We start from the raw sequence: 57,672 nt of genomic DNA, 5'->3' as shown, positions 1-57,672 counted from the left end.
CGTTGGCCTAGAATGCTGAGGACCCAGGTTCAAGACCCCAAGGTCTCCGGCTGGAGTGCATGCTCATCTGGCTTAAGCACGGGCTCACTAACTTCAGTGCGGGGTCACCGCCTTCAGTGTGGGATCACAAACATGACCTCATGGTCACTGGGTTGAGCCCAAAAGTCACTGGCTTGGAGCTCAAGGTCACTAGCTTGAACAAGGGGTCACTCAGGCAGTTCGACTGGAGCCTCCTCCCCCCCATCAAGGCACATATGAGAAAGCAATCAATGACCAACTAAGGTGTCGCAACGAAGAATTGATGCTTCTCATCTTTCTCCCTTCTTGTCTGTCTGTTCCTGTCTGTCCCTCTTTCTCTCTCTCTTGCACTAAAAAAAAAGTGTGTGTTCAAACTAATAAAGCAGCACTTACATGGGTTTACAGAAGTCAGATCTGGGTAGGCCATTTTCTCAGCGATGCCTTGAAAAGAACTATTAGGTCTCTAATCCCGAATCAAGTTCTGTGGTGATCCCAAAGGCCACAATGATTTGGCTCTTCATTGCAAAAGAGCCTCTGAGTGGTGAGGGAGATATATTACAGCCATCAACATCAGACACAGTGCATGCACAGATATGCCAAAGAAACCCTTAACAATTAGAGATTATGCAAACATAGCTCTGGATTTATTCTTTACAGACATTTCCTTCTTTTGCCTTTTATCAACCATGCACCAAAATGTGAAGGTTATAAGAACATTTTCAACCATAGTTTAGTGTGCTGTAGGATCTACTTTCTCTGGAAAGCAAAGAAGAGCACATTGCAAAAGAACAGTCTGGAGTATACAAACCTCAGAGAAGAAATACTTGGTTAAGAGGTGTAGAGGAGGTGGGGGGAAGAAGGGAGCATACAAGCAGACACAAACCAGAAGACTCAAACCCAGCAGCTGAGTGCGTCTCTTTAGTTGTCTAAAAATAGGGGTGGTGAACATGCAGTGCAGTGTACAGATGATGTGTTATGGAATGGTCCACCTGAAACCTATAGCATTACTAATGTCACCCCAATAAAGTCAATTTTAAAAATCAATTGGGCCTGACTTGTGGCGGCACAGGAAATAGAGCATCGAGCTTCCTGCTCCTCCCCACTTCCTCTCTCTTTCTCTCTCTTTCTCTCTTCTAAATTAAATAATATCTTATAAAAAATCAATTGTATATATGAATTTTGTTTTTATCAAGATAGAGGGACAGACAGAAACAGACAGGAAGGGAGAGAGATGAGAAGCATCAATTCTTCGTTGCGGCACCTTAGTTGTTCATTGATTGCTTTCTCCTATGTGCCTTGACCGGAGGGCTCCAGCAGGGTGAGTGACCCCTTGCTCAAGCCAGTGACCTTGGGGTCATGTCCATGATCCCACACTCAAGCCAGCGACCCTGCACTCAAGCTGGTGACCTCAGGGTTTCAAACTTGGGTACTCAGCATCCCAAGCTGACACTCTATCCACTGTACCACCACTTGGTCAGGCAAATTTAATTTTATAAATGAAATTTTAAAAAGAAAAGACAGAATCTTAGCCCTAGCCTGATAGCTTGGTTAGTTAGAGCATCATCCCAAAGCACAGAGGTTGCTGGTTTGATCTCCGGTCAGGGCACATACAGGAGCAGATCAATGTTCCTGTCTCGCGCTCTCTCCCTTCCTCTGTGTCTAAAATCAATTAATCAATAAATAAAACCCCACAGAATCATCAGACATTATTGAAAATATTAGATAAAGGCATTTATTTTTCAAAAAAGACTAGAATCTTAATTTTAAAAGTAAAAATATATATATAAAAGTACAGAAATGTCATTTCTTTAATATGTCCTTTTCTCCTTTCTTTCCTTTGATTGTGACTGGACTCACCCAGCACCTTCCCTCACCTGCCTCCCTCTCCCTTGTACGGCCACTCCCTTAATCATTAAGCCTCCAGGACGACGTGGTTCTGATCAGCATCAATTTTTTTAAAAAGATTTTAAAAGTCTGCATCAACATACAAAAATCTCTATTATTTTCAATATTGTTTTACATTTTCCAGCCACAGAACTATCAGAATGATATGAAATCTTAAAAACCAAGTGATGTGTAACTCTCACCTCACTCCCCACCCTTAGCCAGAAGCTTACTGTTGAGGATGGTGGAGGCTTCGATCTCATCTGCTCATCACCTTCCCTTAAAACAAGTGGCAACCACTGAGAGGGGTAAGCAGGCACTCAGTCCTTGCAGTGGCCTTGAGCTGAGTTTTCCTCTCTGTTTCCATCAAATACCTTCAGAGCAAGTGTTGAGGTTAGTGTTGTCTGTTTTGTTTACAGTGCTCTGGGAATACATTAGTTGTCATCATTTGTTCTAAGAGGGAACCCAAGACTGCTGCCACCACCTACACTTAGTTACAGACTGGGTCCAAGGGTCCTCCTGACACCACATTTGGATAAGTGCCTTTGGGGAACCTGGGGGTGGACGGGACAGCTGTTCAGGGGGTGCTTACAAACCAGCCATGACCCCTTCCACATGCATGGGGAGGTACAGCTACAAACTAGTCCATATACGTGACTAAATGACAGTATCGGATACCCAGGGATATATGCAGATGACATACTCTCTTCACTTGAGAGACGGGAGACCTGAGGCTCAGAGAAATGAGGTGACTTGTCTAAGGTCACAGCTGACAGGTACCGGAGCCTGTCAGCTGACGGTCCTCCCAGTCCTCCTAATACTGCACATCAACTCAGAAAGGGTTTAGTCTTTGCTTTCTCATCCAGAGGCACATCACTGCGGTGGATTGGGATAGACAAATTCCTCCAGGGAAGGTACAGAGTTCAGGTTTACAGAGGAGCCCAGGAAGTATCTGGCATCTGAACTATAATGAGAAAAGAACTAGGAGTGGGAGAAAGCAAGGGGATTGCTCTTATATACTCCTGAATAAATAGGAATTAAAAAACAAACACTTCCTGGCATCTTCCTTGATGGGGGCCCTGCTATTGTTTTCAGGTTTTCTGTCTCACTATTATTGACATTTTGGGCTGCCCAAAACTCCTCGGGAGGGACTGTCCTCTGCATGGTAGGAGTTTAGTTAGCATTGCTGATCTTTAGCAAGATAGAGAGAGAGACAGATGACAGGAAGATGAGAAACATCAATTCTTTGTTGTGGCACTTTAGTTGTTCATTGATTGCTTTCTCATATGTGCCCTGAAGGGGCGGGAGTCTCCAGCCAAGCCAGTGACCCTCACTCCAGCCAGCGACCTTTGGGCTTCAAACCAGAGACCTTGGGGTCATGTCTATGATCCCATGCTCAAGCCGGTGACCCTGCACTCAAGCTAGATGAGCCCGCACTGAAGCGGCTACCTTGGGGGGCTTTGAACCTGGATCCTCTCTGTCCCAGGTTGACACTCTATCCACTGCACCAATGCCTGGTCAGGCTAGCAATGCTGGTCTCTAACCACTAGATATAAGTAATACCTCATCCAACTGCCCACTTTGTAACAATGAAGAAAAAAAGAAAAGAACTCCTACCTTTCCAAATGTGCCTTTACAGACAAACTCACCCTGGTTGAAAACCACTGCTTCAGTCCACCTTCCTCAGAGCAGCCAGGCAGATGTTTGTACCTCACCATCCCCGGCTCCTGCCCCCTGCCCCGCAGAGGCTGCCCGTCTCTCCAGTGTCCTTTCCCTCCACTGTCCTTCCCACACAGCCATGCTCGTTTGTCCCCGCACTCATGCTGTTTTCTCGGCACGGTGTCCTCCTGTCGGTTTTGTTTTTGTTTGTTTTTTTTTAAGTGAGGAGGGGAGATAGAAAGACTCCCACATGCACCCAGACTGGAACCAATGCTCAAATCAACCGAGCTATCCTCAGCGCCCGGCGCCAATGCTTGGACCAACTGAGCCACTGGCTGCAGGAGAGAAAAAGGAAGAGAAGGGGGAGGGAGGGGAAGAGAAGCAGATGGCTGCTCCTCATGTGTGCCCTGACCGGGACTGAACCCGGAACTTCTGCATGCCAGGTCGACTCTGTTCACTGAGCCAACCAGCCGGGGCTGTCAGTTATTTCTCTCATAAATACTACACAACCTTCAAGATTTGGCTTGGTGCCTGACCAGGCAGTGGCGCAGTGGATAGAGCGTTCGAATGGGATGCAGAGGACTCAGGTTCAAGACCCCAAGGTCGCCAGCTTGACCGCGGGCTCATCTGGTTTGAGCATAAAGCTCACCAGCTTGAACCCAAGGTCACTGGCTCGAGCAAGGTGTTACTCGGTCTGCTGTAGCCCCACAGTCAAGGCACATATGAGAAAACAATCAATGAACAACTAAGGCAGCGGTTCTCAACCTGTGGGTCGCGACCCCAGCAGGGGTCGAACGACCAAAACACAGGGGTCGCCTAAAGCCATTGGAAAATACATATTTATTATACATATACCTTTTTAAATAAAATATGTATTTCCAATGGTTTTAGGCGACCCCTATGTTTTGGTCGTTCGACCCCCGCCAGGGTTGCGACCCACAGGTTGAGAACCGCTGAACTAAGGTGTCGCAACGAAAAACTAATGATTGATACTTCTCATCTCTCTCCATTCCTGTCTGTCTGTCCCTATCTATCCCTCTCTCTGACTGTCAAAAATAAATAAATAAATAAATAAATAAATAAATAAATAAAAGATTTGGCTTGGCATGGGCATCACGTGGAAAACTATCCTTAGCCCTCTCCCTCGCCTGCAACCGCCCCTTCGCTCCCACAGCACCTTCTGCAAACTTTAGGGCATAGCACTCATCACCCCATCTTGTAACTGTGTCACTCTGTGAGCTTCCGAATGGCGAGGCTGGGTCTTACGCAGATCTGAGGCACAGTGCCCGGCGCGTAGCATTTCCTCAGCAGTGTTTGTGGAGTGAACTATAAAGAACAGTTGAAAGCACAGTAGGTTGTGTCAAAACACCAGGACTCTAGGCCCAGTTCTGCCACTAGCTGAGAGATTGCTCCCCACCCCTGAACTTTCCTTTCCTCGTGTGAGGAATCAGAATTTGGACCAAATGTCTAAGGGTCCTTATAATTTGCAATTCCTGATAGTAAAATGTTCCTTTTTTTCCCATAAATGTTTCACTTAAAAATGTTTTTCAAAGGGCAGCGCCATCTTCGTCCCTCTTCTGAATGTGCATAGCTTTCTCTACCCTTTTTCAGTCTTTTCCTATTCACTATTTCACTTGACCCTAGAAATAATTATGGAAGCCTGGTAAATGTAATTTCAAACAAGACCATTCTTCTAAAGGGACAGAAACTGTGAGATGTTCCCATTATGCAATACTGAAGACTGTATTAATCCATGCATGAAGAGGCCTTTCCAGGTGGTATGACAATCAGGCTAGTGCTGGGCAGGAAATCAGAACATATGATCACCAAAGACCTTATATTGTTAGTTTTGAATTATGTGAACATGTGGATATACTGTCTGTTTAAAATGAAAGATAGTGAATACAATCAAATGAATGGCATTGTTTCCCATCCCAACTGGCCTTATGAGGCGACTTATGTACCCAAGGTCAGTAGATAAATCACATGTCAGAGCTGCTGTATGAAAACCCTTCTGGCTAATTGCACATGCAAAAAATCAAGAGAAATGCAGGCTACAAAGCACCACTAGAATTGAGATTCAGAGTGCTTTACTCTGGTTCACTACCTGGAGATAGAGTATAAAAATCTGGCTAATTTCATAGCATGTCACAAAAAAGGGGGTGAAGAATTCAGACCCTAATGTTGAACCTGACCAACTGATTTCTACCTGTCATTTTTTTAGCACGCGCACACACACGCAAGAGAGAGGAGAAAGAGGGAGACAAACAGGCAGAGAGATGAGAAGCATCAACTCGTAGTTGTGACATCTTAGTTTTTAATTGATTGCTTCTCATATGTGCCTTGACCCGGGGGCTACAGCCAAGCCCGTGACCCCTTGCTCAAACCAGTGACCTTGGGCTTCAAGCCAGCAACCATGGGGTCATGTTTATGATCCCACGCTCAAGCCAGCGACCTCAGGGTTTTAAACCTGGGTCCTCAGTGTCCCAGGCTGAAGCTCTATCCACTGCACCGCCGCCTGGTCAGGCCTAACTGGAATTTTATTTATTTATTTTATTTTATTTTATTCATTTTAGAGAGGAGAGGGAGAGACAGAGAGAGAGAGAGAGAGAGAGAGAGAGAGAGAGAGAGAGAGAGAGAGGAGAGAGAGAGAGAGAGAAGGAGGGGAGGATCTGGAAGCATCAACTCCCCATATGTGCCTTGACCAGGCAAGCCTAGGGTTTCAAACCGGTGACCTCAGCATTTCCAGGTCGACGCTTTATCCACTGCGCCACCACAGGTCAGGCCTATTTTTATTTTTTTTATTTTTTTTTTGTATTTTTCTGAAGTTGGAGGCAGTCAGATAGACTCCCGCATGCGCCCAACTGGGATCCACCCGGCATGCCCAGCAGGGGGCGATGCTCTGCCCATCTTGGGGCATCGCTCTGCCGCAATCAGAGCCATTCTAGCACCTGAGGCAGAGGCCACAGAGCCATCCTCAGTGCCTGGGCCAACTTTGCTCCAATGGAGCCACAGCTGCAGGAGGGGAAGAGAGAGACAGAGAGGAAGGAGGGGGGGAGGGGTGGAGAAGCAGATGGGCGCTTCTCCTGTGTGCCCTGGCCGGGAATTGAACCCAGGACTCCTGCATGCCAGGCAGATGCTCTACCATTGAGCCAACCGGCCAGGGCCCTAACTGGAATTTTAAACACTAGATTCACCCAGAAAAGGAACTAGAAAACTTGTATTTACATATGTGATACTAGTAGCAACTGCCATTTACGAATCATTAGGCACTGAGCATAGTGAAGGTACTTGGTACACACTTTGTCTATAGTTTGTAAGCCTCAGTACCTTCTAGTTTTGGTGCGGTTTTTTTTAAGTGTTAAAGCTACCTTGGATAAATTGGTTGATCTTGTGTAGTCATTTTTTTTTTAAGTGAGAAGAGGGGAGATAGTGAGACAGGCAGCTGCAAGTGGGGAAGAGAGAGAGAAGGGAAAGATGGAGGAGAAGAGAAGCAGATGGTCGCTTCTCATGTGTGCCCTGACTGGGGATTGAACCTGGGACATCCACACGTGGGGCTGATGGTCTAGCCGCTTAGCCAATCAGCCAGGGCCATCATATTTTGAAAAGGAAAGAAAACCTTTGACTTTACTTTTCATTTTTATTTCAGAGTACATAACATACTGTATGCTACATAATACACTGCATAACCTTCCAGTAGGAGTAGACGGACATCGCTCAGTTATTTTTCATCAATCAGGAAAATGCTTCCTTAATCAATATTCTCCAAACCCTGAAAAACAGTTTCAAAAGGGAAATGTGAGAATTTTGTTCCCATCAAAGACGTGCATGCACTCATATTTCCAGCGCCACCAAGTGGCGCTCTCCGTTATTAAAGAATGTTCACGTACCAAATTTCTTGCAACAAATTGAACTGAATTTTATAATCACTAAATTAAGAAAAAATAACTTACAATTACGTCTAGTTTCCCTTTTCTGACAGCAGCAAACATATCACTTTATATGAAAAGACTTTCCACCCACAATGAGAACTAAAGTCAGGAAGTATTTACCATCCGGATCCTTCTATAAAGCACCCTCAGGGAGTCAGAGAACAGTAAGGTAAAACCGTTTTTATAAAATACCAGCTAACATGAGGAAGATACTGTTAGCCTCATTCCAATCTTTTTACAGATGAGAAAAGAAGGCTTGGAGAGGTTAAAAGTCGTTTAAGTCAGTAAGGAAGTAGCAGAGCTAGAATTCAAATTCAGGGCCCCCAACTCCAGAACTCTTGCCCCGTGTAAGCATGACACTATTTATTCAGAAGACCCACTCTATCTTACTCTGTTCACAACCAAATACTTAAAATCAGTGAAGACATTTCTTCCAGGTGTTCAAATAACAGTCCAGGTATTTTGTTTACTATTGCAGAAAGAATCACCTTGAGAGAAATTAAAATTGTAGAGTCCTAGAAGTCACCCTGTAGAAATCCTAAGTTGTTTGGTCTGGCCAGGGGCCTAGGAGTCCGCATTGTATCTCATATGCCAGACTATGATAGTTATTCTTAGACCACACTTTGAGAAATACTGTTCTAGGTGACTAGATAGCTGTCAGCATGGTCTTTAGACTTGATTCTCAAATAACACTATACTGAGAGACAGACTACCTCAGTTGACTCCTCAGTGTTATTTAACCAGTGACACTCTGTTCTCTCATCTATAAAATGATGGAATTAATATTCACCTAGTTTCACTATGTGAAATAAATGAGCAAAAAGAAAATATACAAAGGTAACTAAAAATTTAAAAGAGTAATAAAGAGGAACTCCCAGAAGATATTAAAACATTCTATTCTATTAGGTCGATCCATATGGAGATGCTATTACTTGGTCATTTTTGATCCACAAAAACAGCAATTTCATATGATTAAATCAAATATAAAATTATATTGATTCTTAACATATGTATGATATTGGTGCAGGAACTGGGAAACCAACGAAGTACAGAAGAGCACATTCGTGAAACAGGAGCATGTGTATATGGAAACTTAGTTTACTGGAGTAGTATTTCAAATAAAAAAAAGAACTGTTCTATAAATGGATAATTGTGACAACTATCTATTTCTTGGGAAAAAAGGAAAGTTAAATCCTGGCCACACCTTATACCCCAAAATACCCTGTAGATTGGTCAGAGCACTAAGTGTAAATGAAGAACTGTAGCAGTATTTGGAGAAATGGGAAGGATACATTTTTATAATCTTGAATAGGAAGCTCATTAGTAAGCAAGACTATTTAAACCATAAAGCCAAAAATGATAAAATACAAATTGAACACCAAAATTAAAAACTACTATCATACCTGACATGTGGTGGCGCAGTAAATAAAGTGTCGACCTGGAAAGCTGGTTCAAAACCCTGGGCTTACCCGGTCAAGGCACATATGAGAGTTGGGAGTTGATGCTTCCTGCTCACCCCCACTCCTTGTGTCTCCCTTTGCTTTCTCTCTCTCTCCTCTCTCAAATGAATAAATAAAAATCTTAAAAAAAAAACAAAAAACTACTATCATAGCCCTGGCTGGATCAGTTAGTTAGCATGTCATCCTGATACACAAAAGGTTCTGGGTTCGTTCCACAGTGAGGGCACATACAAGAATTAACTAATGAATGCATAAATAAGTGGAACAACAAATTGATCTCTCTCTTGCTCTCTAAAAATCATTTAAAAAATTGTTAAGCATTGGCTGGATAGCTCGGTTGGTTAGAGCATCGTCCTGAAGAGCAGAGGTTGCTGGTTCGATCCCCAGTCAGGGCACATACAGGAACAGAGCTATGTTCCCCCCCTCGCTAAAATCAATAAAAATTTTTAAAAATTAAATCTACTGTCATAAAGTGATAAAGACAAGAGAAGACTAGGAAAAATATTTGTACATATAAAAGAAACAAAATTAGTATTCATAATACATAAAGAAACCTAGTAAATAAAAAGAAAGAGAACAGAGCAAGTCAAGTATATAGGCAAACAATCCACAGAACTAGAAATACAAACAGCATTAACTATGTGAAAGGCTGCTCAACCTCACTAGTAGATGCGAAAATGCAAATTCAATTAGCACATCAGGAGCACCCACCTCCACCCTGACAGATGGCTAGCACTGGAGTCATCTTACCTTTGACACGTAGTAACGATTAACTCCAGACACCCGCTTATCTCTTTCCATCAAAGTCCACTGATAGGAATAGTAGGCAACCCTTTTTTCCTACAATTAAAATAAATTATTGCAGTTTTAAGATGAATGACTCAATAGAGGAATATTAAAACTGTAATAAGTGACATTCTAGAATGGAATTAGCACTGAAATAAAAATCAAATTAATAATATAAGACCAGAATCATAACAGACCTCTAAACTTTAGAATTAAGATGGTAACTTACACTTTCTACTTTAACCTGCATCATTTATTTTCTTTCCTCCCTGCTCCCATGCTCTTTTAAAGACAGCCTGTTTTTTTGTTTGTTTGTTTTTTGTTTCTGGTACCTACTGGGAAGATCACACATGAAGGATGATCACAAAACCAAAAAGCAAATAACAAATACATTTATTTACCCTTTGTACTCTAGAGACGATGTCAAGGGCTAGGAAGAGGGGGGAAAACAGGATCTTGTGGTACATCTCCAGTCAGAGTACATTATCAAGACTCAACCAATGAATGCATAAATAAAGTAGAACAAAAAATCGATGTTTCTCTCTCTCCTCCTCTCTCCCTCCCTCCTTTCCTCTCTTTAAAATCAGTCAATATATTAAAAATTTTAAAAGATGAAGTCTTAAAAACTAGTTAAGGTTGGCGAAGAAATAATGAGAAGCGATCAAGATGAGAATGCTAGGAGTTAAAAACAGAATCGAGCAAGAAAGGAGACCAGAAGTCGGAAGCAGTGGGAGCAAGGCTGACGCCTCCGTCTTCTGCTAGGAGCCTGGACCTAACTTCTCCTCCTCTCCTTTTCCAGGCCCCGAATCTCTGCTCGGCCCTCCGGCGCCCTCTTCTCCGCCCAGCAACTGGCTGCTTCTTGCTAGAGTAGATTGTTGTTTCTTCCTGGCTTCATTCCCTAAACCTCCACTTTCAGGCAAATACGGAAAAGGGGGAGAGGACGCGCCCTTGGTATTCTCCATCTCAGCCAGAGGGTGCTGGTGCTACTCTGCTCCCTACCTCACCGCCCTTGACGTAACGGCGGGCCGCAGAGTCGCTGGCCGCCTAGGGACGCCACCTTACCTTGCCCCCGTTAGTGAAGCGGTGGATGCGCGCGGTGGCAATCCCGGGGATGAGTAGGCACACGCCCATGACGGCGAGCCCGGGGAGAATCTCGAACCACATCGCGGCAAAGTTACCGAAGCCAAAAGAAATACAGTCCAAAGCCTTAAAAGTGACCGGCTCTACTCATTCCCACCAAGCCCCGCGGCAGCCAGCGGCTGGGCGGGGTCACGTACACTTCCGGAGGAAACGACGGTGGCCGTCAGGGCTGTAGGCTGGCGCATTCTCCCGCCCGTCTTCCGGCGGGCCTCTCTCTCCAGTGCGCCTAGCTCCCGGTTCTCTGCCGAAACCCCGACGTGCAGTAACGTGAAGCATCTCCACGCGACCCACAATCCGCAGCCGTTTCAGGGTCGGGACTGGAAAATGGCAGAGCAACTTTCTCCAGGAAAGGCGACAGACCAGGTGTGCACCTTCCTGTTCAAAAAGCCTGGGCGAAAAGGGGCTGCAGGCCGCAGGAAGCGCCCGGTCTGCGACCCAGAGCCCGGAGACGACAGCAGCAGCAGCAGTGACGAAGGCAGCACTGTAGTTCGCCGGGAAAAGAAGCGGGCGACCCACAATCCGATGATCCAGAAGACCCGTGGCAGTGGGAAACAGAAGGTGGTTTACTGCGACTCGAGTAGCGAGGAGGAGGTGGCGAACGGCAATGAGCCTGAGACTCTCCGTGTGGTCTACAAGTCCACCCGCTCGGCGAAACCCGTGGGGCCAGAGGACATGGGGGCGACTGCTGTCTATGAGGTGGACACGGAAAAGGAGCGTGACGCCCAAGCCATCTTTGAGCGCAGCCAGAAGATCCAGGAGGAGCTGAGGGGCAAGGAAGATGACAAGATCTATCGCGGCATCAATAACTATCAGAAGTATATGAAGCCCAAGGATACGTCTATGGGCAATGCTTCCTCCGGCATGGTGCGGAAGGGCCCCATCCGAGCGCCCGAGCATCTCCGTGCCACCGTGCGCTGGGATTACCAGCCTGACATTTGTAAAGACTACAAAGAGACAGGCTTTTGCGGCTTCGGAGACAGCTGCAAATTTCTCCATGACCGATCAGATTACAAGCATGGGTGGCAGATCGAACGGGAGCTGGATGAGGGTCGCTACGATGTTTATGAGGACGAAAACTACGAGGTGGCAAGCGATAGTGAAGATATTCCATTCAAGTGTTTCATCTGTCGCCAGAGCTTCCAAAACCCAGTTGTCACCAAGTGCAGGCATTATTTCTGTGAAAGCTGTGCACTGCAGCATTTCCGCACCACCCCACGCTGCTATGTCTGTGACCAGCAGACCAATGGCGTCTTCAACCCAGCGAAAGAATTGATTGCTAAACTGGAAAGACATCAAGCTGCAGAAGAGGATGGTACTTATGATTTCCCAGAAGACCCTGATGAGGGTCCAGTTCCCACTACTTAGTTTTCCCATTATTCTCCAATCTCAAAATAAATACTGTATTTTGGAAATCTTAATTTGTGTCCTTCCTTTCTAGGGAAAGTGACAAAGGAAAAGGCAGGTGGTGAAGTAGGTTCCTGGCTAGATGGCTTGTGAAAGCATCAAGGTAGGTACAATCTGTATTTTTACCTAATATAAATGTTGCCTTGTGTACCTTTTCAGAACTCTTTGGCATAAATTACAAAGATGGGAGATGTTCAAGAAAAGAGCTAGAATTCGCTTGAAATAACCAAGGCTGTGATGAAAAGAACTGAAACTGTTTACTATATCACATTTCTGTATCATTGAATGGTTTACCAAAGTACTTTCATGCATATTGGGAGCATGTGCTACTTCAAAATACACCCCAGCCAAGCTGTGTGTATGCAGGAATAGGTGAGAGGGAGAATTGGGCTGGGGGACTGGTGGCTTGCACCACAGAATGCATGTATGGAAAATGGTCCTTGCTCTCTTTGAAGCACCTACAGTAACCCCCCTTCCATGGATGATTGAAATGATCTCTGTTGCGCTGTCCAATATGATAGCTGCTGGTTTGTGTGGCTGTTTTAAGCACGTGAAATGTATCTGGTAGCCACCAGAATAGACGTTGCAGTCATAGACTGGGCTTGCAAACCTGCAGAGGGCAAACCTAATATTTTATAATGCGTTGTCTGAAACTGTCTTCACAGACCCTGTAATATAGCTGATCATGCCCTATTAAAATTAATCTAGGTACCTGTCTTCCCAAATAATTTGTGAACTCCTGTAACTAGCTGAGTGCTTGGCATATAATAAGTTCTTAATAAGTAAACCCAGAGAGATTTCAAAAGGGATATTAGAGCCAAAGCCTTTCATCCAAGCTGAGGAGCTTGACTGTTCTCTAGGTAATTGGGAGATCAGAGTTTTGGGGAGGGAAACACAATCAGACTTCTTTTTAAATGTCATGTTTGCAAGCTGTTAGATTGCAGGGAGACGCATGACAAGAGGTAGGAGGCCAGTTAGGCCAAGTGATTAGTAAATTTTTATTACTCTGGCTAGAGTTTGGACTGATCCCAGGAAAGAGATGCAAGAATAAATTGTGGGCCCTGGTGGGATGGTGGGGTTAGTTAGAGTATCTTCCTGATGCACAAAGTTTGCTGGTTCAGTCCCCAGTCAGGGCACATACAAAAATGGATTGATATCTCTCTTTAAAATCAATAAATAAAAACATTTTTTAAAAAGTGAATTAAGTGCCTTGGCCAGATAGCTTGGTTGCTTAGGGAATTGTCCCCAAGTGCAGTTCAATCTCCATTCATGGCACATACAGGAACAGATCAGTGTTCCTGTCTCTTGTCTCCCTTCCTTTTTTGCTAAAATCAACTTTAAAAAAATTTTAATGAATAAATTGTGGATTAGTTTTTTTAATTTATATCATGAATCCATTAATTTTTAGAGAGAGGGAGAGACACACAGAGAAGGAAACATTGATTTCTGTCACTCATTCATCTGTCATTGGTTGGTTCTTGCATGTGCCCTGACCGGGGATCAAACCTAAGCTACCCCAGCAGGGATCACATCATGAATCTGTTTAAAGATACTCTTCAAGCAGCTATTCTGTGTCAGGCACTGTGCTTGGCATAGGGACATTAGCAAACAAAATGGACACAGCTCCTGTACTCACGGAGCTAGACATAAAACAGTGACAGGTGCAATAAGTACAAGAAAAAAAAGCGCACTGGATCTCAGGATACACCCAATCCAAGCTTTGGAGGAGGTCAGAATCATAAACTAACTTAATACAAGGTGAAACAGTATATAGCACAGTGTATAAAGTATAGTGGAGTTAGAGACTAAGAATCCATGGGAGTCCGAAAGACCAGAGTAACAGGCTTTATTGAACGGAAGAAAGGAACCCTGCTGGGCACTTCTCCAGGGGAGAAGAGCACCGGTTACAGACTAGGGGGACAAATTATATGGGGTCAAGAAGAATTTCGAGCATGTGGGTGTTGAATCAAAAGTCCTGGTATGTCCGGAGCCCCTCCTTGGGGCGGCTTGTCAGCTTTTTGGAATTCCTCTGTCTCAGGGGCGATATAGTCCAGTAAGGGTGAGGTCTGACAGATAAGCGGAACATCAAGAGGGCAGTTTGGAATACACATATCTATCAGAGACATGAGATACTGGAGAAGCCTGCTGGGAAAAGGGCTTAAGAAAGCATCACACAGGAAAGATCATTTAAGGGATGAGACTTCAGAAGAGGAAACAGGAAAGAAGACGCTGCAGAAGCAGATGGAGCAGCAGGAGCGTACACGGCCATGGAAGGCAAAGGAAGGATGTTCTTAAAAAGTATCACGGAAAGCAATATGGCAATGAGGAGCAAAATAATCATTAAAATGGTTCATTTTTAAAAGGTATTCCTGAGAATTTATACTTACAAAGGTATACAGAAGTAGAGTAAAGCTTAATGGGAAAAGATATATGTTGAATAGAAACATGTCTAAAGTAATAGTCATAAAATGGGAGCATTGTTTATTTTTGATGGTGTGAGTCTACTTTTCTCTTTGGACTTTTCTGTCTTGCTTGAATTTTTCTTCTTTTTCTTCTTTTTTTTTAGAGTTTTACACTATGTTTGAATAGGAAAGTTATATTTCTGGCGAAAAAAGAAAAAGCTATACATTGAATTGTTATCTTACCATCTTATCTGTGGTGGCACAGTGGACAAAGTGTTGACCTGGAACGCTGAGGTCGCCTGTTCAAAACCCTGGACTTGTCTGGTCAAGGCATTTGTGGGAGTTGATGCTTCCTGCTCCTCCTCCCACTTTCTCTCTCTTTCTCTCTCTCTCTCTCTCTCTCTCTCTTTCTTTCTCTCTCTCTCCTCTCTAAAATGAATAAATAAAATATTTTTTAAAAAAAATGAATCATCATCTTTATATAAACTGACAAAAAGGGTCTGGAAGAAAACAAGATGAAAGGGAAAGAATGCCTTGATGACTAAGTCCTAGAAGGTCGCTACAACTGAGAGGGGAAGTGATTAAAACATAAATCAAGAAATGAGTCTTGCCTGACCAGGCGGTGGCGCAGTGGATAGAGCGTTGGACTGGGATGCGGAGGACTCAGGTTCGAGATCCTGAGGTCACCAGCTTGAGCGTGGGCTCATCTGGTTTGAGCAAAAGCTCACCAGCTTAGACCCAAGGTCGCTGGCTCGAGCAAGGGGTTACTCGGTCTGCTGTAGCCTCACGGTCAAGGCACATATGAGAAAGCAGTCAATGAACTAAGATGCCACAATGAAAAACTAATGATTGATGCTTCTCATCTCTCTCTGTTCCTGTCTGTCTGTCCCTATCTCTGACTCTCTCTCTGTCTCAGTAAAAAAAAAAAAAAAGTCTTAAAGAGCTGAGAGAAGAGGAGAACGTAACATTTGTCTACTATTCCACGTTTTTTAATACCTGTCTGAATCTTAAGGGAATATACAAAACATGCAAATGAGCATTATTTTTAGGATCTGCAGCGTTCAACAGATATTTTTTTTTCCTGAACAGAATTTATTATATCCAGAGATGGGGCTCAGTCCTTCTTGGCTACTGCCTTCTTCATGGCTACAAGGATGTTGCTCAGCTCCTCTTGCTTCCTCTTGGCACGGATGTGTGTCCCTACCCTTTTCTTGATTAATTTCAGGGCTCTCTTGTCCTTGGAGACCTTGAGCAGCTCCATGGCACACTGCTCATAGGGAGCAAAGCCACACACTTCTCGGATCATGTCCCGCACAAACTTGGTGTGCTTGGTGAGGCGCCCTCAGCAGCGGCTGTGCCTCGGCTTGCTCACATTCTTGGTCACCTTGTGGCCCTTATTGAGGCCCATGGCCATGGGGTAGCACAAAGCCATGGCTGCTCGTTCTCAATGACTGCTGTGGCGGAAGGCTCAACAGACTATTTTTTTTTTCTGAAGCTGGAAACGGGGAGGCAGTCAGACTCCCGCATGCGCCCGACCGGGATCCACCCGGCATGCCCACCAGGGGGCGATGCTCTGCCCATCTGGGGCATCACTCTGTTGTGACCAGAGCCACTCTAGCACCTGAGGCGAGGACACGAAGTCATCCCCAGCGCCCAGGCCATCTTTTGCTCCAATGGAGCCTTGGCTGTGGGAGGGGAAGAGAGACAGAGAGGAAGGAGAGGGGGAGGGGTGGAGAAGCAGATGGGCGCTTCTCCTGTGTGCCCTGGCCGGGAATCGAACCCGGGACTTCCACGCCAGGCCAACACTCTACCACTGAGCCAACCTGCCAGGGCTAGGCTCAATGGATTCTTAAAAGAGATCAACACCCTGTACACCAGTGGTGTACTCAAAGTATTCAATAGTTTTCATGTTTGGAAGTTTACAATTACATTTTTAAAGTCAGAATTGTTTGTTATCTCCTTCAGCTGGTGCAACTTCTTGGCCCTAGCTGGGTCGCTCAGTTGGGTAGAGCATCATCCTGACACTCCAATGTTGCAGGTTCGATCTCCAGTCAGGGCACATGCAAGAATCAGTCAATGACCGCGTGAATGAGTGGAGCAGAAAAACAATGTTCCTATCTCTCTCTCCGTCCCCCTTGCCCATTCTCTCTAAAATCAATACATTTTCAAAAACAGTACAACTTCTTCATAGGTGCAAATGATAGTTCTAACACTTTTTTATTCTTTTTTTTTTTTTTCAGAGACAGAAAGAGAGAGGGAGAGAGGGATAGACAGGGACAGACAGACAGGAATGGAGAGATGAGAAGTACCAATCATTAGTTTTTTGTTGTGCGTTGCAATAACTTAGTTGTTCATTGATTGCTCTCTCTTATGTGCCTTGACCATGGGCCTTCAGCAGACCGGGTAACCCCTTGCTCGAGCCAGCGACCTTGGGCTCAAGCTGGTGAGCTTTTTGCTCAAACCAGATGAGCCAGCACCCAAGCTGGCAACCTCGGGGTCTCGAACCTGGGTCTTCCACGTCCCAGTCCGATGCTCTATCCACTGCGCCACCGCCTGGTCAGGCTAACACTTTTTTTTTTTTTTGAGGTTAAAGCATGCCAGCAGAGATGAAATTGCAGCTGGACTCTGAAGGAGCTAACCTAGTCTGAAGACAAAGGGGGCTCCCCTAGGAAAATGACCTAGTGGGAGAGAATGACCCAGGCAGAGAGTTAGCTTTATACCAAGGACCTGAAGTTGCAGACTGGTTTCAGCTCAGAACTCAAAGTGGCCCAGGGTGGCGGGAGGACAAAGACAAGGCAGCCAGGCAGTCAGGGCCAAAGAACAAGCACCTTAAAAGTCATGTCAAGCACTCTGGCCTTTATCTGACTGTTCGAAGGGTGCCTTCAAAGGGGGTTAAGAAACAGCGCTCCCTGGTCGGATAGCTTGATTAGTTTAGCAGGGGTCTCAAACTCAACTCAGCATGTGGGCCGCAGAGCAAGATCACAGCCGTTAGGCGGCCGCACTAGGTCTACAAAAGGCAACTGTTATGCAACACTTTTCTCACTGCAGTTGAAAACAAAAAAAAATCAGTACAACAAGCACAGTCGTACATGCAGTTTACTCAGTGTCACAAAACGACCAGAAACTGTAGTTCGCATCACAACTGCTGTTAACTAAGCTAATATCTAGCTAGGATGCTAGAGAAATGAAAAATACAAGTAGGCCCCTAGGCTTACTTAACTTTATCCAAAATATTTTGAACTTTGTGGATTAGTCTGCGGACCACACAAAATTGTTCGGCGGGCTGCATGCGGCCCGCGGGCCGCGAGTTTGAGACCCCTGAGTTAGAGTGTCTTCCTGAGGCACAGAGGCTGCCGGTTCGTTCCGTGATCAGGGCACATACAGGGACAGATAGATGTTCCTGTCTCTCTCCTGCTCTCTTTAAAGTCAAACATTAAAAAAAAAAAAAAAAAAAAAAAAAAAAAAAAAAAAAAAAAGAAGTTATCATCTTTGAATCCCTGTGGATGATTTAAAAAAAAAATGAAAGGGCTCTGGCCGGTAGGCTCAGCGGTAGAGCGTCGGCCTGGCGTGCGGGGGACTCAGGTTCGATTCCGGCCAGGGCACATAGGAGAAGCGCCCATTTGCTTCTCCACCCCCACCCCCTCCTTCCTCTCTGTCTCTCTCTTCCCCTCCCGCAGCCAAGGCTCCATTGGAGCAAAGATGGCCCGGGCACTGGGGATGGCTCCTTGGCCTCTGCCCCAGGCGCTAGAGTGGCTCTGGTCGAGGCAGAGCGACGCCCCAGAGGGGCAGAGCATCGCCCCGTGGTGGGCGTGCCGGGTGGATCCCGGTCGGGCGCATGCGGGAGTCTGACTGTCTCTCCCCGTTTCCAGCTTCAGAAAAATACAAAAAAAAAAAAAAAAAAAAAAAAAAAAAACGAAAGAAAATGAAATGATCAGTTTTGAATTTTTATAAAGAATTCTGCAGTGTGGGAAATGGATCAAAGGAACCAGACATGAGTAGGGAGATCAGTCAGGCAGGTGCACTAGGCCAGGTGACATGATGGCAAACAAGACTGGAGACTGAGGGTAGTCATTTCCTAAATAGTACTGAGCACCCACTGTGTGGTCAGGTGTTGATTGATTTAAGCACTGGAGCTAAAATCATAACAAAAGCACTCAAGTCCCTCCTCTCAAAGAACTCATGAAAGACAGTAACAGGTTTATACATAAATATATATAATACCAGCTTGTGGTAAGCATTCTGAAGAATAATAAGACTGTAAGGGGATAAGAGCACAGTGTGGGGAATGTTATTTTATATAGGGTGGTGAGGGAGAGCCTGTTGAGAGGTGACATTTGAGCAGAGACCTAAACCAAGTAGGAATCTGGCATGCCTGGCCTGTGCTGGCGCAGTGGATAGAGCTCAAACCTGGAATGCAGAGGTTGCCGGTTGGAAACCCTGAGCTTGCCTGGTCAAGGCACATACGAGAAGCAACCAATGAACAGCTAGAGTGAAGCAAATACTTCTCATCCCCGCCCCACCCCCTGTCTCTGTAGAATCAATAAATAAAATGTTTTTTTTAAATAAGCAGGTATCTGGCAGAAGAACATTCAAGAGAATACTCACGTGCAAAGGCACTGAAGCAGGAAAGTACCAGACATGGCCTAGGAACAGTGAAGAACAAATATAATTGGAATGGACTCAAAGAAGACAAAAAATTCTAAAAGTGGCCCTAGCCAGGTAGCTCAGTTGGTTTATCCCAATATACCAAGGTTGTGGGTTTGATCCCTGGTCAGGGCATGTACAAGAATCAACCAGTGAGTGCATAAATAAGTGGAACAACAAATTGATGTTTCTTTCTCTCCCTTTCTCTAAAATCAATTTAAAAAAAAGAATATTAAAAGGAAAAAAAAAGTACTGAGTTAAGAAGCGAAACAAAGGATGTATCAAGTTCAGGTCCTATTTTCTTTTTTAGCTTTAATACAAAAAATGAAATCACAAATAGGGCCCATGATATGTTAACCTTCTAAAATTCTTATTCTCAATTAGACTAAAAAATTATTAATTTTGAACTAAAAGTTCCAAAACAAATTAGGTATGACTGTTGGGAAGGAAGCAGAAAGAGGGGGTTAGTTATGGATTTGCTTAGAGATATAAAGTTGTATTTAAACTTGGTGAAGCAGTCTTAAGAGTCTTTATTGGGTACTATTTACACATTTTTTTATTACAGTCATGCAGTAGGATTCCATTTGGGATTTCAAGGAAAGTTGGAATGCTTTAGTTCCTAAAAAAGAAAAAAAAATGTTTAAGGGGGAAAAAAGGAATGTGGCCCTACCAAGTTGGCTCAGTGGATAGAATGTCGGCCCGGCGTCGACTGGCGTCGGCCCGGCGTGTGGCCATCCCAGGTTTGATCCCAGTCAGGGCATGCATGAGAAGCAATGATCTGCTGCTCCCCCCCTCCCCCTCTCTCTCTTCCCCCTGCTCCCCCCTCCCCCCTCTCTCTCTTCCCCTCTCGCAGCCAGTGGCTTGGTTGGTCTAAGCATCAGCCCCAGGCTCTGAGGATAGCTTGGTTGGTCTGAGCGTTGGCCAGACAGGTCGCTGGGTGGACCCAGGTTGGAGAGCATGCAGGAGCCTGACTCACTATCTCCCCTCCTCTTAAAAAAAAAAAAAGAAAAAAGGAATGTAATAATTCTGGCCAAAAGGTCTCCTGGAATTCATGATAAATGAAAAGAATTTTGGCAGTTCCTGTATCATTATGCATCTCCCAAGCAATGTGCAATTCCTCACTACAACTTAGTTATTCACTGAAACACTGGTCTTATTACAAAACAAGTTAAACAAACAAAGCCTCCTTTAGTTCCCACCTTGATTCATTATTAGAATTCACCTTTCCTTTCACCTCACCCACAATCCCAGATATTGAATGGCAGATGTTGGTCTCACTGAAGAAAAGAACATTTGACAATTTAAACTTCAGCAAAATTGAACTCAGCTATCCTTAGTCACTGATTGATGACTCTTTCTATTTTTACATTTTTAAAGTAACACTATGTCCTTCCTGGAAGTTCTTTGCATTCCAGATTGTAACAGGGACTGAAGTACAAGTAAAAATGCAAAATGTCAAGTGTCAGTATAAGTTAGATGCATACACACATATGTAGGTAAGTCTGGTTCAAATTCCTGTTCAGTAACATACTGATCTTTATAAAAATTTTAAATAAATACTACTTAATTTAGCTTAAAGAAACTAAACTTTGCCTTAGTATCAAATTTAAAATGTGATCTGAAAATTTACATTCTAACAAATATAAGAGGAAGTATTTACAAAGCCTTTTACAACTCTGTAATAAATAATATTTCACTGTACCACTAAAAACAAAATACAAGCCTCACCAGTGGTGGCACAATGGATAGAGCATCAGCCCAGCATGTTGACGTCCGCAGTTTGAAACCCTGAGGTCACTGGTTTGAGCCCTGGTTTGTCGGCTTGAGCACGGGATCATCAATATGACCCCAAGGTCGCTGGCTTGGCTTGAGCCTGTGGTCAAGGCACAGACAAGAAGCAATCAATGAACAACTAAAGTGACCAACTACAAATTGATGGTTCTCACTCTCCTTCCTCCCTCTCTCTCTCAAAAAATCAATCATTTTTTTAAAATACAAAACTGACATCATGTATCATTTTCCAGGTCACACCCATCCCCCTCACTTGCACACAGGTAACCACTACACTAACTTATGTTAATCACTCCCTTGCTTTTTTTTGTGGCAGAGACAGAGAGAGTCAGAGAGAGGGACAGATAGGGACAGACAGACAGGAACGGAGAGAGATGAGAAACATCAATTTTTTGTTGCAGCTCCTTAGTTGTTCTTGGATTGATTTCTCAGATGTGCCTTGACCGGGGGGCTACAACAGACTGAGTGATCCCTTGCTTGAGCCAACGACCTTGGGCTTAAGCTGGTGAGCCTTGCTCACACCAGATGAGCCCGCGATCAAGCTGGCGACCTCGGGGTCTCGAACCTGAGTCCTCCGCATCCCAGTCCGACGCTCTATCCACTGCACCACCGCCTGGTCAGGCAATCACTCCCTTCCTTTTACTTGTTTATTTGTTTATTCATTTTAGAGAAGAGAGACAGAGAGAGAGAGAGAGAGAGAAAGAGAGAGGCCCTGGCTGGTTGGCTCAGTGGTAGAGCATCGGCCTGGCGTGCAGAAGTCCCAGGTTCGATTCCTGGCCAAGGCACACAGGAGAAGCACCCATCTGCTTCTCCACCCCTCCCCCTTTCCTTCCTCTCTGTCTCTCTCTTCCCCTCCCGCAGCCAAGGCTCCATTGGAGCAAAAGATGGCCCAGGCGCTGGGGATGGCTCCTTGGCCTCTGCCCCAGGCGCTAGAGTGGCTCTGGTCTCGACAGAGCGACGCCCCGGATGGGCAGAGCATCGCCCCCTGGTGGGCGTGCCAGGTGGATCCCGGTCGGGCGCATGCAGGAGTCTGTGTGACTGCCTCCACTTTTCCAGCTTAAGAAAAAAAAAAAAAAGAGAGAGATGGGGGAAGGAGCAGGAAGCATCAACTCCCATATGTGCCTTGACTGGGCAAGTGCAGGGTTTTGAACTTGCATTCCAGGTCGACGCTTAATCCACTGCGCCACCACAGGTCAGGCTCCCTTGCTTTTTTTTTAGTGTATCACCTCCTCTCTGTAGCCTGTGGAGGCTTGAGAGAGACATGAAGGGAAAGAGAGTGAGAGAAGCATCAAATCATAGTTACTGCCTGACCAGGCGGTGGCGCAGTGGATAAAGCGTCGGACTGGGATGCTGAGGACCCAGGTTCAAGACCCCGAGGTCGCCAGCTTGAGTGCGGGCTCATCTGGTTTGAGCAAAACTCACCAGCTTGGACCCAAGGTCGCTGGCTCGAGCAAGGGGTTACTCAGTCTGCTGAAGGCCCGTGGTCAAGGCACATATGAGAAAGCAATCAATGAACAACTAAGGTGTCCCAACGAAAAACTAATGATTGATGTTTCTCATCTCTCTCCATTCCTGTCTGTCTGTCCCTGTCTATCCCTCTCTGACTCTCTCTCTGTCTCTGTAAAAAAAAAAAAAAAAATCAAATTACTTTCACTTTAGTTGTGTGTTGATTGTTTTTCATACATCCCTTGACCGAGGGGGATCAGACCTCGGACTTATGCCAAGCTAGCATCCCCTTGCTCAATACAGTGACCTTTGGGCTCAAGCTGGCCACCTTTGGGATAGTGTGGATAATCCCCTACTCAAGCCAGCAACCCTGCACTCAAGATGACACAGATGAGCCCGCCATCAGAGCCGACAACCTAGGGGTTTCAGAACAGTGGCCTCAGCATTCGGGTCAACACTACTCACTGCACCGCCACCAGCTGAGTCACTCCCTTGTTTTTTTCCCATTTTCTCAGACTTCCTCTTTAACTATTTATCTCTTCTTCCCTCTCACCGAACCAAGGATAATGTTTGCTTAATATCTTGCCTTTCTCATCTCCCATTTACTCTCTTTTTGTAATAGCTTTATTGATATAATTCACATATATAAATATCATATCTCATTCACTATTTTAAAGCATACACTGAGTGGCTTTTAGTATATTCACAAGGTTATGCGAGCACCACCATCTAATTCAAGAACATTTTAAACACCCCCAAAAGACACCCACCCTCATTAGCAGTCACTCTCCATCACTCCCCCTCATCCCCCACCCCCACAGGCAACCACTAATCTCCTTTTTGTCCATATATTTGCCTTTTCTGGACATTTTTTCTTCTTTTCCAAATGAGAGGAGGGGAGATAGATAGACTCCCACATGCACCCCAACTGGGATCCACCCAGCAACTCTTGTTTGGGGCTGATGCTCTGCCTGTCTGGGGCTGTGCTCATAACCAAGCTATTTTTAGCTCCTGAGGTGGAGGCTTCTTGGAGCCATCCTCAGCACCCAGGGCCGATGTGCTTGAACCAATCCAGCCATGGCTGCAGAAGGGGAAGAGAGAGAGAGACAGAGAGAGAAAGGGGTGGAGAAGCAGATGGGCGCTTCTCCTGTATGTCCTGACCGGGAATCAAACCCGGGACATCCACATGCCAGGCTGACATTCGAACACTGAGTTAGTTTGACCAGAGCTTGGACATTTCTTATCGATGGAATCATATAATATGCAGCCTTTCTGACTGCCTGCTTTCACTTAGCATTTTTCCAAGGTCCATCCATGTTGTAGAGTGTATCAGTACATGCCTTAATGTGACTAAATACTATTCCATTGTATGTATATACTACATTTTGCTTATCCATTCATCACTTGATAGACATTTGTGTTGTTTCCACACTTTGGCTATTATGAATAATGATGCTATGAACACTCATTACACATTTTTGTGTGGACATTGTAATTTCTCTTGAGTAGGTACCTAGGAGTGGAATGCCAAGTCAAAGGTAACTATTTACTTGTGTTCTTTTAAAAATATTTATCTTTATTTATTGATTTTAGGAAGAGGAGAGAGAGAGAGAGAGAGAGAGAGAGAGAGAGAAGGGAGGGAGCAGAAGGAGCAGGAAGTATCAATTCATAATAGTTGCTTCTCATATGTGCCTTAACTGGCCAAGCCCAGGGTTTTGAACCGGTGACCTCAGCATTCCAGGTCAACACTCCATCCACTGCACCACCACAGGTCAGGCAACAAACATGTTCTTTACTAAAATGAAATTCACATAAAATTAATAAATTTAAAGTGAAAAACTCAGTGTTATTTACTACATTCACAGTGTTGTGAAGCAAACACCTTTATATCATTCTAAAACATTTTCATCACCTCAGAAGAAAACTCCGAACCCATTAAGCAATTGCTCCTCATTCATTCTCTCCTTCCTGCATTGCCTAGAAGCCACCAATCTGCATTCTGTTGCTATGGAGTTAGCTATTCCAGATATTTTATATAAGCAGAATAATACGTTATACAATCTTTTGTGTCTGCTCCTTTCACTTAACATATGTTTTCAAAGTTGATCCACATTGTAGCATGTGTCAGTACTTCCTTTTTAGGGACTGAACAATATTCCATTGTACATATTTACAATTTATCCATTCATCTGTTGGGACACTTCTGCATTTCCTACCTTTTGACTATTATGAATAGTGCTGCTCTAAAAAATGGGTGTACATAGAGTAGACTTGAGTACCTGTTTTCAATTCTTTTCAGTATTCTCACCTAGGAGTAGAATTGCTGGGTCATATGGTTATACTCTCTTTAACTTTTTGAAGAAACTTTGCCATAGCAGCTACACCATTTTACATTCCCACCAGCAATGTAAGAGGGTTCCAATTTCTCCACATCCTCACCAACACCTGTTTATTTCTTTATTTTTAAATGGCAATCCTATTAGGTGTGAAGTGGGATCTTATTGTGGTTTGGATTTGCACTTCCCTAATGACTAATGGCAAGCATCTTTTCATGTGCTTGTTAGCCGTTTGTGCATCATCTTTGGAGAAATGTCTATTTAAGTCCTTTACACATTTTTAAAATGGGTTGTTATTTTTTCTTTTTAGCAAGAGAAAGAGACAAAGACAGACAGGCAGGCAGGCAGGAAGGGAAAGTGATGAGAAGCATTAACTCATAGTTGTGGCACTTTAGTTGTTCATTGATTGCTTCCTTGTATGTGCCTTAACCAGGGGCGGGGGACTCCAGCTGAGCCAGTGACCCCTTGCTCAATCCAGCAACCTTGGGCTTCAAACTAGCGACCTTTGGGCTCAAGCCAGTGACCATGGGGTCATGTCTATGATTCCATGCTCAAGCCAGCAACCCTGCGCTCAAACCAGTGACCCTGCATTCAAGCTGGTGAGCCCGCGCTCAAGCCAGATGAGCCTGTGCTCAAGCTGGTGACCGTGGGCTTTCAAACTTGGGAACTGAGCATCACAGGTCAATGCTTTATCCACTGTGCCCCTGCCTGGTCAGACTGGTTTGTTGTTGTTGTTGTTTTTATTTATTTTTCAGTTGTAAGTTCTTTATATATTCTAGATACTAGGCCTTTATCAGATACATGATTTCCAAATATTTTCTCCCATTCTGTGGGTTGTCATTTTACTTTCTTATTGGTATTCTTTGAAGCAGAAAAGCTTCTAATTTTGATGTACAATTTATTTTCTTTTGTTATTCATTCTTCTTAAATTTTGAGAGTATGTTTGTTAAAGCTGGGGACAGTGAAACAGGGTAGGGCTTACGATGGAACAAGCAACAGGAGAGCTAGGCGGGCCTGCTCTGGCTCTCTGGAAGTGCTACAGAAATAAAATGAGTCAAGGCAAGGCTGCTCTGGCTCACTGGGAAGTCAGAGAAAAGGGGCCTTGGAGACAGGCTCAGCAGTGAGCCTGGAATGAGCTGCTGCTGGTCATTGCTCCCCTAGTTGAAGTCATGAGGTCCCTTAGAGAGTAAGAGATGCTCACCTATGGGGGAAGAAGATGGGGAGAGGAAAGGTGTGGGCATGCTCCCCTCCCCACCTTGCTTTCATATTTTTAGTATTATATTGAAGAATATATTGATAAATCCAAGGTCGCAGAGATTTACCCCTATGTTTCCAAGAGATTTATAGTTTTTGCTCTTATATTTAGATCTTTGATCTATTCTGAGTTAATTTTCATATATGACATGAGGTAAGGGTTTCATTTCATTCCTTTGTCTGTGGTTATCCAGGGATCCAGCTTCATTTCTTGAAAAGACCACTGAATGTTCTTGGCATTCTTGTAAAAAATTAGTTGACCATGGACACATGGGTTTATTTCTGGACTCACAATCCTATTCCATTTATTTTTCTCTGTCCTTATGCCAGTACAATAAAGTCTTGATTACTATAGTTTTATAGAAAGATGTTTTTGGTTTTTTTGTTTTGTTTTGTTTTGTTTTGTTGTTGTTGTTTTTTTTACAGAGACAGAGTCAGAGAGAGGGACAGACAGGGACAGAAAGAGATGAGAAGCATCAATCATCAGTTTTTCGTTGCAACACCTTAGTTGTTCATTGATTGCTTTCTCATATGTGCCTTGACCGTGGGCCTTCAGCAAACCGAGTAACCCCTTGCTCAAGCCAGCGACCTTGAGTCCAAGCTGGTGAGCTTTGCTCAAACCAGATGAGCCCGCACTCAAGCTGGTGACCTCGGGGTCTCGAACCTGGGTCCTCCACATCCCAGTCCGATGCTCTATCCACTGTGCCACCGCCTGGTCAGGCTATAGAAAGTTTTGAAGTCAGAAAGTATGAGTCCTCCTACTGTTTTGGATATCCTTGTTCTCTTGCAATTCCTTATGAATTTTTTAATCAACTTTTCAATTTCTACAAGTAAATCAGCTGGATTTTTTTTCAGCTGGGATTTTGAAAGAGATTGCATTGTAACTGTAGATCAATTTAGGTAGCGGTGCCATCTTAACAATATTAATTACTTTAATTTTTTTTTTTAGCAAGAGAGACAGGAAGGGAGAGAAATGAGAACCATCAACTCATAGTTGCAGCACTTTAGTTGTTTATTGATTGCTTTCTCATATGTGCCTTGACCAGGGGGCTCCAGCCGAGCCAGTGACCCCTTGCTCAAGCCAATGACCTTGGGCTCAAGCCAGAAGCCTTGGGCTTCAAGCCAGCAACCTTTGGGCTCAAGCTGGCAACCATGGGGTCATGTCTAGGATCCCATGCTCTAGCCGGCAACCCCTAGCTCATGTGAGTGAGCTCATGCTCAAACAAGTGACCTTGGGGGTTTCAAACCTGGGTCCTCAGTGTCCCAGGTTGACGTTCTATCCACTGCTCCATCACCTGGTCAGGCTCAACAATGCTTTTTAATTTTCAGAGTATAAGTATTGCACTTCTTTTATTAAGTTCATTCCTCATATTTTATTTTAGATGCCATTGAATTTAAAATTGTGTATCCATATAAACCCAATTTTCACATAGTTCACTGCAAGTATATAAAAATAAAATTGATTTTTCAAAAACATTTTATGTATTTCTTTGACAGTGGAGGCAGAGTGGATAAAGTGTTGACCTGGAATGCTGAGGCTGCTTGTTCGAAGCCCTGGGCTTGCTCAGTCAAGGCACATATGATAAGCAATCAATGAACAAGTAAAGTGAAGCAACTACGAGTTGTTACTTCTTGTTACTTCTCATCTCTCTCCCCTTTCTCTGTAAAATCAATAAATAAAACCTTTTTAAAAAATTGATTTGTTTTTGCCTGACCAGGTGGTGGAGCGATGGATACAGTGTCGGCCTGGGATGCAGAGAACCCAGGTTCAAAACCCCAAAGTTGCCAGCTTGAGCGCAGGCCCACCAGCTGGAGCGTGGGATCATAGATGTGACCCCATGCTCGCTAGCTTAAGCCCAAGGTCGCTGGCTTTAGCAAGGGATCAGTGGCTCAGGTGGAGCCACCCAATCAAGGCACATATGAGAAAGCATTCAGTGAGCAACTAAAGTGCCACAACAAAGAATCAATGCTTCTCATTCCCCTCCCTTCCTGTCTCTCTCACTAAAAAAATAAAATAAAATAAATAAATAAATAAATAATAATTGATTTCTTTTTTCTTTTTTTTTAATAATTGATTTCTTAATCTTGATCTGTAACTATGCTGAACTCCTCAGGATTTTCTGTATATTTAAACATGTCATCTGGAAAGAGGAATAGTTTTACTTTTTTCTTTCTTAATCTGGATGCCTTTTATTTCATTAGTTTAAACAACTGCCACAGCAGGAACCACTAGCACTGTGTTGTACAGAAGTGGTGAAAGCGGACATCCTTGTTTTGTTTATGATCTTAGGAGGAAAGAATACAGTCTTTGACCACTAGGTTTGTTGTCAGCTATGAGTTTTTTGTAGGTGCTCTTTATTTTTAATTTTGAGAAAGTTTCTATGCATAGTTTAAGTGTTTTTATCATGAAAAGGTATTGGATTTTTTTTTTTGTATTTTTCTGAAGCTGAAAACGGGAGACAGTCAGGCAGACTCCCGCATGCGCCCGACCGGGATCCACCTGGCACGCCCACCAGGGGCGATGCTCTGCCCACCAGGGGGTGATGCTCTGCCCCTCCAGGGCGTCGCTCTGTTGCGACCAGAGCCACTCTAGCACCTGGGGCAGAGGCCAAGGAGCCATCCCCAGCGCCCAGGCCATCTTTGCTCCAATGGAGCCTCGGCTGCGGGAGGGGAAGAGAGACAGAGAGGAAGGAGAGGGGGGGGGGTGGAGAAGCAGATGGGCACCTCTCCTGTGTGCCCTGGCTGGGTATCGAACCCGGGACTTCTGCACGCCAGGCCGACGCTCTACCACTGAGCCAACTGGCCAGGGCCAGAATTGGATTTTTTTAAAGATACTTTTCCTGTGTCTACTGAGATGATTATATGGGTTTTGTTTTTATTTAAAAAATATAGTGTATTACGTTTTTTGACCTCTGGATGTTAAATGAACCTTGCATCCCTGCAATAAATTCTACTTGGTCTTGCTGTATCATTATTTTTTTTTAATTTTTTATTCATTATAGAGAGGAGAGGGAGAGACAAAGAGAGAGAAGGGGGGAGGAGCTGGAAGCATCAACTCCCAAATGTGCCTTGACCAGACAAGCCCAGGGCTTCGAACCGGCGACCTCAGATTTCCAGGTCGATGCTTTATCCACTGCGCCACCACAGGTCAGGCTGTATCATTATTTTTTTATGATGTTGGATTCAGTTTGCTAGTATGTTGTTGAAGATTTTTTGTTGTTGTTGAGGATTTTTGTGTTCATATTCATAAGAGAGATTGGTCTGTAGTTTTTTTTATAATGTCTTTGTCTAATTTTGATATCAGGGCAGTGGTGGGATTCAGCCAGTTTGCATTGGTTCAGCAGAACCGTTACCTAATTTTTTGTTGAGTTCTGTGAACCAGTTGTTAAAATGGCACTTGTAATCAGGGTTCTCTCTAAGGTGGGCACCTGGGCAGCCGCCCAACGTGGAAATCACAAATTCCTTACTCTTTTTTAACGTTCATCTGCGCAACAGCGTATTCTCAGTGCCTGTAGTAATGTTCATTCTCTCCATTGGTGAAAAAAATTGCAAGTGAGGATGCCAATCAAGAAGCAATATGGAAATATCATAAATAACAGTATTATTGTTTTTTCTCAGATATTATTTAATAATTTTCATTAATATTTTAAAACTCTTATAATCCAGTTTTGTGTACCTCTTTTATTGTTTTATTTAAGTATTAAATGCGTGAAATAATAAACTACCTTTCGGTGTATCATGTTTTTATACTTAGAATTGCCATTAGGGCAGAGAACCAGTTGCTGAATGATTTGAATCTCACCACTGTATCAGGGTAACACTGGTCTTATAAAATGAGTTGGGGCCTGACTGGTGGTGGCGGAGTGGATAGAGGATAGACTGGGATGCTGAGGTCGAAACCCTGAGGTTGCTGGCATGAGCGTGGGATCATAGACATGACCCCATGGCTGCTGGCATGAGCCCAAGGTCGCCGGCTTGAGCAAAGGGTCACTGGCTTGGCTGGAGCCCCCTATTCAAGGCACATATGAGAAGCAATCAAGGAACAACTAAAAGTGATGCAAATGCAAGTTGATGCATCTCATTTCTCTCCTCCCCTTACTCTCTCAAAAAAAAAAATGAGCTGGGGAATGTTCATTCTCTTCTATTTTTTGGAAAAGTTTGTGAAATATTGGTATTAATTCTTCTTTAAATATTTGGTAAAATTCAGCAGAGAAGCTATCTGAGCCTCAGTATTATTAGCAACATTTTTAATGGTATTCCTTTATAATCCTTTATATTTCTATAAGGTCAGCAGCAATGACCCCTCATTCATTTCTGATTCTTGTAATTTGAGTCTTCTGTTTCTTAGTAAATCTAAGGTTTGCCAATTTTATTGGTCTTTTCAAAGCTCTCCTTTTTTAAAAAAAAGAGAACTAGCTTTTGGTTTCATTGATTTTTCTCCATTGCTTTCTATTCTCTATTTCATTAATTTCCACTCTTATTTTTATTTATTTATTTGTTTGTTTTACAGAGTCAGAGAGAGAAATAGATGAGGACAGACAGACAGGAACAGAGAGAGATGAGAAGCATCAATCATTGGTTTTTTGTTGCGTGTTGCAACATCTTAGTTATTCATTGATTGCTTTCTCATATGTGCCTTGACCACGGGCCTTCAGCAGACCGAGTAACCCCTTGTTTGAGCCAGCGACCTTGGGTCCAAGCTGGTGGGCTTTGCTCAAGCCAGATGAGCCCGCATTCAAGCTGGTGACCTCGGGGTCTCGAACCTGGGTCCTCCGATCCCAGTTCAACGTTCTACCACCTGCACCACCTCCTGGTCAGTCTCCACTCCATTTTTTTTTTAAAGAGATACTCCTTCTTTAAATTTTTGTTTGATTTTAGAGAGAAACATTGATTTATTGTTCCACTTATTTATGCATTCATTCGTTGATTACTGTATGTGCCCTTACCAGGGATCAAACCCACACTCTGGCGTATTGGGACAGTGCTCTGACCAACTGAGCTACCCAGCCAGGGCTCCACTCTAATCTCTATTATTCCCGCCTGACCTGTGGTGGCGCAGTGGATAAAGTGTCGACCGGGAAATGCTGAGGTCGCCAGTTCGAAACCCTGGGCTTGCCTGATCAAGGCACATATAGGAGTTGATGCTTCCAGCTCCTCCCCACCTTCTCTCTCTCTGTCTCTTCTCTCTCTCTCTCTGTCTCTCTCTCTCCTCTCTAAAAAAAAAATGAATAATCTCTATTATTCCCTTCCTTCTGCTAGCTTTAGGTTTAATTAGCTCCTTCTTTTCCATTGTCTTAAACTGGACAGTTAGGCTATTAATTTGAGATTTCTTTTTTTTTTTCTGAAGTTGGAAACAGGAGGCAGTCAGACAGACTCCCGCATGTGCCCGACCGGGATCCACCCGGCACGCCCACCAGGGGGCGATGCTCTGCCCCTCCGGGACATTGCTGTCGCGACCAGAGCCCCTCTAGCGCCTGGGGCAGAGGCCATGGAGCCATCCCCAGCGCCCAGGCCATCTTTTGCTCCAATGGAGCCTTGGCTGCAGGAGGGGAAGAGAGCGACAGAGAGGAAGGAGAGGGGGAGGGGTGGAGAAGCAGATGGGCACTTCTCCTGTGTGCCCTGGCTGGGAATCGAACCCGGGACTCCTGCATACCAGGCCGATGCTCTACCACTGAGCCAACCAGCCAGGGCCAAGATTTCTTTTCTTAATGTGAGCATTACAGCTATAAATTTCTCCCTAAGCAGTGTCTTTGCTTCATCATGTAACTTTTGGTATGTTTGTCTTCAATTTCATTCATCTAAAATTTCTAATTTTCAATTTGAATTATTCTTTGACTCATGGTTTTAGAGTATTAACTTCTACATATTTGTAAATGTTCTAGTTTTTCTCGTGTTATTGCTTTCTAATTTCAATCTATTGTGGCTATACTCTATATTCTTTCAGTTCAAGTTATTGAGGCTTGTTATTGGACTATCATTTGGTCCATCCTATATAATGTTCCATGTATAATTGGGAAGAATATATATTCTACTGTTGTTGGGTAGTATGTTCTATGGGTGGATTATACCTGTTAAGCCTAGTTGGTTTATAGCAGGGGTCCCCAAACTACGGCCCGCAGGCCACATGCGGCCCCTGAGGCCATTTATCCGGCCCCCGCCGTGCTTCCGGAAGGGGCACCTCTTTCATTGGTGGTCAGTGAGAGGAGCATAGTTCCCATTGAAATACTGGTCAGTTTGTTGATTTAAAGTTACTTGTTCTTTATTTTAAATATTGTATTTGTTCCCGTTTTGTTTTGTTTTTTACTTTAAAATAAGATACGTGCAGTGTGCATAGGGATTTGTTCATAGTTTTTTTTTATAGTCCGGCCCTCCAATGGTCTGAGGGACAGTGAACTGGCCCCCTGTGTAAAAAGTTTGGGGACCCCTGGTTTATAGTGTTGCTCAATTTTTCTCTTTCCTTGTGAATCTTCTGCGTAGTTGCTCTACCCACTATTGAACATGTGATATTGAAGTCTCCATATTCAAGGTACAATCCCTGTCCCACCAGAGGAGGCCTCCACCTCTCTCCTGCACTATCTCAGAACTTAGCCTCCACAACAGGTAGCTGAAAGCAGAGTGAGAAATGCTGATGTTCTTTCCTTTCTGGGACGATATCCGTACAACTGAGAGCTGCATAGAGAGGGAATTCTGTATTCCTGGCTACATCACTCTGGACTGGAGCTTCCCTCTATCTCACTGAGCTGGGAAGGGAGAGGGAGGGAGAGGACAGTCCTGATTCAAATACCACAAACTTGTTCTTATGGAGTCTTAGATTTTTTTGAATAGACATCTTCCTCATTTCATATGTCCACATAGGAAACGTGCAAACCTGTAGAGATTTTTTGTAACAGTTTATTTGAGCCTGACCAGGCGGTGGCACAGTAGATTGAATGTTGGCCTGGAACGTTAAGAACCCAGGTTTGAAACCTCAAGGTTGCCAGCTTGAGTGTGAAATCATAGTCATGATCCCATGGTCACTGGCTTGAGCAAGAGCCGCTGGCTCAGTGGGAGCCCCCGGGTCAAGGCACATAAGAGAAAGCAATCAGTGAGTAACTAAGGTGCCACAACTATGAATTAATGATTCTCATCTCTCTCCCTTCCTGTCTTTCTGTCTTTCTCTCTCTCGCTAAAAATTAAAAGTTGATTTGAGCAAAAACTGATAATTGGTGGGAAGCAAGATCTCAAATGCTCTGTAGAATAGCACTTTGCAGCTTCTTTTATGCATTTGGAATTAAGGATGGAACATAAAAAAGGTTACATGGGTATAGCAGGAGGCAAAGCAGGATTAGATTATATAGTTCAAATGATGTGTTCTGTCATCTTAAAGGTGTGTTAACATAGATGCACAAGACAGGGCTGCCTTAAAAACCTTTCACTAAAGCCTCACAAACAGCAAAATGGCCCCTCGCAGTGGCGGGCAGGCAATCTGCCATCCGCGATCCCCCATCTCTGGAGTGCAAGCACCCCTAGCCTTATACAGGCCATACACACGTGGCGCTGCCACGCAGTCACATACCAATCAGGCAAAGTGCTTGCAGCTGGTAACCCCGCCAGCAAGTCTAACACGGCTGCCGCACACTTCCATTGAGATTTAATCAACAAGTTTTGGTTTTACAATACTGGGTAAGGGAAATATTCCCCAGCCAGACATACTATCCATTCCTATTTAAACATTCAGGTGAAGTTGACAGAGCTTCTTTATATAATACCTGCTTAAACAATCCAACTTTTGCCTGACCAGGTGGTGGCACAGTGGGTAGAGCGTCGGACTGGGATGCGGAGGACCCAGGTTCGAGACCCCGAGGTCGCCAGCTTGAGCACGGGCTCATCTGGTTTGAGCAAAGCTCACCAGCTTGGACCCAAGGTCGCTGGCCAAGCAAGGAGTTACTCGGTCTGCTGTAGCCCCTGGTCAAGGCACATATGAGAAAGCAATCAATGAACAACTAAAGTGTTGCAATGAAAAACTAATGATTGATGCTTCTCATCTCCGTTCCTGTCTGTCCCTGTCTATACCTCTCTCTCTGACTCTCTAAAAAAAAAATAAAAAAAAAAAACACAAACACACACACACAAAACCTTTCACTAAAGAATTTAGAGGCCTGGGCCATGACTACCCACCAGGACCTGCCCAGACCCATATTTATCCACAGGTGTGTGCTTTTACAATTATTTTCAGACATGAAAAATGGTTGTTTTTAAAGAATAAGCATCCTACTAATCTTTACTAATCTTGTTTTGAGAGATTGGAGATACGAGAAGCATCAACTCATAGTTGCTTCACTTCAGGCGTTCATTGATTGCTGTCATATATAACCTGACAGAGGAGGGGCTTCAAGTTGAACCAGTGGCCTTTGGCTCAAGCCAATAACCTTGGGATCATGTCTATAATTTTGTGATAAAGCCAGAGACTCCATGCTCAATCTAGCAACCTCGGGGTTTCGAACCGGGATGTCAGTGTTCCGGGTTGACTCTCCAGTGAGCCACCACCAGTCAGGCACTAATTTTGTTTTTTAATAGTTTCACTGCCAAGAGTGGCTCTATGGAGAAAGGCATGCTGTCTACAGGAAGTCAGTCCTTCCTCCCATTTCCTCTTTTTAGCTCACCAGAAAGTTATCCTTTGGCCTTATCATTTTCCAGCCACATTCTGTTTTATGTTTTATTTTTTGTAAGAAATACAGAGACAGCCTGACCAGGCGGTGGCGCAGTGGATAGATCGTTGAACTGGGATGCGGAAGGACCCAGGTTCGAGACCCCGAGGATGCCAGCTTGAGTGCGGGCTCATCTGGTTTTAGCAAGGCTCACCAGCTTGAACCCAAGGTCGCTGGCTCAAGCAAGGGGTCACTCAGTCTGCTGTAGCCCCGGTGGTCAAGGCACATATGAGAAATCAATCAGTGAACAACTAAAGAACTGCAACGAAGAATTGATGTTGCTCATCTCTCTCCCTTCCTGTCTGTCTGTCCCTATCTGTCCCTATCTGTCCCTCTCTCTGTCTCTGAAAAAAAAGAAAAGAAAAAAAAAAGAAATACAGAGACAGGAAGGGAGAGAGAAGCATCAACTCGTAGTTGCTTCACTTCAGTTGTTCATTGATTGCATCTCATAGGTGCCTTGCCTGCGGGGCTCCAACCGAGCTGGTGACCCCATGCTCAAGCCAGATGCACCTGTGCTCAAGCTGGCAACCTCGGGGTTTTGAATGTGGGACCTCAGGTTGCTGCTCTATCCACTGTGCCACTACTGGTCACGCAAGCCACATTATTAATACTGACTAAATACACTGTTCCCCTTTCTTTGGGGTCATACAGGAAACTATAAAGGCATATGTGGGGCAGCTACGTTAGGCACACAGGGTTACCAACTGCAAGCACTGTGCTTGATTAGTGCGTGAGCACGTGGCAGAGGCACGTGTCTGGCCTATGTACGTCTATGGGTGCTTGTCCTGGGCGGCAATTCTCCCAGATCGCTCTCCCGACACCGTGAGTGCCATTTTCCTGCTCCCTTGCCCTACTGCGCATAGCGAGTTTTCCTTCGTTTATTAGCTCTTTCCTTTTTGTTGTTTATTTGCTCGCTAGTCCTTGCGAGCCTCCAATAAACGGGAATGGCCCGACACTTCCCGGCTCAGCAGTTCCTCTACCATCTGCCCGAATCCAGTGTGGACCTGCCTGGCCTCGGCCACCGGCATCACAGCATATCTTGGGGACATTATTTTAAGCTGCTTAATTTCAAGAAAGAGCAGACATGGAAGAAGCTCTAAAAACCAAATAGAAGTTACCCTTTGTAAAAGGACACTTACAGCCTGACCAGGCGGTGGCGCAGTGGATAGAGCGTCGGACTAGGATGCCGAGGAACCAGGTTCGAGACCTCGAGCTCGCCAGCTTGAGCACGGGCTCATCTGGTTCAAGCAAGGGCTCACCAGCTTGGACCCAAGGTCACTGGCTCCAGCAAGGGGTTACTCGGTCTGCCTGCCGAAGGCCCGCGGTCAAGGCACATATGAGAAAGCAATCAATGAACAACTAAGGTGTCTCAATGTGCAATGAAAAACTAATGATTAATGCTTCTCATCTCTCCGTTCCTGTCTATCCCTCTCTCTGACTCTCTCTGTCCCTGTAAAAAAAAAAAAAAAAAAAAGACATTTACATTTGTAAGGGAAATGTTAAAAAAGTCATGGTCTTTCCCTCACTCCCAGGAAGAGGACATCCTAATCTCTAGAAACTGTTACCAATAAAGGCAATGGCATGGATTTAAATTTGCATAACAATATTATCAGTGGTGGGATTAAAATAATTTAACAACCACTTCTTTACCCTAATGACCGTTTTAAGTATTAAAAAACGGTGTACCAAAAGGTATTTTATTATTTCATGCATTTAATACTTGAATAAGAATAAAAGAGATACACAAAACTAGATTATAAGAAAGTTTTAAAATATTAATGAAAAAATATTAAATATCTGAATAAAAACAATAAAACTGTTATTTATTTCTATATTGCTGCTAGATTGGCATCCTCACTTGCAATTATTTTCACCTATGGATGAAATGAACGTGACTATAGGTGTTTAGAATACACTGATCAGGGGTCCCCAAACTTTTTACACAGGGGGCCAGTTCACTGTCCCTAAGACTGTTGGAGGGCCACCACATACAGTGCTCCTCTCACTGACCACCAGTGAAAGAGGTGCCCCTTTCGGAAGTGCGGCAGGGGGCCGGACAAATGGCCTCAGGGGGCCGCATGTGGCCCGCGGGCCTTAGTTTGGGGATGCCTGGTCACTTCAGGGGTCTCAAACTCAACTCAGCATGTGGGCCGCAGAGCAAGATCACAGCCGTTCGGTGGGCCGCACTAGGTCTACAAAAGGCAACTGTTACACAACACTTTTCAGTGTCACAAAACGACCAGAAACTGTAGTTCGTGGATTAGTCTGCGGGCCGCGAGTTTGAGACCTCTACGGTAGATGAACGTTAAAAAAAGAGTAAGGAGCCTGATGAGGTGGTGGTGCAGTGGATAGAGGTCAGACTGGGAAACGGAGGACCCAGGTTTGAAACCCCAAGATCGCTGGCTTGAGCACGGGCTCATCCAGCTTGAGTGTGGGATCATAGACATGACCCCATAGTTCCTGGCTTGAGCCCAAAGGTCACTGACTTGAGCCCAAGGTCGCTGGCTTGAGCACGGGCTCATCCGGCTTGAGTGTGGGATCATAGACATGACCCCATAGTTCCTGGCTTGAGCCCAAAGGTCACTGACTTGAGCCCAAGGTCGCTGGCTCATATGAGAAAGCAATCAATGAACAACTAATCTCTCTCCATTCCTGCCTGTCTGTCCCTCTCTCTGTCACTGTCATACACACACACACACAAAGAGTAAGGAATGTAAGTTTGTGATTCCCACATTGAGCAGCTGCCCAAGCACACACGTTAGAGAGAACCCTGATTACAAGTACCATTTTAACAGCTGGTTCGCTGAACTCAATAGAAACTTAGGTATCAGTTCTGCTGAACTGGTGTGAACTGGCTGAATCCTACCACTGACTATTCCCCTGTTTGCTCTGTTTTTCCTGCTAACATCCCATAACTGGCTCTCCACTCCCAAGGTCTTGTCTTCAGCTAAATGTACTATTTAAGGTGTCAGCTTTTACCATTTGTGGAAGTTACTCAGTTTTCCTGGATCTTTTCCATGTCTACAGGAGGTGTAATGCTGGTGGTTGAGGCCAGGCAGATTCGTATTGAATTTGGGAAGATGGTAGAGGAACCATGGAGCCGGAAGGTGTAGGGCTGCTCCCATCCACTGGAGGCTGGCAAAGACAGGCAAGTGAATAAACGAAAAGGGAAAAGAGCTAATAAACAAAGGAAAACCTGCTTTTTGCAGTGAAGGGCAAGGGAGCAGGAAAACCACACCTCACAGTGGCGGGAGAGCGATCTGGGAGAATCGCTGCAGAGGGTGAGCCCCCATAGCCTTCCATATCCACACGTGGCGCTGCCACGCTCACGCACTAATCAAAGGGCTTGCAGCCGGTAACCCAGTGAGCAAGCCTAACAGCTGTTTGCCCAATAGGAGGTATACATGTTATTTTTATTTAAATTTTTATTTATTTATTCATTTTAGAGAGGAGAGGGAGAAACAGAGAGAGAGAGAGAAAGAGAAGGGAGGAAGGAGCTGGAAGCATCAACTCACATATGTGCCTTGACCAGGCAAGCCCAGGGTTTCGAACCGGCGACCTCAGCATTTCCAGGTCGACGCTTTATCCACTGCACCACCACAGGTTAGGCAAGGTATACATGTTATTAAACTTTAATTTGTTTTTCTCCTGCTAATCTGCCTCATTTTAATTTCACTATTAGATGAGCCACAAGAAGCAGCCTAAAATAATCCTTATGCCAAAGAGATATATTTTGGCCTGACAAATTCTGCTCTCTCACACTCCCACATATGAAACTTCAAATAAGTTTTACATTTCAGAAGCTAAGTTGATAGAGTGTTCCGTATTGCATTAAACCAGTCTCAGTCTTGAGACTAGGTCAGTTCAGTTAAACAGTTGTGTCTCATTTCAGGAGGTGGTCTCGCAGATAGGCACCCAAGTTGAGCCTATATAATGCAAACAATCAGGTGATTAGTAAGAGGTATGTCCTTAGAAACAAATGAAAAACAATGGTTAATGTTTGCAGCAAATGATATGTTTCTGAGCTAAGCGTGCCACCAGTCAAGATTTGTAGATGTCAGGGTTGAAACATCTTTTGATAGAGTGAAGGCAGGCAGTGACAATCAATTAGATTTTTTTTTTGGTTTTCAGTTTGAATGTCTGTGGTGAGCTTTCTGCAGTGGGCACGGCAATTGTCCATAGATTAGCTATTGTGGAGATTCCTCTGGGTTTACGTCAACTCATCTAGTTTCAGTTTGAAGGGCTTCAGGAACTAGGGCAGTTTTAATTCTCAATAAGTCCAAGTCAGAAGGGTGGGAGAAAACTAAAAATGTGAGTTTGGAGAGCTATAACCATGTATTTGAGGAAATGAGAATTTTAGTTTACAGGTAGAAAACAAAATCTCAGAGTCAATTAACTAGATTATAATATCCACAAGTATGTATTATAGTTTCTACTGAAACAAGTTTTCTCTCTAAAATCACATTTTAGCCTGACCAGTGGTGATGCAGTGGACAGAGTGTCAACCTGGGATGCTGAGGCCCCAGGTTCAAAACCCCAAGGTTGCCAGCTTGAGCACGGACTCACCAGCTGGTGTGAGGTGTCACCAGCTTAGTCTGGGATCATCATGATTCCATGGTCACTGGCTTGACCAAGGGGTCACTGGCTTGGCTGGAGGCCCCCAGTCAAGACACAGATGAGAAAGCAATCAATGAACAATTAATATGCCGCAACTATGAGTTGACGCTTCTCATCTCTCTCCCTTCCTGTCTCTGTCTCACTAAAAAATATTTTTTAAATCACCCCATTTTTACTAAAGACAGCCAAATTAAGGCTAATCTGTTTGAAAAATAAGTCTAGATTCAATAAGACTGTCCTGTTATTTACATAGGAGCACAGGAGCAGCAAGAAGAGCAACGAACTATACTATATAGGCTCTTTTAAATTGCTTTACTGGAACCTGACCAGTGGTGGTGCAGTGGATATAGTATCGACCTGGGATGCCGAGGTTCCCAGTTCAAAACTCTGAGGTCACTGGCTTGAGCCTGGGGCCACTCAAAGTTTGGTGGCTTGAGCAAGGAGTCACTGGCTCTGCTTGAGCCTCCTCCCTCAAGTCACATACAAAATGCAATCAATAAACTGCTAATGTGAAGCAACTGTGAGTTGATGCTTCTCACTCTCTCTCTCTCTTTCCGTCTGTCTCATACTAATAAACAAACGAACAAACAAACTGCTTTACTGGAATTTTTCATGAGGAATCTTCAGATTGAACTTTAAAATACCTCTCAAGGCCAGAAGACACTACAAGAACTTAGCCTCAGACTCTACCTGCAATACATATAGATTTGGGTGTTTCTGCATCTGCCAGGAAATGAACTTTCTTACTCACCTTGGTAAGGCTACTAGGATTCTTGTGAACAAGGTGGCAAGCCAGTGTTTCCAACGAGTTTATTGGCTTCTATAAGTCAATCAGAATTTCTTTAAGCTGTCTAGTCATAGTTGAGTCTATGCATGTTGCTCTGACTTTCTAATCAAAGCCTTGGTAATATGACATGTATAGAACACAGTTTCCAAGTGTGTTCTATCCAAGAAGAACAGATTCTTCTTGAATTTATACAAATAATGACATGAGCATGAAAATAAAAATACTCATTGAAAGCTTCTGAATTCTGGAGGGATCAATTAGGGGAAAAAAGAAATGTTTAAATTCTGCTTACGAAGCTGTAGTTTATTAAACTATTTTAAGTCATAGTTAGCTTAAGAGGAAAGGTTTCTGCCCTGGCCAGGTAGCTCAGTTGTTTAGATCATTGTCCCGACACACCAAGGTGGCTGGTTCGATCCCCAGTCAGGACACAGGCAAGATTCAACCCATGAGTGCATGGATAAGTAGAGCAACAAATCAGTGTTTCTCTCTCCCTTCCCCTGTCTCTAAAATTCCATCAATAAATAAACTTTAAAGAAAAAGAAGAGGAAAGGTTTCCTTAAATCTTGGAAAAAAACAAAAACTTTAAAACCAACAATATTTTCTTATTGATTTTGAGAGAGGAAGGCAGAGAGACAGAAATATTGATTTGTTAAATTTTTTTCCTTTTGTCTGACCAGGCGGTGGTGCAGTGGATAGAGCGTCGGACTGGGATCCGGGACCCAGCTTTGAGACTCCGAGGTCGCCAGCTTGAGCCCAAGGTCACTGACTCGAGCAAGAGGTCACTCGGTCTGCTGTAGCCCTCCCCCCCACCCCGGTCAAGGCACATATGAGAAATCAATCAATGGACAACTAAGGAGCCACAAGGAGGAATTGATGCTTCTCATCTCTCTCCCTTTCTGTCTGTCCGTATCTGTCCCTCTCTCTGCCACAAAAATAAAAATGTTTTTCCTTTCCATTGACTTTAGAGAGAGAGAGAGAGAGAGTGAGAGGAGGAATATGCCCTCATGGGGAATCAAACCTGAAACCGTAGCATGTCAGGACAATACTCTAACTGACTGAGCTTCCTGGCCAGGGCCTAGAACCAGCAGTATTTTAAACAAAAAGTCATAAAAACTATAATCATCCCTGTGCGGCAGCTGTGTTAGACTTACTCGCAGGTTTACTGGCTTCAAACACTTTGCCTGATTGGTACGTGAGTGCGTGGCAATGCCACGTGTGTATGGCCTATATAAGGCTAGGGGTGCTTGCACTCCAGAGAGATGGGGGACTGTAGATCCGTGCATTGCCTGCCCGCCACCGTGAAGGGCCATTTTGCTGTTTGTTTGCCTGAGAGGCTGTTTCCCCTGCCTGTGTGCTTGTCCGCCATTGTGAAACTTTATTAAACAAAATGACCCAACCTTTCCCGGCTCCGCAGTTTTTCTACAGTCTGCCCAAATCCAATGTGAACCTGCCTGGCCTCGGCCACTGGCGTTACATTTGGCGTAGTGGGCAGGATTTGGTTCAGACTGATAGGGAGCCGCCAACACTCTTGAGGGGTGGAATAGAGGAGTGGCTGCTCCTGGTGGCTCTCCTCCTGGTGGGGACCTTGGGTTGGATGTTTTTTACAATTCTGCCAGAAGAAACCAAGAACTTTGTGTGAGAAGCTGAGCGAGGCCGAAAGCTCCAGGATCAGCTGCACACTGAGCAGCAACAACAGTATGAACTGCAGTGAGCACTGGAGAGGGAGGCCGACTGGGTCCAAGAGTTGCAGTGTGAGGTGCAGGCTGAGCGCCAACGGCACCTGGAACTAGACTGGTCTCTGGACAAAGAGTTACAGGTTTCGCGAGTTGCAATTTGCCCTGGAAACTGAACTTTGGCAGCGACAGCTGTCAGAAGAACAACTACAGGTTCAGGAGCTCGAGAGTCAGCTTCAGGCTGAGCCAGGAGTCACAAGAGCCAAAGCGGGCATGGAAGACGGAGCTGCATTCCTGCTGGCAGAGTGGCTCTGAGTCAGCGGGAGCAGGTGTTTCCAACTCCTCCTCTTCTGAGGGGGAGGTTTGGGCTTCAACTGCTGCTGCAGAGTTGGAACCTGGCTGGTGGTCGCCAAGAAGGTCAAGGCCCAGCAGCCAGGAGTCCCTCAGTGGTAGCCATAGCCTCCTCCCCAGGTAGTGGAGCACTGTGGTCTGGCCCTACACCTGAGCAGAGCTGATCGAGTTGGGAGTGTAATTCAGGTAGAAAGCCACTGAGCCCCTGGCAGCCTGCTTGGTGCGGCTGTGGAACAAGGGGTGAATGGCATCATGCTCTCCAGAAAAGAGATGGACCGTAAAGCTGTGAGAGCTGCTGGCCATGCTGCCCCTCCCCCCAGACTAACAAGAGAGAGAACGGGCCTGGGAAAGTTACCTGAACACAGATGTGAGTAGATTTGATTGCGCCTGGAGCAGATAGAGAGAAAATAGATGGCAAGACTAATAAGGTCTTGTGGGAGCTGTGGTGACAGCTTCCGTCAGAACAGAGGTTCCAGCTGCTGAAAAAGCAGGGAAAGCAGGTGGCCCCAGCATCTGTCAAGAAAATGGCTGCTGTTCAGGTTACAGGACCCCCAAGACCCGTTGTTCCAGTTTGAATAGGGGGAAGGGTGAGGGACGCGTCCGACAGGGATGAGGGGGGCAAGAGGCCCCGTGTGAAACTGGCAGTCCACTGGTTCCCTTCTAATGTGCAGCAGGTGTTGGCATTAGAAGATAATAAGTGCTTTTTTTTTTTTTTTTTTTTTTTTACAGCACCAGCAGCTAGAAGAACCGTTAAGGTGACACAAGCCTTGAATGTGTTTGATCCCGCCAGGCCCTGTGAGCTTGTTGAGGGGTTTGATGGGGCTGGTGGCAACGGACAGCACACTATGGAAAAGTGCTGAGGCCCGTTAATAAAGAGCTGTATGGCCAGTTGCCTGTAATGGACCTTGACCGTGGTGATTTGCACAGACAGTGGGGCTGTGTATCATGGACTGACTCTTGGACTGTGACCAGAGTGGGGCACCAGCTCCCTTGATGGATAGACATGTCGCTCGTGGACAGTACTATGGGGGGTCCGTAGCACCTGTAGAGGCCCTCCTGCACTGGTTCTCATCCAGTTGCAGGTGCACCAAGGACACTTTACTGTTTCCATGGACACAGCCCTGGACTATACAGGCCCGCCCACCTGCCATGGGGTAGGGAGTTAGAGCTGGGCCTCCAGGTGACACCCTGGGCAGAGTGCTCAGGGAGACGTTGTGAAGGGCACCTTTGCAATTATTGTGTAACTTTTGCTGTTGCTGTAGTCTCTGTTTGCTGTAACATAGATTGTGAAGCGAGCAACCCTAAAGAGATGGAATGTGGGGCAGCTGTGTTAGACTTGCTCACTGAGTTACGGGCTGCAAGCCCTTCGCCTGATTAGTGTGTGAGCACATGGCAGCGCCACGTGTGTATGGCCTGTATAAGGCTATGGGTGCTCGCGCTCAGGGGGATCGCGGATGGCAGTTGCCTGCCTGCCACTGCGAGGGGCCATTTTGCTGTTTGTCTGCCTGATGGGCGGTTCCCCCTGCCTCTGTGCTTGTCCGTCGTCGTTGTGAGACTTTATTAAACAGAATGGCCCAACCCTTTCCGGCTCCGCAGTTTCTCTACCGTCTGCCCGAATCCAGTGTGGACCTGCCTGGCCTCGGCCACCGGCATTAGATAGAAGGAACAAGAGAGCCTAGATAGGGCTGCACTGGCTCAGAGAAGTCAGAGAGGGGTCCTTGGAGACAAGTTCAGGGGGTGAGCCCAGGACAAGCTGCCGCTTCCCATTGCTTGCATGGTTTAAAGCAGGGGTCTCAAACTCGCGGCCCGCCCACCAATTTTGTGCGGCCTGCAGACTGGCCCGCAGACTAATCCACGAAGTTTGATTAGGCTGCACAAAATTGGTGGGCGGGCTGCATGCGGCCCGCGGGCCCGAATTTGAGACCCCTGGTTTAAAGTCTAGTAGGGTCCTAGAGTTTAGGAGATGCTTGTCTATGGGGGGAGGGGGATGGGAAAGGTGCAGGCATGCTCCTGGGAGGGAAAGTGGGCTCCCCCCTTCTCTTAAGATAACATCGCTGACTCACAATCCCAAAATGTCCTGCAGAAAAGACCACCTACCTGGCCACAGTCAAGAAGACACCCAAACAGGATGCCTCCAGGAACTAAATGAGATTAAGAAAATTGTTGAAGCTTGCTCCAGAAATGATGGATCAACATAGGACATGACCCTGAACTCCTTACTCATGCTTACACTTCTTTTTTGCCTTTAAAACCCCTCAGTTGTAAACCATTGGTAATCTGGAATTTTAAGCAACAGCTTCCATTTCTCCTTGCTTGATGCCCTGCAATAAAGCTACCCTAATCCCTCCACTGCAATTCTTCGTATTCAGTATTTGGCTTTACTACGTGCTGGGTGAGTGAATTCTCTCATCTATACCTTCCTGTAAAGCCTTTGGCCGAGGCCAGGCAGGTCCACATTGGATTTAGGCAGACGGTAGAAAAACTGCGGAGCCGGAAAGGGTTGGGCCATTCTGTTTAATAAAGTCTCACAATGGTGGACAAGCACACAGGCAGAGGGGACCGCCTCTCAGGCAGACAAACAGCAAAATGGCCCCTCGCAGTGGCGGGCAGGCAATCCGCCATCCGCGATCCCCCATCTCTGGAGTGCAAGCACCCCTAGCCTTATACAGGCCATACACACGTGGCGCTGCCACGCAGTCACATACCAATCAGGCAAAGTGCTTGCAGCTGGCAACCCCGCCAGCAAGTCTAACACAGCTGCCGCACACTTCCATTGAGATTTAATCAACAAGTTTTGGTTTTACAATACTGGGTAGGGGAAATATTCCCCAGCCAGACATACTATCCATTCCTATTTAAACATTCAGGTGAAGTTGACAGAGCTTCTTTATAATATATAATACCTGCTTAAACAATCCAACTTTCGCCTGACCGGCGGTGGTGCAGTGGGTAGAGCGTTGGACTGGGACACGGAGGACCCAGGTTCGATACCTCAAGTTCACCAGCTTGAGCGCAGGCTCATCTGATTTGAGCAAAGCTCACCAGCTTGGACCCAAGGTCGCTGGCTCGAGCAAGGGGTCACTCGGTCTGCTGAAGGCCTGTGGTCAAGGCATATATGAGAAAGCAATCAATGAACAACTAGGGAACCACAACGAAGAATTGATATTTCTCATCTCCCTTCCTGTCTGTCTGTCCCTCTCTCTGACTCTCTGTCTCTGCCACACACACAAAAAAAATCCAACTTTCTTTTTTTTTAATTTATTGGTTTTGAGAGAAAGAGGAGGGAGACAGAAAGAGAGAGAAGGGAGAAGTGGGAAGCATCAACTTATAGTAGTTGCTTCCTGCATGTGCCTGGGCCGGGCATGCCCAGGGGTTCAAATCATGGACCTCAGAGTTCTAGGTCAACACTTTATCTACTGCGCCACCACAGGTCAGGCACAATTCAACTGTCATAATCTTATTAAGCACACATTTTACCCAATCTAAGTAAAGTAAAAGTCAGGGATTCACCAATGGGTTTTGGTACCTAGGCCCTTTTGTCAATCTTTTAGCTTCATAAATCGACCTAATAGCTGCCCCAAGCAATTGCTGGTCAGGTTTCTGATTGTGTTTTTTGCTATTCAGATTTTTAAATTTCTTCAAATTATGGTAAATAGTTCTGAAATGTTTGGGGCCCTTCAAAATTAGGGGATATGAAAAGGGTGTCTCTTTGGCCTGCCCAGCCTTAGGTTTTTAACCCAGCTATGTCTACTTATCCCATTCCTTAATAATTATCTAAAGATTTCCATCCTGCTAGGACAAGTCCTGCCAACCTCCCATTTCTGTTTCCTGTTTCTTTTGTGCCTATCAATATTTGCACCATTCACCTTATTTCTTAATAACCTTTTGTAAAAAAAAAAAATCTAAGAGTCTCTTGAGTTTCTCCTCAGACTCTTCCCATTCTCTTATTAATTAACCTAATGCTTTTATTAGCATCTATGAGACCCATGACAGAAGCTGAGACAGCAAATTCAATAAGACTCTCAACCTGCCCAACTGGTGGTGGTACAGTGGATAAAGCATCAACCCACAGTGCCAAGACCTTGACACTGGTTCAAGACCTGACGTTGCCAGCTTCAGGCTGCAGTCACCAGCTTATTGATCACAAAGTCGCTAGCTTGAGCCCAGGATCATCAGCTCAATCCTGAGGTCACTGGCTTGAGCCTGAGGTCACTGGTTTGATTCCTCATCAAGGCACATGAGAAGCGATCAATGGATGCACAACTACATGGAACAATGAGCTGATGCTTCTCTCTCTCTCCCTCCCCCCTCCTTCTCCCCATCCTCTCACCTGCTTGCTCTCTCCCCCCCCCATAAAAAAGACTTCTCAACCTGATTTTTGTTCCTAAGGCTAGTCATTATCATTCTTTGCATCCACTTTGAAATTTGGTCTTTCTATACATACCAATTAAACAGCTGTTATGATGAGAGCTCTCTAAAAAATTTCCAATTTAGAAGTTTTTCCAATCCAGCCCTGGCCAGTTAGCTAGTTGGTTAGAGTTGTCCCCAAATGCCAAGGTTGCGGATTCAATCCTTGGTCCAGCACATACAGGAAGCAACCAATGGAAACACAACTAAGTGGAACAACAGATGAATGCTTCTCTTTGTCCCTTCCTTTCTCTGTCTCTCTAAAAGCAATCAATAAAACAATAAAAAGGGTTTTCAGTTTGGAGTGTCGTTCTGGAGCACAAAGGTTGCCAGTTCGATTCCCCGATCAGGGCACATACAGGAGCAGCTTGATGTTCCTCTGTCTTTGTCCCCTTGCCTCTCTCTCTCAAAAAGAAAAAAAGTTATTTCCAATCGAAAGTACATATTGTCTGACCATTCCACAAGTAGAATCAAGTTATCTCAATAGTGACTGAAACCATTAAGTTTTTCAGCTTAATGAAGGAAGCAAGAGTGGTCCACTAGAGAGTACAAAGGATGCAGCCTTCACAACAGACAGAAGCTCACTCCCAGAGTAGCCTAAGACAGTGAAAGCCCTTCGTTACTACAGGTGGTAAAGCAACAAAGGTTAAGAAGATACAGGCCCCTTACGGTCGGGCACTCCTCATGACCAATTCCCCTGAGAGTTATCAAGATGAGACAAAAAGGTGAGAAGATGACAGTCTAATGCAGAGGTCGGGAACCTATGGCTCGCGAGCCAGCTGTGGCTCTTTTGATGGCTGCATCTGGCTCGTAGACAAATCTTTAATAAAAAAAATAATAACTAAAAATATAAAACATTCTCATGTATTACAATCCATTCATATCCTACCGCTCATGTCCATGTTTGCAGGTGTCTAGAGCCAATCACAGCTGTCCTCCGGGACAACACTAAATTTTTATTGGATAATGCATAACGTACACGGGTCATTGTATGGCTCTCATGGAATTACATTTTAAAATATGTGGCGTTGCCTGACCTGTGGTGGTGCAGTGGATAACACGTCGACCTGGAAATGCTGAGGTCGCCGGTTCGAAACCCTGGGCTTGCCTGGTCAAGGTACATATGGGAGTTGATGCTTCCAGCTCCTCCCCCCTTCTCTCTCTCTCTCTCCCCCTATCTCTCTCCTCTCTAAAAATGAATAAAGAAAAAAAAAAGAAAAAAAAAGATTTTAAAATATGTGGCATTCATGGCTGTCTCAGCCAGAAAGGTTCCCGACCCCTGGTCTAATGGCTAATGGCTACAGCTGCCCAGTCACAAGGCCCAGGTATTTCTGTGCTTCGAGTCCACTGGATACAGTGGCCTGGAGCACCCAGTCTATATGACTGGGTGCCAAATGCATGCCAGTCTGTGCACCATCAGGATGGCAGAGACAAAAGAGGTGAAATCCAAGCCTTCGGAAGAGAACAAGACAAACAATATACACAAAATAACCCTGACCATCTCGGAGAGAATGGTCAATAGAAAAAAGAAATAAAACAAGAGTCTCTAGACCCAAGAAGCCAGCTTCACGCTTCTCTTGCCAATCTAGAAAGAATAAGGACTCTCAGCACTTCTAACTTCCATAGAAACGCCACAGACAGCGACCAGGGAGGCTGACAGTGTAAGAACGCTTACCTCTAGGCAGCATCTTGTCAGACATCAAAGGATTCTAAGCTGCAGCAGTTCCCAGTAGCTAGTGATGTTCTACCCAGTGAGTTTTCCTGGCTTACCTGCCAAAACAGTCCGAAAAGAAAAATTTTACTCTGCCTGACCAGGTCATGGCGCAGTGGATGGAGCATTGATCTGGGACGCTGACGACCCAGGTTGGAAAACCTGGGCTCACCGGCTTGAGCCCAAGGTCACTGGCATGAGCAAGGAGACACAGGCTTGGCTGAAGCCCTCCATCAAGGCACATATGAGAAAGCAATCAATGAACCACCAAAGTGCCACAATTACGAGTTGATGTTTCTCATCTTTCTCCCTTCCTGTCTATCTCTTGCTATCTCTTTGTCTCTCACTAAAATTTTTTTTTTAAAAAAAGGCCCTGGTCAGATAGCTCGGTTGCTTATACCATCGCCTGAAGCACAGAGGTTGCTGGTTCGATCCCTAGTCAGGGCACATAAAGGAACAGATAAATGTTCCTATCTCTCTCCCTCCCTTTCTCTCTTGCTAAAATCATAAATCAAAACAAAAAGGAAAGAAAAGAAAAAGTTTACTTTACTTTTCAAGGTTTATCTGGCTGGTCTAATCCAATTGACATGAGACTTTCTCGGGAAGAAAACAAACTTTAGTAACATGCATACCTCCTGTAGACATGGGAGAGACCCAAGAAAACTGAGTGACTCTCACCAAAATGACAAAGCCATCACCATAAAGACCACCCTCACCTCAAGACAAAAGAAGACTTGCGGGTCGAGACAGTGATGGGGTTTCTGGGTACAGCACAGTACAAGGGGAGGACTCCGCTGACAGTGAAGGCAGGCCTGATCCAGTGAGAAAAACACCCTTACAGATGGAGATTTCCACTAAAAATATAAAATTCCTTTACAAATGGCAACTTCTACTTGGTTTTCAGAGCTTCTCCCAGGTCGGCTGTATCTTAAAAATAACCAGCCTAAAATAATATCCCAAAGAGGCATATATTGGGGTGGCAAATTCTACTTCCACACACTGGCGAAAAGGTTAGTACTTGTAGAAATTTGGATGAGGGAGCAGGGTGTCAGGATTGGTCTGCGGAACAGGGAACTTCTCTAATGAGGGGCTCTCGGGCACCGGGAGGACAGCTACAGAGAAAGCAATGCTTCCCTCTTTCTATTCCCTTCCCTCATCTGTGGCTCATTTATTCATTCGGTCAGCAACCCTTTACCAAATACTTACTTAAGGCTGTGCAGGCAGTGGACTAGGCCGTCGGGAAGCAGGGTGAGATGACATGGCATCCGTCCCCAGGGAGATGCCAGTTCAGTGGAGAGGACAGACAGAGAAAGCACAGGAGAGTCAAGCACTGACTGAGGCACGGACAGGCCACTGCAGAGTCACCAAGGGGCAGCTGGCTGTCTCTACCTGGGGGCTTGGTGGCTTCACGAAGCTGGTGACAGTTGGGTCAGGTTTGGAAGGATGAGCAGGAGTTTTCCAGGCAGACTGAGAGGAGGAAGGGCCTGCCAAGTGTTTTAGGTAGTTAGACATGAGCAGAGCAAGGACTATAGGCCAGGCACAGACGGTCACCAGCACAGCAAGCCCCAGGAGCCCAGCAATGGGCAAAACTGGGAAGACAAGGACCCCACCTCCAGGGTGACCATTCCTCCCTTAGCTGGTCAAGCGGGTTAGACCCCTGACTTCATATCACTGGTTGAGGGGTCAGACCCTCCCCTGACTTCTCCTCCCCTGGCATGTCACAAGTCATGTGGTTTCCGACCCCCGCAGAGGAGGAACAAAGGGCCCTGGAGAATAGCGATAATATCGGGGCCTCAGTTGGGTTTCAGATCCAGGCCCAGAAAAACAGCAAAACCGGACAAGTGATGCCACAGCCAACCTCAGGACCAGCTGCACTGACTAATGACCCCCTGCTCTGGTGCCCACCAATCAGTGCAGACCACCACCCTAAAAGACCACACCTGGAAAGTGGTGAATATTCTATTCAGATCCTCTCCTAGGACCTCCCCTAGAACCTAAGGGTTAAAAACCCTCGGGACGGATGACCGGATGACCGAGCAGATCTCCCTTCTAGGAGCAAGCCCGTGCTTTCACTCTCCATGCCTCTTTCTCCTAAGCTCTATGACAGTGGTTTTCAACAGCAGGTCTATGAAAGAGTTAACCACCCTGCTGTTGTATGAAGATTACAGACCCAATGATTATAGACTCTATAATCTTTACACAACATCAGGTGGTTAACTCTTTCATGGACCGGCACCAAATTTCTGGTGGACTGGGACTGGTCTGTAGACTGGCTGTTGAAAACCACTGCTGAAGTACCCCACAAAACTTGCAACCAGCGGAGCAATGGGCAGCAGCAGCTTGTCTCAGGTTAATCCCCTGAACCTGTCTCCAAGGTCCCCTTTTCTATGAGTTTCTTCCTACACAGCCAGTCAGTTCTTCCTTTACTTGCTTCACTGTGTCTCTTGACTGAATTCTTTCTCTCGGCCCTGGCTGGTGGCTCAGTGGATTGAATGTCGGCCTGGCATATGAATGTCAGGGTATGGTTCCTGGTCAGGGCACATAGGAGAAGTGACCATCTGCTTCTCCCCTTTCCTCTCCCCCTTCTTTCCTTCTTCCCCTCCAATAGCCAGTGGCTTGATTAGTTCGAGCATGGCCCCAGACACTGAAGATAGCTCCATTGGAGCACATCAATCTCAGGTGCTAAAAATAGCTCGTTACTGGAGCATCGGCCCCACAGGGGGCTGCCAGATGGATTCCTATTGGGGCACATTCAGGAATCTGTCTTACTATCTCTCTTCCTCTCACCTAAAAAGAATAGAATTCTTTCTCTCAAGAAGACAAGTATCGAAGTCTCATCACTCCCCCTGTAACATCTTTTTGGTGCCATGACTCTTCAATGGTCTTCTGGTTACACAAGTAGAGGGAATAACCTGGGCAAAGGCACAGAGATGTGAGGGAGTATTGTAGGGTTTTTTTTGCTGGAAGAGCAACACGATCAGACTGATTCATTCTTTGACTCAATATATGTGTGCTCTGCCCTCTGCGAGGTGGTGGGGATGACGGCAGTGACAAAACCAACCCCGTAACACATGGAGCTTACATTCTAGTTGGAGAGATCCATATGGAACAAGGGGATAAAAATAAAGCAATGGATGCTTTAATGGGAGTTCATTACAGTATTTTCTCTACTTTTAAGCATACTTGAACATTGCCATAATAAAAAAAAAAAATGTTTTATTTAAAAAACCCTTCAAAATATTTCTTCAGCCTGACCAGTTGGTGGCGCAGTGGATAGAGCGTCAGACTGGGGTGCGGAGGACCCAGGTTCGAGACCCCGAGGTCGCCAGCTTGAGCTCGGGCTCATCTGGTTTGAGCAAAGCTCACCAGCTTGGACTCAAGGTCGCTGGCTCGAGCAGGGGGTTACTCGGTCTGCTGTAGCCCCCCCAGTCAAGGCACATATGAGAAAGCAGTCAATGAACAACTAAGGTACTGTAATGAAGAATTGATGCTTCTCATCTCTCTCCCTTCCTGTTTGTCTGTCCCTATCTATCCCCCCATCTCTGTAAAAAAAAGAATATATATATATATATATATATATATATATATATATATATATATATATATATATATTTCTTCAGCTTTGGCCCTGTAGCTCAGTTGATTAGAGTGTCGTCCTGGTATGCCAAGGTTGTGGGTTCGATCTCCAGTCAGGACACATACAAGAAACAACCAATGAATGCATAAATAAGTAGAACAACAAATCAATGTTTCTCTCTCTCCCTCTTTCTGTCTTATACAATTTTTTTAAAAGAGTAAACTAATGCAAAAGTTGGCACAACACAGAGGATGCATTATGCTCAGATGGGCTTGGGAGTAAGATTCAAATTTCTCACACCTACAAAGTTCAGGGTCTCTCACACTGAGAAATAATAGTAACAAGCCCTGGCCGGATAGCTCAGCTGATTAGAGAGAGCATCATCCTAATATGCAGAGGTTGCTGGTTCGATCCCCAGTCGGAGCACATACAGAGACAGATAGTTTCTGTCTTCCTCTCATTCCCTTCTTTCTGTCTAAAATCAGTAAAATGAAATTAAAACTCTCAGCTCCCATTTAAAAAAATATCGGTAAACATCTCAACTGTTGGGAATCATGAGGTCCAGTAGAGGCAAACACAAAATTTATCTGTAAGGACATTTTCAGGCCCAGGCACATGGGGCTCCTACAGAGAGTAAGCCCACTGAAGATGGGCTCACAGCCAAGATTACATTACTGCCTGACCTGTGGTGGTGCAGTGGATAGAGCATCGACCTGGAACGCTGAGGTCGCTGGTTTGAAACCCTGGGCTGGTCCAGTGAAGACAGATAGGAGAAGCAACTACTGCGCATTGATGCTTTCCAGTCCTCCCCTTGACTTCCTCTCTACCCTCTCTCTGAAATCAATCAATAAAATATTTTTAAAAATTATTCTTAAAAAAAATCTTTAAAAAGAAATCTTTTTTTTTTTTAATAAGTGAGAGGCAGGAGGCAGAGAGACAGACTCCCACATGCGCCCTGACCGGGATCCACCCGGCAAGCCCCCTATAGGGCGATGCTTTGCCCATCTGGGGCCATTGCTTCGTTGCTTGGCAACAAGTCTATTTTACCTCCTGAAGCGAGGACATGGTGTCATCTCAGTGTCCAGGGCCAACTTGTACAAAGGAGCAATGGCGCAGGAGTGGCAGGGATAGGAGGAGAGACAAAGAGAGAGAGAGGGAAGGGGGAGGGGGTGGAGAAGCAAATGGGCACTTGTACCATGTACCCTGACCAGAAATTGAACCCAGGACTTCCACATGCCAGGCCAACATTCTACCTCTGAGCCAAATGGCCAGGGCTAAAAAGAAATCTTAATGGGAGTCATGAAAAAGTTAAAATCAATGACAATAAGTACATATAAAAGCATGGGAGATGCATCTAAAATGGGATAATGAAGAAAATTTATAGTGTGAAATTACTTTAAAAAATATTCCAAATTCATTCATTAAGTATTCCATTTGTGAAGCTAGAGAAAGTGCAGGATCAACATGAGAAAATAAAGAGAAAAAATAATAAAGAACAAAAATTGATAAACCAAACACACACAAAAAATGGACATGATCAACAAAACCAAAAGTAAGTTATTCAGAAAGACTAATATAACAGACATACCTTTATCAAGCTAGACCTATTAAAGACTCTGGCTGGTTAGCTCAGTGGGTTGCTGGTTTGACCCCGGTCAGGGCACATACAGGAACAGATTGGTGTTTCTCTCTCTCTCTCCCTGCTTCTCTCACTAAAATCAATAAATACGTTTTTTTAAAAAAAAAATAGTAATAGGTACAACAAAACAAATCAAACAAACAAAATAACCAAAGTAATCATTAATTTCAGGAAAAACAAAAAGTCATATATGGAAAGAAGCATAATAATATATGTTCCAGCCATGAACAACATTTAGATAGTCATAAGAATGCTAATACTGATGATTTAATGAAAAATATAACTTTGGAATAAAGGCAAGTACATGCAAGAATAAGACTTTGCATTTTGCTTTTACTTTCATGTATTTATTATTTTAAGTGAGAGGAGAGGAGATTGGGACAGAATCGCGCACGCGCCCCACCTGGGATTCCCCCGGCAACCCCATCTGGGGCATATGCTTGAATCACTGAGCTATGCTCAGCGCTCAGAGCTGATGCTCAGACCAACCGAGCCACTGCCTGCGAGAGAGCAAGAGGGAGGGAAGGGGAGAGGGAAATGAAGAGAAGCAGATGGTCGCTTCTCACGTGTGCCCTGACCAGCGATTGAACCTGGGTCATCCACATGCCAGGCCAACGTTCCATCCACTTAGCCAACTGGCCAGGCCCTAAGACTTTGCATGTTGAATAAATCTCTTTAAATCTATTACTGTTATTTTTTAAACTTTTTTATTTATCCATTGAATTTAGAGAGAGAGGAAGGGGGGGAGAGAGGCAGAGCCCCAGATGGTGGTTGCCAGGCAGATTCCGGTCAGGGTGCATGCGCAAGGCTGTCTCTCTATCTCCCCTCCTCTCACTTGGAAAAGAAAAAAAAATCCCTGCTTGCCTGATCAAGGCCCATACAAGAAGCAACTACTACTACGAGTTGATGCTTCCCGCTCCTCCCCCTGCCCCTTTCTATCTCTCTCCTCTCTCTAAAATCAATCAGTAAAAATCAACCTGACAGGCAGTGACACAGTGAATAGAGTGTCAGCCTGGGATGCAGAGGACCCAGGTTCGAAATCCCAAGGTCACCGGCTTGACAAGGGTTCACCAGCTTGAACATGGGGTCGCCAGCTTGAGCATGGGATCATAGACATGACCCCATGGTCACTGGTTTGAGCCCATAGATCTCTGGCTTGAAGCTCACAGTTGCTGGCTTGAGCAAGGGGCCACTGGCTTGGCTGGAGCCCTTCCATCAAGGCACATATGAGAAAGCAATCAATGAACAACTAAGGCGCCACAACTACGAGTTGATGTTTCTCATCTCTCTCCCTTCCTGTCTGTCTGTCCCTGTCTGTCTCTCTCTCTCTCACTAAAATAAAAAATAGAAATAAAAATATCAAACATAAAATCAAAAATTCAAATAAAAAACAAACAGAAAAACAAGCTATTAGAGCTAATGCATGTCTTACAAAGGATGGGTAAAGACGGCTTCGTTAGTAAAATATGAAAAGAGTCCTTCAGGTCAGGGAGGCACAATAAGCAGACACTCATAGTTTATGATAAAGAACAAAGTGTAGTCAAATTTACTGTTACTTGGAAACTTGCCTTCAAGATGATTAGTCAGGTAACAAGGCTTTTTACTTAGCTAACAGGATCTTAAATATTCTACAGCTTTTTTACTGTTATTTTTTATAGAACAAAAGAAGACCACATGTGTTTATTGAAACTTGTTTATTGCACTGATATTGCTAACATGGTATTTGTTTTACTATATATGCAATGAAAATATTAAAGTGACATGAAGGAAGAATTCTTTTTTCTCCCTTGTTGATATATACAACTAGCTCTAAAATGTGTAAGACCAAAAAAAGAGAAAAAAACCTCATGGACATGGACAACAGTGTGGCAACTGTGGGGGGAGGGAGGAGTGGGGAGGTGGTGGGGGCATGGGGGGGACAAATGGTGACTGATGGAGACCCGACTCGGGGCACTGAACACAGAATACACTGCAAGACCATGCGCTGTGCTGCGGAATGGCATGCCCGGAAACTGCATAATCTTGCTAACCAGTGACACCCCAATAATATTAGTATTTTTATTAATAAATTATTGTAAAATCTTTTTAAATTTATTGAATTATTATTTATATTAAAAGCAATCTATAGCAAAGCGCATGTGAACAGCATATTTTAGGTTCCCAAAGTTGTTTTCTCTTTGTCTAATACTTGTCCATTTTTCTATTTCAGTTGAGTCAACAGAATATTCTAACAGTTGTATTCTACATTTCCCCTCTCATACACTTTTTGACTCTACTTGTGTGCCCACATGTGTGTATTTGATGGAGGTGATGGATATAAGTGAACTCAATACTCATCGTCAATAAAATTCAGTAGATAACTCTCTCCTTTGTTTCTGTGTAAAGCTGAATGTAGAAGAATTTTGTAATTTAATTAGGCAAGCAATCTTTTGTTTTTGAATTTAAGATTTAGAAGAAAATCTAAATAACTTTTTTAAATTGTCGGAGAATGGTAGCCTGACCAGGCGGTGGTAGCACAATGGATAGAGTGTCGGCCTGAGATGCTGAGGACCTAGGTCTGAAACCCCAAGGTCACCGCCTTGAGCATGGGCTTATCCAGCTTGAGGTTGGGGTCGCTGGCTTGAGTGTAGGGTTATAAATATGACCTCATGATCACTGGCTTGTCCCCAAAGGTCACTGGCTTGAGCAAGGGGTCACTGGCTCGGTTGGAGCCCCCCCCCTTATCAAGGCACATATGAGAAAGCAGTCAATGAACAACTAAGGTGTCGCAACTACGAGTTGATGCTTCGCATCTCTCTCCCTTCCTTCTTGTCTGTCTTTGTCTTTCTCTGTCTGTCCGTCTCTCTCTCTCTCTCTCTCTCTCAAAATAAGTAAACAAACAAACAAATAGTAGGAGAATGGCTCATTTAAACTTATTCATTTTATCATCAAGATAAAGCTTTTCTATTTGAAATACCCTCATTATTCCCCAAGTAGGATGAACCTAACGTGGCCCTGTTCTTAGCCTGAGCTGTGGTGGTGCAGTGAATAAAGCATCGACCTGGAATGCTGAGCTCGCCGGTTCAAAACTCTGTGCTTGCCCAGTCAAGCCATATACTACTAGCAGTTGATGCTTCTCGCTTCTTTCCCCTTTCTCTCTCTCTCTCCCTCTCTAAAATCAATCAGTCAATCAAAATAAATGAAACCCACCATTATTCATTACTCATATGATTATGTGAACAAAGGTTTAAAGTATTTGAAACAACCAAAAGGCTTAGGATCTCTAATGTCCATAAAGAGAAAAATGTGAACTATGAGATATTTTAACATAGAAAGCTTTTTTTTTAAATTATTTTTATTTATTTATTCATTTGAGAGAGAGAGAGAGAGAGAGAGAGAGAGAAGGGGGGAGGAGCAGGAAGCAGCTTTGACTCCCATATGTGCCTTGACCGGGCAAGCCCAAGGCCTTGAACCGGCAACCTCAGCATTCCAGGTCGATGCTCCATCCACTGTGCCACCACAGGTCAGGCTAACATAGAAAGCTTTTTAAAAATCTTTGGGACACTGCTCAACTTGAAAATAAGAAACTATTCTGAATCATTTTCCCCTTTGGCCTTAGCAGTCGTTTACCAAACATAAAGAAGAAACATTTCTGATCTTAACTTTTTTTTATTCTTATATATTCTTTGATATTTTTTAAATTTGGAGTTTTTATAGTACCAAATCCCTCAAACCTGAATTTCTGTAAGTTCATTATTCTTCTAATTGTCTTCCTTTACTTCTATTGCTATAAAATGTGTTACTATACTTGTTTAATATTTGACATAAAATTTCTTCATATTTTTGTAATATAACATAATATTTCAAAGGCAATTCACATGGAGATGAAGAAGCAAATGTTCCTTAAATAGCTGTTTTCTGGACTATCTTTAACAATAGGACACAGAGAAGACTTCGTATGGTCCCTCCCTGTGTCATACACTAGTACATAGTAACTGTGAAGACAGCTCCCTTCTTGAAGCAGGTCCTATGTCTAAATACTTTAAGGCAGTTAGGGTTATGGTGAAAGGTTCTTCCTGAGTCTTTTC

General features: G+C 44.7%; 2 protein-coding genes, 1 non-coding gene and 1 pseudogene across 3 annotated transcripts; 1 reads left to right on the top strand and 3 right to left on the bottom strand.

Annotated features, from left to right (window-relative positions):
* Positions 1-7,181: 7,181 nt before the first annotated feature.
* NDUFA1 (NADH:ubiquinone oxidoreductase subunit A1) lies at positions 7,182-11,012 on the bottom strand. Its single transcript, XM_066356135.1, has 3 exons — positions 10,802-11,012; positions 9,704-9,793; positions 7,182-7,333 (listed from the first exon to the last, which is right to left on the bottom strand). Exons 1-3 carry the CDS (start codon positions 10,901-10,903, stop codon positions 7,313-7,315), a joined length of 213 nt encoding a protein of 70 aa, XP_066212232.1. The 5' UTR covers positions 10,904-11,012; the 3' UTR covers positions 7,182-7,312.
* Positions 11,013-11,077: 65 nt separating this feature from the next.
* Positions 11,078-15,100, top strand: RNF113A (ring finger protein 113A). Its single transcript, XM_066356130.1, has 3 exons — positions 11,078-12,191; positions 12,318-12,386; positions 14,850-15,100. The coding sequence occupies exons 1-2, from the start codon at positions 11,204-11,206 to the stop codon at positions 12,374-12,376; spliced, it is 1,047 nt and encodes a 348-aa protein (XP_066212227.1). The 5' UTR covers positions 11,078-11,203; the 3' UTR covers positions 12,377-12,386; positions 14,850-15,100.
* A 656-nt stretch (positions 15,101-15,756) lies between these two features.
* Positions 15,757-16,146, bottom strand: LOC136385602 (large ribosomal subunit protein eL36-like; annotated as a pseudogene).
* A 298-nt stretch (positions 16,147-16,444) lies between these two features.
* TRNAP-UGG (transfer RNA proline (anticodon UGG)) lies at positions 16,445-16,518 on the bottom strand. The gene has a single exon. It is a non-coding gene; the product is annotated as a tRNA-Pro (tRNA).
* Between the last annotated feature and the right edge of the window lie 41,154 nt (positions 16,519-57,672).

Source organism: Saccopteryx leptura, chromosome X (genome assembly GCF_036850995.1).
Source record: "Saccopteryx leptura isolate mSacLep1 chromosome X, mSacLep1_pri_phased_curated, whole genome shotgun sequence".
In the NCBI taxonomy this organism is placed as follows: Eukaryota; Metazoa; Chordata; class Mammalia; order Chiroptera; family Emballonuridae; genus Saccopteryx; species Saccopteryx leptura.
The sequence above is the reverse complement of the archived record's forward strand: the minus strand, read 5'-3'. Positions and strand labels throughout refer to the sequence as shown.

Bases quoted from the DNA above. Each gene is read 5' to 3' on its own strand.
- NDUFA1 (XM_066356135.1), bottom strand. From the start codon at position 10,903: ATGTGGTTCGAGATTCTCCCCGGGCTCGCCGTCATGGGCGTGTGCCTA. The intron at 9,794-10,801 runs GTAAGGTGGCGT...TTTTAATTGTAG, and splicing joins GCTTCACTAACGGGGGCAAG to GAAAAAAGGGTTGCCTACTA. The intron at 7,334-9,703 runs GTAAGATGACTC...ACTGTTTTTCAG, and splicing joins ATCGTTACTACGTGTCAAAG to GGTTTGGAGAATATTGATTA.
- RNF113A (XM_066356130.1), top strand. From the start codon at position 11,204: ATGGCAGAGCAACTTTCTCCAGGAAAGGCGACAGACCAGGTGTGCACC. The intron at 12,192-12,317 runs GTACTTATGATT...CTTCCTTTCTAG, and splicing joins TCAAGCTGCAGAAGAGGATG to GGAAAGTGACAAAGGAAAAG.